General features: G+C 37.1%; 1 pseudogene; it reads right to left on the reverse strand.

Annotated features, from left to right (window-relative positions):
• Positions 1 to 47,502: 47,502 nt before the first annotated feature.
• Positions 47,503 to 47,978, reverse strand: LOC138170467 (large ribosomal subunit protein eL37 pseudogene; annotated as a pseudogene).
• Positions 47,979 to 71,017: the final 23,039 nt, after the last annotated feature.

The following is a 71,017-nucleotide window of genomic DNA, read 5'->3' on the forward strand; positions in this document are numbered from 1 at the left end:
TCCTTCAGGTTTGATATTGGTTTTTGTTTTCCAAATCACAAGTTATTTTGATTGAAGAGGGCTTCCTAGATTCCAACTAAAGTGAATCAGAGGATTATATAATCATCCAGTTAGTTGAATACATGTGTGTTAAGGGCAAGTATTTCCTCTGGTAAGATCATCCAGTGAACTGTTAAGTTTTACAATTTACCAATTGCTAACAGAAAGGAAGAGAAACAGCATGGATAGAGTGGATAGAGAACTGGTCTTAGGGTCAGGACATCCTGGGTTCAATTTTACATCTAATTCACGTGTGGCTGTCCGACTTTGGGCAAGTCACTTAACTTCTGAATATTTCAGGAAACTTCTAAGCTGTAAAAAAGTTATTGATCTACACTGATAGAGGGAGTTTTCTTATTTCATACACCCAACATAATAAAACCACAGATCTTAGATTTCTTTTTTGAAAAGCTAAAAGTAAGAGTATGACATCATACATAACTAGATCTCAAAAGAACTTTATATATTTTCCTACCACAATGGATAAGGGTAAAAGGACCTAGGTTCAGAATCTGGCACACAATAGTTGTCTGACCCTGGGAAAGTCATTAAACCTCTTGGTTCCCACAGACTAAAATTCATCAATAAGTTGTTGTTTCTGCTTCAGTGGTCAAAATGTTCGGTTTCCTCATCAAGAGTTCCCAACACTGATAAAATCCCAAGAGCAGATCAATAAATGTCAAAGCTCCTCATTTCAACTTTTACCACTGTGTAACCATAGGCAAATCACTTTACTTCTCAGATCTCAGTTTCCACATTCTTAAAATGAGAATAGTGGACTCAGTCATCTCTGAGGGTTCCTTCCTAACATTAAGATCTGATTACACCAATATTGTGAATTTTTCATTGGCTTTTTTGGGAAAGTTTTCATTTCCTTAATGCCAATTCATACCAGTCTTATTGTTTAATGGAATTATGGATGAGTCTGGTTGAATACCAAATGACTACAATCTCTTGGGGCCATTGCTCTATATTCCTCAGCATTTATTCTCCTAGGTCTCTGAAATTTACATTTTAAGAAATCAGATTCTCAAACCAGCCAAGGGTTATGGTATAGCAAACCATATATATTTTTATCCTCATGCCTTTGGCTAAAGATGAAAACCACCACCACCAAATGCCAAAGTTCTTGAACTTTCAAACCTGTTACAGTTTTATGCTGTCATTAAAATAGATTAAATGCATTGTTTTGACTGGAGAAAAAAGCATTGTCTCTGTAAATTTTTATGGTGTACTCCAAAGGCAGGGCTCTCTCATAATCCTTGGAATAAACAAAGTCTTAAATTCCGCAGACCAAAGAGTAAAATAAAAACAAAATTAAAAATTGACCACACACACCTGCCTATTTAACTGTAACATATGTGATTAATAGCAAGATTTAGTACTTGGGGGGGAGGGAGAGGGGAGAAGGTACCCAGGAAGACTGCAGTGAATGCAAGGAGTTCTAAAACTGACAACTTGCTTTCTAGTTTAGGAGAAATGCAAAAAGATGATACTTGTGCTTTACAATCATTAATAATCGAGTCTTAGTTTTGCCACTTGCCAGCTGCATGACCCCAAATCATCTCATTTCTCTGTATCTCAGTTTCCTCATCTGTAAAGTCATGCTATCCATCTCATAAAGTTTCTTATGAGGATCAAATGAGTTCATGTGTGAAATTTGATTCAAATTTGAAAAATTCAAAATTTATTTCAAATTTGTTCAAATTGATATGAGTTAATTATTAAGTTCCTGATGTTTGCATAGCACTTTATTAGGTGCTGCAGGAGATGCAACATTTAGAGAGTTTAGAGTTATCATTGTGCATTCCAATAATCCTCTGCTAAAGTCAGGTTTCAGTGTCCCATTATGATATAGAGTCATTGAAGACTACTTAAGTTTTCTCAAGGGGCTCACACTCTAGCAGGTCATAGACTTAGTTGGAAGAGACCTCAGAGACCGTCTAGTCCCCCCTCCTTTTAATATAAGGTCAAATTGATGCCAAGAAAGTTTTTATGCCAAGCATAAAACTTTCCTTGAGATGCCCCACTTAGGTCTTTCCTCCTTGGTTATTGACCCCTCAAGGCTTCATTCCATCATACTGTTTTCTTCTTCAGACTCTCCTTCTTGTTCAATATTTGTTCCTTAGAAGGCAGCCTCTTCTTTCATTCTAAGTGGCAATAAGCTAATCTGATTTAAACTTTTGGTACTGGTATGCTTATGAGAGAGGGATCCAAGCATCCCCCAGGCACCTCCCTTCAGTTCCTCAGCCATATGTGCATTATAAAAGGGCATTCTGGAGATAACAAATAATTAGTAGTTGGTCTTTCTATTGTAATATATTAACTTGTGTACATTAAATAACAAAAATACATAAATCAGCGCAGATGATTTGTGTAAAATCTCTCTGGCATTAATTAAATATAGGTGAAATATGAGGTGGCTCTTCATAAAGTTATATTTTAAGATACCACTCTTTTTTAAAAGTACCAACTTCTACTATTATCTTCTTTCTACAGCTGTGAAAACTGAGACCAGAACCAGGTTTTATTTACTTAAGATCACACAGATCTTATTGGAAAGACTCAGCCTAAAATCTAGTTTTTATCTCCCACTCTGATAATTCCTGCCTCTAAATTAATTTACCTACAAAAATGAAAGCAATCCATTCACCCGTAGCATCAGATGAGCAGTCACTGCTAGCTTGGGATGTATGTTCAGGGAGGCCTAGCCACCTTTGTCATCCACCTGTTACCCAACTCTCACCTGGCTCCAAGAAGTTGTAGCATGTGCAGCAGGTACACCATCTCACAGACATGCTTAACCAGGTTGAGGGTAATTAATAGGCCTCAGACTTTTTGGTAAATGAGGAGGGTGTCTACCCCAAGCATGTAAAGACTTCCTCCCATCAGAATGGGTGGGTGAGAATAATTTATTCCAATGGCCATGAAGGCAACTGAAGCAGGAACTGTGGACCTTGGTCAGACACAGAAGACACCAAGGTCATCCACTGCATCCTGGGTCATTACCAGTCGCTTGACTTTTGTCTTGCCCCTGGACTTTGATGAGTCTAGAAGAGTCATTGAAGGTGACAGCTTTGCGTAACTCCACTTCACTTATATCCAATTATGAACAAGTCAAGACATTCCCCCATGATGTCTTTGTTCCTCTTTGTAAACAAAGGACCATGACTAATAACAACAACAACTGCTAGAGTAGAATCTATCATATAGGCAGGACATGGAGCAAAGTCTGTTCCTTTCATTTAAATGAACAAACATGAGCCTCCTCAAACTTTAAGGGGTGCAACCTCATTCTCAGTATTAGTAAGTCAAGGCTTGCAATTCAAATACAATATTGTGGCTCATCAACTAAGATTTTTGCCCTTTAAAAACATACTTTTTGGTTCTGAGAAATTTAGACAGATGTGGTCCAAGACTGCCAGACATAAAAATGGCTTGTGATAGAGATCTATGGAGAGCAAGGAATGTAATGGAGTTTGATAGATTTACATTTCATTTGCAAATGATAGAGTAGTGGACAGAACTCTGTAGCACAGTTGAAAGCCCCCAAAGAATGCAAGGAGTGATGAAGTGTGAGATGGAGTGACCAGAGCAGGCTAAAAAGTGATGATATATGATGAAGTGCAGTTGAGAATCCCAAGGAATGATGAAGTGTGATGGACAGTGATGGATAACAGGATCAAATAAGATAACACATGTATACACACTGTATAGAACTTAAAGTGCTATGTTAATGCTAACTATTGCTATTGTTGTTGTTGTTATTGTTATAACCTTATGGAGTAGTGGATGGTTTATTATGGATGCATAATTTGAAAACTTTAAGTGAGGAATAATTAAAAATAAACATGGGGAAACCATGAACTCCATTACTGCATGACAAAGACAAGGCGCTATGCAAGGTATTTATTATGAATGGCCACTGGGAATTGAGTCCTTAAACATCACATAGAAGATTGAGTATTTTACTATGTTAAGATATTAACAGTAGCACTATTCAGTGCTGCAGTTAATCTGCAAGGGTTGTCCATTTTTACAATTTGTCATAGTTTCCCAACTAGATGGATTGGTTCGATATAAATAAAATAGATCAGAATTTTAAGACATACCCTCGATGTCAGAGAGGCAGTGGGGTTTCGTAGACAGAGCACTGGATTTGAAATTGGAAAGATCTGGCTTTGAATATGATTTCTGATATTAACTAGCTATACAGGTTGTCCCAAAATTCTTTAGTTCTTAAAACTTAACACTGCACTAACACTTTTGGGTCATTCTGTATAATCTTGGGTAAGTCACTTAACTGGGCTAAGTCTCAGTTTCTTTGTCTGTAAAATAAGGAAGAGAGACAATGTGGTAAGGATAATAAGACAGTTTAGGAATCAGGAAGGCCAGAATTTTTGCTTCTGGCACATACTTGTATGACTCTGGGAAGTCACCTAATTTTTCGGCGTCTCAGATAATTTTTTAAGACAGTTGTAGATCCCTATTTCTAGTTAGACTTTTCTTATTAAGAGTTCCTGACAATAACTAAACCACAGGACCAAATTAAAATAATATCTTTAGCTGTTGTAAAGTTCAAATTAAATATTGTATATACATTTTTTTGCAAAATTTTAAGGCACTATATAAGTGGCAACTATCACTATTATAATTTTTCCATGTTTTAGTGAAAGAGATCCATAATACATCAAAAACAAATCCATGTATGAATTAATCCATGACATATCAAATACTTGTGGGTTTCTCTATATGGGGTGCTCCATACTTCTCAAGAAATAAGATATTTATTGTTTTTGTTCAGTTGTGTCTGATTCTTCATTATCCCATTTGGGTTTTCTTGGCAAGATACTAGAGTGGTTTGCCATTTCCTTCTCCAACTCATTTTACAGATGAGGAAACTGAAGCAAACAGTGTTAAGTGACTTGCCCAATATCACACAGCCAGTAAGTATCTGAGGCCAAATTTTAATTCAGTTCTTCCTGACTCCAGGTCCAGCTCTCTATCCACTGCACTATCTAGTTGCCTAAAATTAGATATTAAACTATTCCGATTCTTATTTATGATAACAATAAATGAGAGGCACAAATAAACACAAAGACATTTAAATGCACTATTTCATGCTTTATAGGCTGTTTCTGCAGGAGATTCTAGATCAATTTTCATTGACTGTGTCTTTTTGTACTTAGTGGAATTGAACAAGTAAATAATATCTTCAATATCATAAAGGCAGGAGATGGCTCGGTGGTGCAGTGAGTAAAGCACCGGCCCCAGAGTCAGGAGGATCCGAGTTTGGTTCTGGCCTCAGACACTTAACACCCACACAAAAATACTAGCCGTGTAACCTTGGGCAAGTTACTTAACCCCAATTGCCCTCCAAAAGGCAAAAAAAAAAAAATACACACACACACATATCATAAAGACAATCCTGTGAAGGCCTTAATACTTTCATGTGCCTTTGAGGGCTTGTGTTCCCTCCAATAATGCTGACCACAACGCAATAATACCTTTTCATCTTGTGCAACTCTTGTCCATGTCCTCCTGTGTCTCTTCATAGAGTGTTCCAACCTATTGTGCAAGGACCTTCATGTATACCTTTCGACATTTTGTCACTACCATTGAAGTATGCTATCATATCACTTGCTTTCCCAATGTGACCAAACTGCCTCTTTTTTTTCTGACTCTAAATCTCTGTAGTGATATCCTTTATAACCCTTCTCCCACGCAATTCTTCCTTGGAAATACATTGCTAGATACACATGCCCGCCATGCACCTCTCCATGATCTTTCCATGATTAACAACTTTAATTCTTCAGAGACTCTAGCATTACTTAACCCTAGAACTATGCTGGTAATTATTTAGTAACCAGTTCTCAAAAAAAAAAAAATCAAGGATGATATTCACATATCATATTTTTAAGTTTAATATGCACTTTTAACATTTTCCCCATCACTTTCTTAAGTCTAGAAATTAACAAAAAAATGAATCTAACTCTGATTTGTAACACTTGTTGATTTCTGAGGAGTGAGTGCTCACACTGAATATTTAACAATTGACTCGAGAATCAGCTCCTTAGCTCCAACACACCCCTGCAGTAAACCCTCTACCTCTTCACTCTCTCTAACAAGTGTTGGTAAATAATTTACAATTATCTTCATGGGCTCTTTTTTTCTGCAAATACTAATTTGGAGCACTGCAGCATGAGAAAGTCAAGTGCCCTATGAAATGATCCTTCTTGTTGCCATGGAATGAACAATCAAACCAACTCCTTTATCTGCTTCCCCAAAGGAGATCAATGAACTATCTTTTTAGTGACTTGTATCTTCCTTCTATATTTTGGGTATTTTTATGATTCAATTTCCCCAGAAGCATATCTATTCATTGGGCACCAAACAAGGTTACCATGTTTAGAATTGCATTTAAATTGATGCTTCTAAATGACCTAAAAACTATTATTATTAACACTATGTCCTCCTCTCCCACCACTTTATCACAGTAACTGCCTAAATGAAAGGTGGTAGCACAGGGCTAAGGACCACTGTGTATTTTCTATGTTTCATTAGCTGTCAGGTCCAAAGAAATTATCATGAAATGGCCAGGCTGGGAGTGGCTAGGTTGCTGAGTAAGAGCGCCAGCCCCGAGTCGGGAGGACCCGGGATCAGTTCTGGCCTCAGATACTTAACACCCACACACACACAAAAAAAAAAACTGGCTGTGTAACCTTGGGCAAGTTACTTAACCCCAATTGCTTTAAAAAAAAAAAAAAGAAATGGCCAGGCTGCTGGTGATGAACTGATTATAAAAATAATCTATTGCTGATTCTGTTCTCAAGGCCTTTCTAGCATAGTAGAATTTGCTAAAGAAGGGAAGGGGAGGGGAGGGAGTGGAGAGGTGAAGAAAACATTTATTAAATGCCTACTATGTGCCAGATACTGTCCTAAGCACTTCACAGATATATCTCAGTCGATTCTTGAGGGTAGGGACTGTCATTTTAATTTTTTCATCATCAGTATTTAGCACACTGTTTTGTATGTAGTAGGAACTTAATACAAGTCTGTTTGTTTGAGCTGGAATAGATGATTCCTAACTCTAAAATCTCACAGTCCTCTAATTTAGTATTAGTTGAAGGTATGCATCAGTTGTATACCTTCCACAATCAAAAAAAATTACTGCATTCTCTGACCGTCCACCGTTTTATATTCACTTCATTCTCCATTCCAACTTCTTAATGTGAAAGGTATGTCTGCCTTGTCTATACAACATAAATAAGTGGTCTATTGAATAAAGTTATCCAAAAATTTCTTTCAATTCATGGAAAAAATATCATCCATATAATTGATATGGCAGTATGTATATAAAACCCTTTGACTGAATGAATGTTTGCCATTCCATCTGGTAGTTCTGGTGTTTGGTAGACAAGAGTCCTAATCAGTTATGCCTTCCTATCTCAGATCCTTACATGACCCTCCCCTCTGCTACCGTAAAAAGAATCATGGTATCTATCATTTGCATTTAATCACTTGGTATTCCTTCCCCAAGGAAAGTTTCAGTTTCAAAAAGCTTAATTTCATCCATTTTTCTGTCCTAACTTACACTTCATGTGGAAAAGATGGATATGGTGGATACAAACATTCAAACCCAGTGTACCAGCAAATAGATGGATAAAAAGCATTAATATGATTCCATCTATCCAAAGTAATACAGAGAGAGCATTGTGGGTCAGGAAACGGGATGATAAAGAGTAACAAGATAATGACAGGAACTTTAAACTTTTTAAAATAATCTATAAAAATAAAGAATATTGTTTGTTTAGAATAACATACTAAAACTCTCTTGTAAGCAATTTTCTCCCTCTTTGAAAATTTTAAAATAGTAGTCTTAAAAAAATGATATCCAGAGCAGATTAGTGGTCAGTATGGCATATTGGAAATCAATCAATCAACAAGCATTTATACAGTGATAACTATGTTCCAGGTACAAAGCTAAGTGCTGGGAATGCAAAGAATAAGCAAAAACAGACCTTGGCCTCAGGAACTTACATTCCAATGGGAGTAACAACATGTGACACCACATTTTTGGAAGGTAACCTTAGAGGGAAAATCACTAGAAGCTAGGAGTGCCAGCAGAAGGTTACCATTTTGTAATGGTAAGGGAATTTGAAGATCTTCCCTGCTCCTTAATAAGCCTAAGTGAATTTGAGGACCTTCCCTGATTTGAAAATATACTATGCCCCCTAATAAGCTGAACATGGTCACATGAAGCCTGTGGTGAGAGGTGTTTGCTGAAGGGTGGAGCAGAGCCCAACAGGAGAACCTTGCTTAGGGGAGGCTTGTTTTTCAGGACTGCCCACACTTCGTTACTTTGTAGCTAGGCAGTGGGTCCTGAGGGTTGTGATATTCTCTGACCCTGGAGAAGGTTATATATATTCTGAGGTGAGGTTTTGCTTTGGGGCTCACTTATAGATAGGGTTGTATTATTTGGCCAGATAAGACTCTGGGCAGCCATTGAGCCCCCTGGCTTTGAAGACCAGATGTTGGGGCTTCTCTCTCTAATCAGACACCTGTCTGTGGGTGAATTGTGTTTTTTTCTCTGTCTGTATTTTTTGGCTGCTTATAACTTCTGTTTGTATTTCCTCTGACTTTCAGGGTGCTGACTTTTCCCTCTGAACTAGGCAAATGATATATATGTTTGATTACAGTAAGATTGTTAACCTTTTTTGAGTTGCTTTCCTTTAGAAAAGCATATCAAAGAACCTGTTCTAGCAGCCATCCAGGGTGTGCTAGAATTCTTGTTGTTATACATTTGAACTTAGTCTTGAAGGTGACTACAGATACTAGGAGACAAAAGGAAGGAGGAAGAGTTTTCAAGACATGAATGAATGCATGAAGCTTTGATTAAGCACTTACCATACACAGAACTGTGCTAAGTGCTATAGATATAAATAGAAAAGTAAGATAGTCTCTGCTCTCAAGGGGTTTACATTCTAATAGGAGGGGAAGGAGGGAGGGAGAGAAATTTCAAACTCATTTTACAAAAATGAATGTTGAAAACTATATTTACATGTAATTGGGGGGAATAAAATATTATTAAGGAAAAAAGTGGGTTATAAAAAGCTTTGAATACCAAAGGAGTTTATATTTGATCCCAGAGATAACACAGAGCCACTGAAAGTTTATTGAGTAGGGAACAGGGACAGCAACATAGTCAGACCTACACTCTAGAAGATTAGGAGACTTGAATTCCTTCCTTTGCTTTGTTACTAACTGTTTGGCCTTGTGCAAGTTACTTAACTGCTCTTGGTCTCAGTTTTCTCATGCATAAAATAAAAGGCTTAGACTAGATGGTTTCTAAGGCTTCATCTAGTTCAAAAAGGTGGTGATTGTATAAAAGACAGGAAACCAGAAAGCAAATCTAAAGAAGAATGACTTCAGAGTGAAAATGAGCTCAGGATTTTGTTTCAAGAAGGTTGTGTCATTCTTAAACTCAATTCTCCCCTTCCCTATGAGGAGAGTGAGCTACCATGAAGACATCATTCCACAAGTTTGTATTTCATGGAGTTTCAGGTAATGGTGGAAGATTCAACTGAGAGAGGCCAGAGAATATTTTTTTCTATCTGGGTTCAAAGGCTATCTCCTAGTACAAGGCATATCTCTGTGACAAGAATTACCACAACATTTCCAAAATAGCACCGTGAGAATGTTCTTCCATTGGCATCCACAAAAGCTACCAGTAAGTAGAGAGTAAGCCCACTTTCTGGTCAGCAGACAAAAAAGAATTAAGAATCAATACTATAGGGGCAGCCAGGTGGCTCAGTGGGTAAGAGCATGTAATGTAATGCCAAAAGAAAGGCAACTTCCCAGGTTCAAAATACCAGCATAGGTGCTCTCTATTTTATTCAGTGACCAACCAAGAACAGAGAAGATTAAAACATGACATCATTCAAAATACAGCATTTACTAAGTGTGATTAAATAATCTCCAAGGACTACCCCACCCCAGGACCTTCCAATCATTCAATCAATTACAAAGTCTCTGTTCTAAATACTTCTCCACCCCTAGGCTATACCTTAATTAAGTCCACCACAAAGCCCCTCTTCTCAAATGGAGATTATTTTCCAAACATAGGTAAAGTACCTTCATTTGTCAATCACGGAGCACAATAAGGTCAAAAGTTTCCCACCCCTAGGATCACAATTGAATCTACCCCAGAGTTACATCAAGTTTAAACACAGCACTTAATACCCAAATGGAGGTCTTTTCTTCATCTTGACACGAGGCAAGTTCTCAGCAATCTTAGTTCCTGGGGAGACAAGGCTTAGCAAGGCCATAAGATACATTGCCAGTCCCTTCATGAATTTATCCTCTGTCTGTACAACAGTCCTAGAACCCCTGAACACATTAGCAAAGCCCTCTCCCAGGATTTCTGTAAACATAGAACAAGAAAATCCTTCTTCAGGGCTTCTGAACCAACAGAAAGGCTCCCAGACCCCTGCAACAACAGCACTGTCCCTCACCAGTGGACAGTATTCATTCTGTCTGCAGGACAGTCTCCAGACCCCTGCAACAACAGTACTGTCCCTCACCAGTGGACAGTATTCACTCTCTGTCTGCAGGACAGTCTCAGGCCTTCTTAGCGAACAGCCAGGTTCCAGGACTTCTTCAACAAAAGGACAGTCTTTCACCAGTGGACAAATCTGGCAAAATAACATCAAAACAGACAGACAAAGTACCAGCAAAACAGCCATGTCTCCTCAGTCCTTGGCAGCTCAGGGGGCAGGTCTCAAAAGTCCAGGGCAATTCAAAGCGGCCACCAGCAATTCTCTTAGTCTCTCTCTCTCCACGAGGTGCAGCTACCAAAAAAAGATCTTCCGCCTCTCTCTTGTGTCTCCAAATCTATGTCACCAGCTCCTCCCAATTCAGGACTTTCTTTTCACATCAACAAGCCCATCCCACAGGTGGGATTAACAAACTCTGGGTTTTAACACAATCAATTTGAAAACCAAGCCAATACAGGGGAATCTTTAATTGCCATTACTATCACAGAGCACCGGCTCCAGTGTCAGGATGACCTGGGGATCAAATCTGAGCTCAGATACTCAGCACCACACCCAGAAATAACTGGCTGTGTAACCTTGAGCAAGTTACTTAACTCCGATTGCTTATTAAAAAAAAAGAATCAATACTATGGATCATGACCTTCTAGCTGATCTCGTTTGCATATGACACTGTAATTATTGCATCAAGCTCCAGAACATTTCAGAATCTTAAAAATAACATGTATCGTCATTCAAAAGAGTATGGGCTAACTATCCACACAAGGAAAAGCAAATGAATGCAGAATGCCTATAGTCCAAACTTACAAATGCAATTGGATCAATAATTCCTAAAATTCATTCATTGTTATATATATAGATATGTATCATATGTGTTCTGATTGTTCCACCAACCAGCCATTCCCTGTCTCTCTCCTTCTCCTCAGGCCTCCTTATGCCCTGAGACACAACATGTTAAAATTAGACCAAATAATGACCACTAAGCATTCAAATGAAAGGAAGAATCATGATGATGCACCAAACTCCAGGGTAGTCTTACTTTCAGATATTGGCACAGTCACACCAACCTTCAGCAATCAGCATCCTGATCAGTCAGCGTCCATCAACATTGAAGCAACACCCTCTACCAGCAAAAGATTATGATTTGCTGATGGCTCAGACAATGGCTAGCATTTTTTAGCAGTGAAGTATTTTTAATTAAGGCATGTACATTTATTTTTAGACATGGTACTATTGCATACTCAATAGATGACCGTATAACATAAAGATATCTTTTATATACGCACTGGGAAACCAAAAAATTCATGTGCCTTGCTTTACTGCAATATTACTTTTATTGAAGTGGGCTAGAAATGCACAATATCACTGAGGTATGTCTCACATGGGCGTGTATATATCTTTATATATATGTACATATTGGATAAACACTGTAAATAGGCAAGGAACTGAGACCAGAGTGCAAGAGGGGGAGGAAAGAAGGCTGATTGCTTTTGGGAAATTGCCAAGTATTTTTTTAATGACACTAAGCTTCTTGAAACAAAGGTCATCTTTTTAGAATAATATTCTTCCATTGATGTTGAATGGCTTCTAAAGAAGGAAAGTTGAAGATCATGCAAAAAGTAACTGATATATGAATAGTAAATGTCATTGGGCCATGGAACATTATGAAAAAGGAATAATGCAGGAGAATCAGTATAAAGAAAAATGATCAGAAAATATATAACATTTTTTAAAGTGGACTAGTCATGTTAAAGCATGAGGGCAGTCAGATGGATATCAAGCAGGTTCCATATATCTACTTAATGTTAAAAGCATATAAAGGTGTCTTAACTTAATCTGGTCAACTCCATGCAATGGATTTATGAGAGGTCATAGACAAAAAGAGGCAGAGGATGTTCAGTGATCAGCATCTTAGAAGGGCGTGCCCATGTCAGTGAAAATACAATTATATTGAAGACAAGAATTATATTGAATGACAAAAATAACACAAGTCCAGGCAAGGGATTCATCAGCCATCAAAACTTCTCAATTACTCCTCACCTAAATTTATCAAAGGTGAACAAATATTGGCAATTATGGGTTATTGCCATGTAAAACTCATGGGTTCTTATTTGAACACTACCCTAAGGAATGAGATCAATCAGGGTAGCAATGAAAACCAAATAAACTCTTAGGTTTAGAATTCATGGGATTTTCCCCCCAAATACTAAACATAACCTTCACAAACACCTGCTGAGCTCCAAGTTTTTCCAGACATAAATTCAGAATCTAAATGGGGATAATTTTGAGAGAAGGAATCAATAGAGACAACTCTGAAATAGAGACAAATCAATAGAGACAACTGAAGAAGGTGGGTGGTTGCAGAAGGCAAGGGGGAGGACAGTACAGTCTAATTGTCACTACTTAATGCTCAGGAATCAAGTTCATTATTTTAAGAGAAGGGAAAAGGTCATCTAAAGCCTTTAACTTGGAGCTCATGAATTAAAACTGGCAAGTTCAAATCAAGTCCCAGGGGTGCAGAGTGTGCCAAGTTTAATCTGGCACCTAACCACATCATTGCTCATCTATTCATAGAAATGGAGACAAGATTTCTGAAGCTACTCTTTGCCAGGGAGTACTACAGTGATCTATGCATGTGCCATAAATCAGTGATTCATTCCTCCGGATGCCAAAGTCCATTTCCAAGGCCATGTTTACAGAAGAACATCAGTATTCACCAGAAGAGCCACCTTCATCTGAAGGAAACTTTAAATAGCCCAAGAGAAACTCACACACAATCGTAACATAGCAGACAGTCAACTTTGAAGTACAAATGTGAAGGGGAAGTGAATGTTCAACGTATGCCTTCTTCTAAAACTCGGTGAAAAATGAAATGTAGAAGACAAGCTGGATCCCTGCCATGACACCCATTACAGTGTAGTCTGAGGCTCTGACCCTTCATGTTAGACTTACTGTGTTTTTGACACATTTAGTCAATTAAAACGGGTGAAGTGTAATTTGTTTTTCTTAAGTTTAATACAGCATGTCAATAGACGTTAACCAAAATTTATAGTAGGAACACTAAAGCTGCCACATGCACTTAAACAAATGAACACAATTTATCATGGTTGAAATAAAGAGAGCATCATGGGCATTTGAATTCATACTTCACATAAGCATGTTGCCAAATATAGGAAAGTGAGCTGCAGCTCACACTTCCAATGGAAAAGGCATTTTAGTTCACGTTAAATATTGGTGTGAAACATCTGGCTGGCATCCAAGCCTAAGAAGTGTTAATGTTGGCACTCCCACTGTGTACTTTTCCTGTAAATTGTTGTAGCATTTATTTGACATGGAATACCCAAAGGATTGATGAGCAAAGAAAGGAAGATTTTTTTTATTGTGCCATATTACCTTTTTCAGTCATCTATACTAAGCCTTTCCATCTTCAAAGTCTAAACAAGTAGCCACCTGTATTCAGTCAGTGAAAGATATTTTTCATGAAACTATGGCTTGCCTTTTTTATAAACCTATAAAAGCACACATTCTCCATTTTATTAGTCAGCAAAGCAGTGGTGAATTTAATGCTGAAATTTATAAATGCAGCTCCTTTATGGAGAGCTAAACTTGTTTGCCCTCTTTAAGTGTGTGCCACAAGAATAGTACATTTCATTTCATAATTTCTTTCCCAATCAAAAAAGCAAAATTGACTGCAACTTTGTGTATATTTTAATTAAAAAATCATATACTTAACACTCATACCACTTATATGACTAACTATAGACCACTAAGGATTTAAAAGAAATGCAATACCACTAAATAAAAATTTGTTCACCACAATTAAATACTAGTACTTGTATTTGACATTAATTTTACTTATATTTCAGCAGTGTTTACCAATCACAGCCATACATTATAAAAGAACGAGAAATTTCAGAGGAGATGCTTCCATTTATTTATCTAACAAATCTTTGTTATAAAAAAAGCTAAGAAGGATAAATTTCTGCTTCTATATTTTTTTCATTTGTGCCTAAGCACAGAATTCACATGTGACCCTGTAAACCCAGTGGATAGAGAAGACAGTATATTTTCCCATGAAAAAAAATTCAGTACAAAAGTTGAAGATCATTTCAATGGAACCACCTAAATGTTGTATAATTCATAAATATGACATTTAAAAAAGAAAAAAATAGATTGGGAATATATGATTTAATATTGGAAGCATTTACATCAAAAGAAAACATGTTTTCATTGTTATAGGTACACAGATCTCAACCTCTTTATGCCTTAGTGTGCAAAATATTGATACCAGATGGACAACCCAAGTGCTACATTGGTGTTCATAAGGTTATAAAGAGAACCAAAGGAAGGATTACAATGGGCAGGCTTTCTATAGAGGGTCATAGGATTTGAAGTAAGGAAAAACTTTGGAAATCATTTAATCTCATCCTCTGATTTTTAGACGAAAAAAATGAAGCATCAAAAAATGAAGTGACTTCTTGTAGAAGTAACAGACCCTAGAGGGGGACCAAAATTCTCCAAATCTAATCTAGTGTCCTCTTTACTCTACTGTGCTAAACATGAAGAGGAATCACATAGTAAGATGAGATACTATGAAAGGAATGTATGGTAAATTGGGAGAGAAAGTGATTACACTGAGAAGAACATGTATTCCTCAAAGCAGCAAGGTATGAAAAAACCAACCACAATAATAAACACATTTGAAAAATACTTAATGATATTCTGATGACCTGAAAAAGTTAGTGTGATTTTCTAAATGCCTAAGACGGTAGCACTAGGAAGAAGGGGGTTTGCTGCTTATGACTACCAAAGTTTGCCCTCTCCAAATTGACATTTTTTTTCAAAAACTATGCCTTCAAATTAAAAGATCTGTTCATTTCTTTCTTCCTTAAATCTTTAATTAGTCCAACCAGAATTTTAGGTGTCCATATTCTTCTCAGCAATTTAATAGGAAATTTTATTTGTCTTCTATAGATAAAAGTAGTTGTTAAATTAATTCAATCTTGTGTTAATTACCAGAGACTAAGATGCAGGTTTTTAAAAAGACAACATAAAGGGATTTACAAATTTAACATAGTTAATGACTACTCCCTGTATAGGTAGGACAAATGATGTGTCAAAAAATATATGAAATAAATAGACTAGTCAAAATAATTTTTAAGGTACTCAAGCAAACATTTGTTATCAAATAGATATGTGGCATTAAACTCAAATAGAAATGGATCCCACAAAGGAAACTGACTTTGAAAACCACAAATTAACATCATCTAAGTTGCATTATATTTTTTATTTGTTTGGTTAAACATTTCTCAATCTTTTTCCAATCTCAATTTTAATCTGGCTTAGGCTACATTCTAGAGTTTTGAAGACCTCTAATGTAGACAAGTTTCAACAAATCTAAATAGTACCATGAATCAGTAAACTTTCTAAATTCTTTGTAATGCATAACTCTGCCCTCCAAAACCTCAACTTTGATGTTTTCAGTGGCTTGTTGAAAAAGTCAAAGAGATTGATGTGTTCATTATTTTTTTTAATAGGCTATCAGAGGATAACCACATAATATGATCAGGATCATTGATTTAGAACTGGAAAGGACCCAGCTGGCTGGCAGGGGCTGAGTATAGCAGCACACTACTCTTACTCAAACCCAAACCCAAACTTGCAAAGCTCAGACTTTGCAGCAATCAGGCTTTGCCTTGGATCAGATTACTTTGGGAGTTTTGAAAATTTGTTGATAACAGTTATCCTTGATATCCTGGAATGACACAATATTTAATACTCCCAAGAAATCAACAACAGGACCAACTTAGTCCCTTCCCTCCAGAAGTGCCGAAGAGCTCAGTCCTAACATGAAGTCTAAATTCAGGAAGTAGGCTAGAAAAATAAACAAACAAAAAAAAAAGGCTCCCACCATGAAGAACTACTATGATGGCAGGGAAATTCAAGACACAAACTCAAAAAAACACAATGACTCCAAAGCAGCTATAGGCAAAGCCTTAGAGAGTAACACAATTTGAGCAAAAATTCAAGTAAAATTCCTGGTAAAGAAGAACGAGAGGTTTTGTTTGTTTGTTTTAATTTAAAATGCACCTTTAATGTAGAGGGCTTCCAAGCATTCCTGAAGAAAGATCTGAGCTTTGTAGAAACTTTAAAGTGCAAACACAGGAGTGAAGAGAAATATAAATAAACAATGATAAAGGTCCAAATGAGGATAAACTACTTACATTCAAATATGGGGAGATGATACATGTGTTACCTCTGAACTCTATCATCATCAAGAGTTGTAGAGGAAGGCCAATCAGCCAAAGCCTGGGATTGGTTCTGTTATGTAATGATGATCTTTTTTGTTGTTGTTTTGTGTTTTGTTGGGGTATTTTTTTTTTGCTTTTTGGAGGGCGATTGGGGTTGTGACTTGCCCAAGGTCACATGGCTAGTAAGTGTGTCAAGTGTCTGAGGTCGGATTTGAACTCAGGTCCTTCTGACTCCAGGGCTGGTTCTCTATTCACTGCATCACCTAGCTGCCCCAGTAATGATGATCTTAAGTGAAAAATGGAAAGAGAAGGAAAAAGGAATATACTGAGGAGATTGGGAAGGGAAAGGAAGTTTAGGGAAATTATCTTACATAATCAAGGTATGCAAATACACATCTATACAAACAAGGAGGAAAAGATAGGGCAAGTAGATGACCCTTGAACCCACTCTCATCTGAAATGATCAAGAGGAAGAAGAATGTGCACATGTAGTTGGGTATAGAAATACACTTCAATTAATAGAAAAGGAAGGAGAGAAGGGAGGCAACAGATTTAGAAGGAGAACAGGTTAAAGAAGGGATTAGTAGTCCAAAGCAAAATAAACTCTAAGGATGTACAAAAATATGTATAACTTTTTGTTTGCGGTGTTAGAGAATGGGAATCTGTGAGGATGCCCATAAATTGGGGAATGGACAATGAAATTAAACTATATAAATGTGAGGGATTACTATTCTACTGAACTCTTATTAGCATAATGACCAACCTCAATTCCAGAGGACTAATGATAGATAAAGTATGCTACCTACCTCCCAATAAAAGGGTAAAGGACTAACAATCCAAAATTAGACAAATGTATTTTTGGACATGACCAATGTGGAATCTTTTTTTAGTTGGCTACACATGTTAGTAATGAATTTTGTTCTTGTTGTGTTTTCATTTGGGAGAAGGATGATTGGTGTGAGAAGTTAGATTTTGCTGATGAAAATATTTTTTTTCCCTAAAAGAAAAACAAAAACTGGAAAGGACTTTAGAGATCATCTAATCCAACCCCTTCATTTTACAAATGAGGAAACTGGGACGCAGAGAGGTTGTGATTTGTCCATGATTATATTGGTAGTAAGTGACAGAACCAGGACTAAAACCCAGATCTTTTGACTCTAAATCTACAAGGACTTTTGAATGTAGATATTTTGTGGATCACACACACACAAAAAAAAATGTAGTAGTACAAGTGCATAGAGTTTTTTGCTACTCTAGCTAATGGGACCTTGTGTAGACATAGTCATAAAGCATGGAGTGGTGCAAACTAAAAGACTGAAACCCTTTGTATGTGAAGTTCTAATACCTTGCCCATTCACATTTGAAAATTCAAGCTTGAATATTTTTCTGTGAAGAGAATCATGAGCAAAGAAAAGAGCTACCTTGGAAAATGAAATCTGTGAGGGGCAATCATGTTCATATTCCATCTTTATTTTTTCATATTCTGCATAAGGAAAATGTCTACATAAGAAAGGGAGTCACTTTTCCTTTTTTTAACTTTTTAAAGGAGAAATACTCCCTTTCCTCCCATTTTGTGCTATCATCTGTAATGGCAACTATAACTCACCAATGCCCATAAGACATGTTTTTCTTTTTATTTATAGATCATTAGGAAACTTAGCCTACTGCATTAATGTGTTACACTCACACTTTATGGCTTTCTGTCAGAAATATCTCTGATAACTAGTTTCCAGATCCACTTAGTCCATGTAAAACAAACCCCCTTTTATAGATGCATTTCTCTGTAATAAATTAACCTCTGGACTTATAGAAACCACCACGCAAAGGAAGAATAATTTGGTTGTGTAGAGCTCTGAGAGCTTTATCAATGAAACCATCCATATTTCTGACACAATGAGGACTGTATCTTGAGTGATGTATTTGTGTGCTCTGGATTTTACCTTCCCATCCAGAGAATGATACTGAGACATTTGGTTTGCAAGGATAGTAGTGAAGACTCTGCCAAAGCAGGAACACTATAGATAAGACTTTGGTAGGAAACACAGTCTAAGAAAATTGCTTTTTATTTAAAATGTAGCATTTTGATATTGTCTATTGTGAATTCTCTAATTACTGCAATAAAGCACTATAAAAAGAGAAATATATGGGGTGGCTAGGTGGCACAGTGAGTAAAGCGCTGGCCTGGGACTCAGGAGGACCGAGTTCGGTTCCAGCCTCAGACACTTAACACTCACACAAAAAAACTAGCCGTGTAACCTTGGGCAAGTTACTTAACCCCAATTGCCCTCCAAAAGGCAAAACAAAAAAGAGAGAGAGAGAGAGAGAAATACATGGATAGAAGATAGGTACATATTTAATGGAGCAGAAGGAAACCAATAATGGTTGGCCAACAATTCCTAATAGATAGTGCTGTAAGGAAAATATCAGAAAGAACATGCCAACTATGTCCATTTCCTTGATTAGTTTCTGGTGATAAACAACCAAAAGGTCCAGGTTGCCAACTGACAAGAAATAAAGCTAGATATTTTCAAGTAAGACAAAGTGAGCAATTGAGTAATACAGGTGAGTAATTGAGGCTTTTAAGTTGAAAACTCAAGGCAAATTGTGAACATTGAGATATTGACCAAACCAAGGAAAGATCTGCTCAGTCAATCTCACTTAGGGGGAATTCATTAGGCTGGGTCTTAACAGGAATTGGTTCCGTCAGGTACCTACTAATGAGAATGGTGATTCTAGAACTAGAAGGTTAATAAATACTGCTTGTTGTTTGGAGTTTTTTTTTCCAACTGAATCCTGCTTACTGGTCCACTCTCTAGAAAAACTGGGACAAATGCCTATGTCAAAATGTTACTGTACAGAAGTTATATAAGTAAATGCACATGTCAAGTATCTATCATTCTTCAGCCCCTGCCCCTCAGGAGGCAATAACCAAGCTAAGTTAATTGAAACAAGAGATTTTATACATGGATAGGTCAAATTTGAATACTAGGAGAGAGAGCAGTTGAAGGCAACAGAGGTACAGAATGACCAAGAAGAGCTTGAAGAGTCCTATACAGTTCAACTAATGAACTATACCCGAGAAAATAGGTGGGAAATGGATTGGAAGTTGTTGGCTACAATAGAATGCTGAGCAGAAAGGTAGTGACATTATATGCCAAGACCTATCCCATGTCTGGACACTGACCACCCACATCCCTCAGAAGGCCATGAATGAATTAGCATTTTGAGACTGTGTTTTATATGTGTTCTAAAACTCCTTGGGACCATGGCTATAAATCGTGGAAAGACTGCAAGAAGCTATAGATACATCATAAATAATCTGAAGTCATTTGTTTTATTCCTTTTATTGACTATGTTCCAAAGAATAAAAACACATATACAGTTAAACATGTCTGTTTATTTGCATGGATAGTAGATTCTATTTTGGTCTGGTTACATGATTAAGGTTCAGTAGAATATAGAAGATTCAGGGAGAAGGCAAGTTTTCCCATTGGGATAGAGGCTTAGAACTTTTCTGGTTGAGCAAATACAGATTATCCATAGCCCTTACACTACCAAGGTGAACACAATCACCCAGAAAATGATAAAATTATGTGAAAGAGCTCTCCTACCCTCCGAGAATTATGGAGTACTTTCTGGTGTTGGGTGTAGTAAGCAACTGCTAAGAAAAGTGTGTAATTCCTTAGAACCCAGTTATTATTGGAAATAGTATCAGATGAGTGGCTAGCAATGGCACCTGGTGATTAAATATGAATGTCAGGGCACAGTTAGAAATAGGACTCGAGGAAAGAACAAACCATTATATGGTTACTGTTGTCAAGATAAAGAAGTGTCTGAAATTGAAATTCTACCAATATATTCATAAACTAATAATGTACACATCCACAAAAAAAGAGTATCTACTTTATCATCTAACCACAAGGAATTCACACTAACTACTAACTGTACAAACACCGCCTTACTGTCTTCTTCCTCTTTAGCAATTAAAAGACTATTATTTGTAGTACCCCAAAGAATAATCAAATATAATTTAATACAAGAATGGGATTAGGGAGAATACAAGTAGTATTTTTCTAGCAACTTCATTCACTCAGATAAGGGTCAGACTACAACGAAATTTCTTTCCATGGTATAGCTCTCAGGGAAAGTAGAGTCAGAACACCTAAATATATTTCCTGGCTCTGACTCTTGCTAGCTCACTGATCCTACATAAAGTACTTAAAACCTCTTTTCCTAAGGAATAGTTAATGATAAAAAGGGAAGTGTTTTGTGTAAAGGAAGAGATTTCCCCCATCAAATGATGAAGGATATTGCCGATATTATCGATGAACATTTCAATACCTAATATGAATATAAAAATCATTGCTTTAATATGTAATTCTAAAATATGTGTATGAAGAAATATTTTTTTGGTTGGATTTTGACAACTTCTGAAGCAAAGTGATCTGCTGCATAGATTTGAAGACTCAGATCTCTTTGTCAACTTTGTGGAGTGATGACTCAATTTAATAAAAATTAGAAAAAGGTGAGTGTAGAGAAACAGTTACAAAGACACCAAAAAACAAACTCTTGTGATAGACACTCTGGAGCTACAAAACATGATGATGTCAGTTAATTTGCAAATGTGCTTTTCTGTTAAATTCCTGTAAGTGTATACCACCCTCTGCATTGAATGTAAGGATGGGAGAGTATAATCTGGGTTTGTATCTTTATTGTGATTTTTTTATTATTTGTGTATTTGCTTTAATATATATAAGTATCTACAATATTATTTCATTTACCTTATTATTAAGTAATAGTAGTTTACGTTTAAGTAGTAATAGGTTTAAGAACTAAAAGCCATTATGGTACATGTCAGGTTGTGTAAATCTCATGCACTGGCTGGATGTTGGATGTATTACTTTGTGACTGACTGCTTGTGTAACTAGAAAACACGTTGGATGGGGGCTCAAGAGTTAGAGTGATGAACAGAGGAAACATATTACCTTCCATCTGTGAAATAGTTTGAATGTAATCATGTGGTGGTGATCTCTTGAAATCTGCTCATCTGAGATCGGGTTTGGAGTGAGAAAGCTAAGCCCAGAGTCTCACAAAATTAGATAAGAGGTATGAGGTGCTAAAGTATGATATTGTAGGGGTGTTTATACCCCTACTTTGTATATGCCCCATTGTACACTATTTGGCACATTACTTATCAGGGCTCACATAAAGAGAAAACTCATTGGATGAAGCAACAACACATTTTCTGACATTAATTAGAATTTCTCTGACTTTAGGAAGGTTAATTGACATTTTTGTCAACAAAATAAGGATTCTACTTGACTGCCTTCTACAAAGATTTATTGTGAAGAAAGAATTTTGCAAACCTAAAATTTTAGAGAAATATAAGTTACTATTAGTGATTAAAGACTTTAACTCAATCTATCTTCTATAGTAATGCCCATATAGTAAACCTTCACCATTGCCTCCATGGAATATAAAACAAAGCTGCTAACAATGAACTCTCATCTTTGCTTCCATTCTCCCATTCCTCCACTTTTTATTTCTTCTAAAACATCATATTTTCTAATAACTTATTTTCTGAGAGACGTCATGATGAAGGGGAGAAGCACCGGTTTGAAAGCTAAGAGATAACTGGGTTCAAAGTACTTTTTCCCTACTCTGCCTCTTATAATCCCTTGCTTCTTTCTCAAGCACTAAAGGTGCCATGAAGCTTTTCCAGATCCCCTGGTCTCCTAGTGCCCACCTTCCCCATTCCCTTTATATTGTATAGATTTTGAACATACTTATGTTTGTGTTGTCTCTCTCTCCTAACAGGGGATTATTTTATTTATATCTTTGCATTCCCACTATCAAACACTGTGCCCTGTATATACTAGGTACTTAATAAATGCTTATTGATTGGTTGCTTGATTTAGCTATGTGACTGTGGGTAAATTATTTAACCTTCCTGGATCTCAGTTACCTCATCAGAAAAATGGGGAGAGTAACCATGTGCAACAGTGAAAATAAAATGAGATATTTAATGCTTGCATTATGCAAACTAGTTTCTAGTACTAGCTCTATCATTAACTAGTAACCTTACACTTAGCAAATCACTTACCTTATCTAGGCTTTATGCTCCTCATCTGCAAGATGGTAGAAGTGTGCTGTGGGGGACAGGGTGGAGACAGGGTGAATGGGTACATAATGTGATTTTTCAAGGTCACTTCTAGCTCTTAAAAATTATTTTAGATGTATCATTGATACAAAACTTAACCTTAGTGAATGAAACATCGTTATTCTACCAACCCCACTAACTACATTAGGGGTACACATTTTGGTGCTCTGTTGTCACTCATGTTTTTGTCAACTTTTCTCCAAAAAGAACTAGATATCTTACATGATGATGAACATAAAAAAGTAAGGGTCAAAGATATTTTTAAACATTCAAACAGTAATATGTAAAGGAGTTCAAAGATTGCCTTTATACTTTATCAGACGGATAAAATTTTCCTGTAAAAAAAAAAACAAAAAAGGGTTTCAATGTAAAACAAAGAAGAGAAGGAATCTGAAGGGGAAGAATGGAATCTAAACCTGAGTCAGGTATTTAGAACGTCATATGGAGGAGAAAAGGAAGATAAAGGACCACTGGACACTTGAAAACTAATTTATATGGACAGCTTCCTGGAAATGACAGCAACTGCTTGTCCCTCAAAGAATAGTGACAATGACCCTCAGGTGACATCTAATAATGCTCATTGGAAGAAAAAGGAAGTAGTGATTGCTATTTCTTGCTAAGAAAATAACAATAGACATCTGTTATCAAAGGCAATGGGCATTCAGGGCATGAATCCAGGGAGTGATTGAGAACCTACCAAATCAAACTGGTTGGCTATAACTGAATTCTGAATATTCAAACGGTATAAATGATATCATCAAAGGAATCTCTAAAGATTATCAAATTCTGAACAAGAAACCTGAGATCTTAAGGGTACAGGTGGAGTTTTCATCATGTCTGCTGAATTTTGCTTTCCCAAAATCTAGGTGGCTGGAAAGACTGCCCAGAAACTATAACAAACTATAAAATGTAGTGGTCACTTCTTCCAAAGTTCCCATCATTCCTGCTCTCAGAACCAGTCCCTCCTTATTAATGAGAATAAGATTTGGAATGGAATTTTCCTTTTTTTGTTCCTTCAACTTTTGAAGGATGGAATTATCACTAAGGCAAATGAGGAAGTTATAAGTTACTCTACTTTTGGGAGAGACAGAGACACAAAGACAGAGAGAGACAAAGAGATACACAGACAGAGACAGAGGGACAGATCCAGAGAAAGATACAATAAATATCTTGATAATGGCAATCACTTATCAGTTCTGTATAATGCTCCTGTTTCTCAAACCCCTCATCAATTTCTTCTTTCTGTTAAGGTGGGCCAATGACAAAATCAGATCTATTTCTCCATCCTTTTAATTTACCCCAATATTCTCCACTATGCTCTCACAACTCTGGTTCCTAGATTTCCTTAAATTAGCATATCTTCTTAATGCACAATGTTACCCCAACCCTTTTTATCTGTGCTGTTTTTGTTGCATAAGTTTAACTCATTCAGAGATATAGGCAAACAATAGTATTTATTAAGCACCTACTGCATGCAAGATACTCTTCTAGGCACTTGGATACAAGTATAAAAAGAATGGAATAACCCTTACTCTGTGCTTCCATTCAAATGAGGTAAGATAGCAGGTATATATAAAAATACTTACACCATAAGTACACATACATATATGCATACATACAAACATAGACACACATGCAAAGCAGTTAAATGCAGAATAGTTTGAGAGGGAAGATACTAGCAGTTGAAGGGATCAGGAAAAAACTCATGTAGAAAATGGCACTTGAACAGCATCCTGAAGGAAGAGAACTCCATGAGGCCGAGGTAAGGAGGAATACTTTTTAAGCATGAGTGATGGTCGATGCAAAAGCACGGAGGGCAAGAGAAGTGTTGTGTATGAAGATCAGAGAGAAGGCCAATTTGGCTAGATAACAGCATGTGGGAAGGGGAGTAAGGTCCAGTGAAACTGGAAAGCTGGGAACAAGATTGTATAGGGCTTTAAATCCTAAACAGAAGAAGAGTTTGTATTTTACCCTAGAGGCAATAGGAAGTCACAGTAACTGATTGAGTAGTAAAGTCACCTAGTCAGATCTATGTGTAGGGAAAATTATTTTAGCAGGCTGTAGAATGGACTAGAATGAGAAGAAAACTTGATTCAAGATTGCAACTTGGATAGGGATGTTGAAGCTGTGTGAATAGAAAGAATAAGTTAAATATAAAGATATGGTCGAAGTAGAAAAGTCAAGATTTGGGAACTGAATGTATATGTTGGGTAGAGAGGAAGGAGTCAAGAATAATGTTGAAATTATGATCCTGGGAGATTGAAAGAATAGTGGGTTTGGACATATTTAATTTAAATTTAGAACAGTCAGTTTGAAATATCAAATAGGCAATTGGTGATTGAAGCTCAGTGCAGTGATGGGGGCTAGATAATGTATCTGGGAGTCGTCTATAGAAAAACAACAGGCAGAAAACCTAGGAAACTTGGGAACACTCAAAATTAGCAACCATGATATATATAATGTTCCAGAAAAGATACGGATAAAGAAAGGTGAAAAATGTAGGAGAGAAACCAGTAGAGAACAGTACCTTTGGCTATCATCCCACTAAATCTCAGTGACACTTATGAAGTCAAATTTATATTTGGATCTCCATTTCCTCCTCTTTTTTGCTTAAACTTTGTACATGTGTTTCCATCTCTCACCAGGAATCTGTCAATACTGTATTCCTGACATTCAAATCCAATTCTCAGAGGGCACCTTCTTAGCCAGATTTCACTTAGTAAATTAAATTTTCATCTATGCATATCTTGCTTTCCATAGGCAATAGTGGGGAAAATACGACCTGTGCTCCTATCTTCACTTTTTTGCCCAAGGCCTCATAGCCCTTCTGGTAATACCTTTTGTACCTTTGTGGATCTTTAATGGCAGGTAATTGTCATCCATGTAAAAAGCCCTGGAAAGTTCTCTGGCATGTCTTGGGTACACTCACCCAGGAAGATCACAGACATCTCTATTCCTATTACCAAGTAAAAAACAAAAGCAGCCTCAGTACCCTACAGCAGGGAATCACCAGTTACTAATTACGCCTTCTTTATCTGCCTCTTTGTGGATATCAGTGATTTGATAATTTCTTGGAAGGACAAACAGCTTCTTCTAAGAAAATCAAGCTTTCTCCTCATCAGGAGAAGGCTCAATTTTTTTTAAACTTTCATGGTACAGCTGTCCTTTTCCTTCCCTGTCCTATATATAATATTCGTCCACATTCAGTCTTCCTAGCAATGAGTCAAGTCTACTCTCCTCCATCTCAGATCCCTCTTTTCCCACTGAAGCCTTGCATCTATCCCCTTTAGGAGCCCTTCATTCTCTTTAACATCCTGGAGTTTGGAGAGATTTTCTTTGTCTACCTTCTTCTCTAGAAGGGAAATCAGTCTACTCTTGAACAATAGGTAACAGCCACCTAGCTACAGCAGAAATATAAATATTAATCATTGGATTCAAGTCACTACATTATTCTCCATAATGGATGACATTTTTCAACTTTGTTTCTTGAAACTACTTGCGGAGGTTTATATTCAATCCTAAGCACCTGGTGAAAACATTTTACAGCCAGGTATCCCTTCCTGAGGACCAGCCCCCCATAATTCCTTCCTTTATCTCAACAGCAGCTCTGTCAGCCTCCCTTTCCATCTTGTACCATTCTCAATCTTGAATTAGATGCCTCTTTTATTTCACCAATTTCTTCCTCTTCTTCTGCCTTGAACCAATCTCCTGTTTCCCTACTCTGATGCACCCATAGATCCTCTCTGTAAATTTGCTTAACCCATAATAGCCACCTCAGTTACTACCTATGTCTCCTTTATCCTTGCATCTACACCTTCAGGTTTTATTCACTCATCCTTCTTGATCTTCCTTAATCCTTTTATATGTGCCTTAATTGTACTCCATACTACTTTCCTTGTAGACATGAAGTAGGATCTAAATCAGTATCTGAGTCTAGAGACTGTTCTTCAAATTTTCTCTAATTTCTCCTCAATTTTTCCAAATTTATCCTCCCCAAATTAAAAATGTGTTCCACTTCACTTGTTCTAAGTCATCTACTTGACTTTCTTCTCCTTCTTTAGCTCAAATCCTTTTTTATTCTCCTGTTCCTCCCACAATCTTCTCCCATGGGAGCCAGAAGAAAAATTTAATTCAGTTGAAGCTCGCTAACAAGAAAATGAACTTGGGATCCTAATTGAAGACAGTAACTGTGACCTTATAACACTTGCATTTGTCTCTAAGTAAAGAAGTTTATTCAAAAGGAACCAAATGGGAATAGGTGGTGTGGATGGAAAGGGAGGTAACATTGTATATTAAATAGATTAACTTATGAGAAGAAATCTAGGAAATGGAGAGGGTAAGTATGGTAGAAACCACCTGAGGGAAGAGCAATGGAGGCAATGGAGTCTTGATAATGGAGAATAAATGGAGACAGAAAAAGGAAATAAATGAGTTTGGCGAACAGATCATAAGTCTTGGATGATGGGGTTCTCAAATTACACAAATATCTGCTAGAGTTCTACCTCTTCCCAATGCAGAGCAGCTTATAATTTTTTTGTTGCCTTAGTAATAAGTTCATATTTCTATAGGTGCAGTAAAGAACTAGAGAAAATTTTGTTCTGGGTTTAATTCTCACCAACAAGAAGGAAGTGGTCACTGAGATAGAAATGACTAGAACCTTGAGAGAAATGATTACTCTGTCCTGGAATTGTTTGTAGAGCATGAGAAGAAAACAGGGCATTGTCTGATATGTGTCCCAGGTTTTCAAAGAATAGGTTTAAAATATTCAGGAAAAGGATAGGAAGGATCCTGTCAAATGTGTGTGAGAGGAATCTCCCTAAAGCTCAATTCACAAATCAACAAATGGCAAAAAAAAAAAAGTGGCTCTTGGTATATTGTTTTGTTGATTATATAGATTTAAGAAGATGATGGAGAAAAATGTTAATAATGCAAATTAAACTTAAAAGGGTGTCCTGGATATATCCCTTCCCCCCCCCCCCAGAAAACCAGTTGTTAAACATTTATCAGCATGCTCCTAGATCTCATAGACTAGAATTATACCAAGTCAGTGAGCTCTGTACAGAGAGGAAGCTATCAAGAATAAGATTCTGAAAAAATAATTCTGGCAAAGAGGAAAGGGGGAGTTATCTTAAGGGGTCAATGAGAGACAGATGGACAGACAGACAGAGACAGAGAGAGAATGCAAAGCGTTAAATAACTAAAATGCACAGAAGACAGAAGCAAGGACTTGTGATGTAAAATTAAGTCAAAAGCAGAGTACAGTCCTGTCAGGACTGTATCAGAACTACTAAAGCAAGAATGCACTGAGATTGTCAAGGAATCTTAAGGACAGCACAATGAGATTTTTATCTATAATGGAGAAAGAGGAGAATCAAATAAGGGACAGGAACATTGCTAAAGATGAATAAGAAGATAGAAACAGACAACTGAGAAAAGGCAAAACTACTCTTATACATTATATATATATATATAATATACATTACAATATGATATATCGTATATATTATATTGTATATATAATATGTTGTGTGTATATATATACAATATAATATATTATACATTAATCCTGTTTTCTCTGACAAGAAGAGTAATCTTTGGTCTGGAAAAGACTGAACAAAAAATGGATAATAGTGAATTTGATAGCCAAGTGAGAAGGCATATGCACATCATTATCTCTTTTCTTTCCACCTGTAATTTCCAATGCAAAATGATGAAAGCAATTGCTAACATCTATATAGAGTTTTAAAGTTTGCAAATCACTCTTTACATAAGTCATTTAATTCTCAAAACAACCCGGTGAAATAGCTGTTATAATTACCCTTATTTTACAGACGGGAAAACCAGTGTTACACATTAAGCCCCAGGAAGGTAAATTGATTTGCTTCCAGTCACAGAGTGGTAGATAGAGAATGGAAACTGAAACTTGGGTCTCCTAGATCCTACTCCAAGGCTCTTTCCACTGTGCTACATAGTTTTTGTAGAGTCTTTGGAATTTGACATAGATGAAGCCATCAATCAATCAACAAGCATTTACTTGGCATTCTCTGTGGCAGGCACTGTGCTAGGAACTAGGGATACAGGTACAAATTTTGACTATCCTTGCTTGATTCTAATCAAATCACACTTTTTTTTAATTCAGGAAAAGATTATAGGTTTTTTCCCACTTCCTAGAACATACTCTTTGACAACAAAGGGTAAATATTCTGCTGTTTTTAGTAGACACTAACAGGGATGTAGTGAAGTAGGAAGGAAGAAAGCTGGATTTGTCACCAGAGAAACCAAGCTTAATTTCTGGCTCTGATATTTATGATTTACATAACTTTTGGAAAATCACAACTTCTCTGGGTCTCAGCTTCCTCAGATGGAGTTTGATCAGATCTTCTATAGGTCTAAGTCTAGCAGTTTATGATCTTTCCTTTTGCTTTCTTGAAGAAATGAAATGGTAGAGAACCAATCTGCAGATCAAAGATTCTAGAGCTCAGTTTTAGAATTATAAAATCCCAGGGCTACAGATCTCCTAAACGTATAGGAAGTGGGAATCAAGCAAAGCATCGCTCATAGCTTCACTCCTAGAATGTTACTCCTCTTAGAAGCCTTATAGCTGCCTTCAAAATTCATCTTAAGCACCACCTTCAACATGAGACCTTTCCCAATCCGCCTCCCCCCTTCCAATAGCTATGGCTTTCTCTTCCCCCAAAAAAATTACATTGCATTTATTTTTTATACATTAGTTTATGTGTATGTTGTCTTCTCTAATAGAATGTAAGCTCCCTGAGGTATTTTTTTTCTTTGTATCTCCAGTGCCTATCTCATAATAGGTACTTAATAAATGTTTGTGGTTGATTGATTAGTGAATTCATGCATAAATATCTTTAAAGATATTCCATATCTGCTCATAAAAGACTGATGTAAATATTTTTCTCTTGATGTTTTCCCCTCTTGTATATTTTTATTTCCAACCTTTTAAAATAAAGTTTTTATACAGCTATTTCCAATTTTGTTTTGCTACAATACAAAAAGGACTCATTTTTCAGATTCTCTGAATTGCCCTCATTTGTTTGTAGTTATCTGCCCCCCCTACAAGTTTGCTGTTTATTTAACCCTGAATTTAACTTGAAAAACCTAATATGACAGTAATTGCCCATTGTCCTCAATATGATAGTTTGCCAAACATGCTCTAAGTTTTAACTAGAGCTGTGTGTGAGTACTTGGAGACACAATCCTTACTTCTTACTAAATCATCCATAGCTTGAGGTTGCTTTATAGTCCTTTTAGTTCAAATTATCCCATTCATTTGCCTTGCTAGGAAAACTGTTGTGGTTTTTTTCCCCCTGATAAGTTTATTCTCATTGCCAGGAAAGAGTCCAAGAAAGGACAAGAGCGATTTATGTTTCCCATCAGACAAGAGAACTATGCCCACTTTTGTATTATTTGAGCAATAATGATCACGGCCCTGGGCATTTCCTGGGGATTAATGGTTGACTGGGACATTGACTGAAGGCCATTAACCTTAGCCAGTATTTAATTCTCCCAGAAAATCTGGACAGAAGTCATTATTTCTATTATAATATCAATAACATCCCCACCACCACCCTGGCCCCAGGGAGAAAAAAAAACTTTGATAAATACTTCCCCTCCCCCACTTCCAGATTTCTCTCTTTGAGCTTATATTCCATTGACTATCTATCTTACCATGAGTGTAATGATCAAAGCCCATATGAAATTCTGAATTGTTTACAACCATAACAAACCCCATCACTGGGATGACATACATGTGACTGATGACTTTTTTCCTGTTCTCTTTCTCTTCCCGATGCTCTCCTTTCTATGTAAGGCTCAAAATTAAATGGTGTGGATTGAATTTTCAATATGTTAGACACCTGTCCTATTAAACCTGCCACAGAGAGGACAAGTCCATTGCTGAGGCAGTAATACAAGGGCTGCAGAATGCAAGTATCCACAGAAGGTGTAAATCTGCAAAAGCAGCATGTGGTAGGTCAACACCATATATGACTTATTGGAGAGCAGGTGGGGCCAACTAGGAACCTACAGGGTTTGCTCTAATGGCATTTTCCAAGGAATGTGTGTAAAAGGGCTATTCCTCCTGGGCAGCTTAGCTAAAATGGATCTAAGGAAACTAGAATTCACACAATTTAATAAAATACACATGGGTGACCTGATTGAGGCAGCTTTGATGCTCTAGTTATGGAGACTGGCAGCAGGAGAACCCTAACCCTAGTAACACCTCATGAAGGTAAATGCTCTCTCATATCAGTAGCATTTTGACTCCCACAAGAGGAAAAACAAAAGCCAGAGCAGGTATTCTGAATAGTCTTTTAGTAAACCTTAATAAAGTCATCAATAAAACTTATTTTCAAAAATAGAAAAAGGAACGTGCTTATATCTATCATAAAAAGAGCCAGGCTAACATCCAGAACATCACTTTAAGAAAGCTGAGCTTTAGACTCACAGAGAGCCAAGAACGTAAGATCATAAACCTACACATGGATGTGACCTTTGAGGCCATCTTATTAATTTTCTCATCTCACATGAGTAAACTGAGGCCCAGAGTTTAAGTTACCCAAAATCAGAGGTGGTACTTGAACCCAGGTCCTCTGAGGTCAGAGTCAGCACTCCTTCTCCCCTAGCATATTACCTCCTTTATCTTCTACTATCTAAGCTTATAAAAGAAGCATTGCAGAAGCTCTGTAACTTATTTCAAGTTAATCATGTGCTATTTATCTTGGTGAAATATTGCCTTCCACAAAAGTACCTCATCACTGACAGACAGATTAACCTTCCCAATGGCACCAGCCTTATCCCATCAGACCCCTTCTTAAAAATCTCCAACTGTTTCCCATTGCCTATACTAAATAAAGTACAGGCTCCTCAGACTAGCTCTTAAGACATTCTGAAACGCATCTCCAAACTGCCTTTCCAGGTTTACTCCATATTATACTCTTCGCAGAGTCTAGGCACCACTCATCACTTCTCACAGATATCCCACTTTTCCCCACTTATATACCACTCTTCCATACCTAAAAATATATGTTATTGGCATCCTATCTGTCCTTTAAATTGTACCCCAAAAGTCAATTCTTCAGTGTATCCTAGCCACAAAAAGAAATACCCTTTCTCCTTTGTGATTTTGTAGAACTTTGCCACAGAAACTGGTTATATCTTAGTGTAACTCTTCAAGGCTACTTCCCTGCCCACCCCAACCCCTCCTCCAACTGGTTTGCCCACAAGTTTGGTCCACTAGATAACAACTGCCCAACATTCATGGTACCTGTGAGTCTTCACTGCAAAACCTGTAGCTCATGAGCCCCCGCTGACTTACTTACCTTTTAAAAGACAATTAACTCAAAGCAAAGGCATGGACTGAAATGACATAATAAAAATATAACAACTCTCTCAAGTATACCCAGAATCAACAGAGAAACTGTATACATACATAGATTATGAGTGGAAAACATATACACTGGGCGGTAATGTATAATAATCCTGAGAAGGCAGTTTGAAACAAAGTTGTGAAATGCTTTAAATGACAAACAGAAGAATTTAAATTCCTAAAGGTAATAGGAAGCCACTGAAGGCTATGAGCAGGAGAGTGACATGGTTAAATCTGTGCTTTGGGAATATTAATTTGGCAAATATTACCTTAATTAATTTGTTCATTAATGTCATATCAGTCAAACGACCAAGAAGGCTACTTTCTAGAACTAAACAAAACAGTAATCAAATTCATCTGGAGGAATAAAGTTAAAGGATCTCAAGGAAAATAGGGGAAAAGGTAGGAATAAAAGGGGAGTTGATTTATCAAACCTCAAACTGTGTTAAAAAGCAGTAATCATTAAAATTATTTGGTATCAATTTTAAAATAGAAAACAGTTGATCATTAGAATGTGTTAGGAAGGCGAAAACCAGAAGCATTTGAACACAATAACCTAAAAACCCGATAAAACCAACTGCTATAGTAAAAACTCCCTTTAGACAAAAATCGCTGGGAAAATTTGAAAGTAGTTTGATAGAAATTAGGTTTAATTTACAGCACACTTAATTCCAAATGGATACATGACTTAAATGTAAAAAAGATCAGATTTTTTTAATTGAAGAAAATGGAAGGAAATGCCTTGACAACCATGACTAGAGGAACAATTCTTAGCTAAAATGGAGGTAGAGGTGACCATGGAAGATAAAATTGCCAGTTTCTCTTATATAATATTACAAAGTTCTTACATGAACAATATTAACATTGTATTCTTATACCACTAATGTAGCTAGCATTAGAAGAAAAGCTGCTAATTAGGGAAAATCTTTACCTCAAATATCTCTGATAAAGTTCTAATATCCAACATATATAAGAGATTGATACAAATATATTAAAATAAGAGTCATTCCTCAATGGGTAAGTGATCACATGATATGAACAGGAAGTATTCTAAAGAGGAAATGAAGGTTATTGACAAATATGCTTTTTAAGTGTTCCAAATCTCACCTCTCATTCAGCAAATATGTAAAGATGACAATATGGGAACACTCAATGTCGGAAGGGCTGTAGAAAAGATAGGCCCAGTATTGTACTGCTGGTGGAGCTATGAATCAATATAATTATTCTGGAAAGCAATGTGGAATTATGGAAACTGACTAAAACATCCCCAAATCCAGTATTAGATGTATGCCCCAAGGAGATCACTAAAAAGAAGAAAATATTCATGTCTACTAAAATATTTCTAGCAGCACTTTTTGTGGTAGCGAAGTACATACCCACTGATTGGGAAATGACTAAACAATTTGTACAATCATGTGTTGGTAAATGTTTAACAACAGGTTCTCCTGGCAGGTGGAGGCAGGGAGAAGTAAACACAGTACACTTTTAGGGTTAACCCATATTATTAACATTTTCTCCATCACGTTATTAAGTATCGACAATCATCAAGCACAAATTTGAAGCATTTGCTGATTTCTGAGGTGTAAATCTGCACACTGAAAATTTAACAACAGGATCTCAGGAACCAGTATTAAGCTAGCTCCAGCACCCCATGAATACATGAAAGTAATTAATTACTTGTGTTTGTCCTTGTTTTTGAAGAGGACCATGACATCTGAGAGACGATAACATAACTTGCAGTTGACTTGGATTTGAGTGAGGGAAGGCTGTGCAAGGTCACCAGCCTCACTTTTTCCTCAAGGGCCATCTGGGTCCAGTGACCAGATATTCATCGGGATGACTGGAGATGGCCCAGGATGCAATGGGAGAACCTGACCTTTTTAGGCTAAGGTCTTTTCAGGTTCTCATTTTGACTGAGGTAAAGCCCATTCAGTGAACAGTGAACTTTTAAGAAGTGAGTCAAGGGATGGCCCCTTTGGTAAAAAAAACAAACAAACCCAAAACTCAAAACTGAGAGGCGAAGACCCTCTGTGTTGCTTTCCCAAAGAGAAACCGTTACTATTTACATTCACTCTGAACAAGGAGGGTCCAAAAAATAGTAATTAAGTGGTACTTGACCTATTGTTGTCAAATCTGTGAGTTCCAGAGTGAAATGGCTTTAAGAAAAGAAAAAAAGCATTCTGGGTAGAAGACAGAAAGCATGAAAAAGGTTCCGATGCAAGAACTATACATGAAAGTTTACATTTGCTTAGAGACCTGCTATCAGGAGATCTGTATTGATCTTGTGTTATAATATGACAGGTGCTCACTCACCTGCCACAGGATGCATAACATTACATCTGGTTCCATTCTGATTTAGTCAAGAAATTTCAAATAATTACTAAGGTGTATGGGGCTGCTAGATAGCACAGCAGATAGAGTACCAGACCTGGAGTCAGGAAGACTCATCTTCATGAGTTCAAATCCAGCCTCAGATACTGCCTTGTTGCATGACCCTGGTCAAGTCACAAGCCTGTTTGCTGCAGTTCATGAAGAGTTGGACACAACTGAAATGACTGAACAACAGCAACAAAAAGACAAATATGAGAAATATTAAGAAGCACAGAAAGGCTTAAATGACAGAGTGAAAAAAGGAGAGCCGAGAGAACAATATACATGACTTCAAAAATGTAAATGGAAAGAATAACCACTGTAAAATAATCAAAATGGGTATTGAAAAATTACAAAGAACAAGCATGACCCTAAAGAAGAAACTTGAGAGCACATCTTCACTCCATTCATTTGCAGAGATAGGAAGTCCACAGGTGTGGAATATTGCCTGATTTTCAGACTTTTTCCATGTACTTATCAGTTTTACTGATATTTTTTCTCCTTTGTATTTTTATATAAAACATAATTTTTATATGGGATGGCTCTCTAGGAGTAAAAAAGGGTTACTGGGAGAAAGTTTAATGACAAAAAGTATATCAGTAAAAATATATTTTTAAAAAATGCTCCAAATCACTAACAACAAACAAATTAAAACAACACTGAGATTTTGCCTCATACAAAGTAGATTGGCAAAGATGAAAAAAGATAAAAGTGATAAATGTTACAGGTGCTAGGGGAAGAGAAGCAAAGAAATCCACTAATGTTGGAATTGTGAGATGACCCAACTATTCTGGAAAACAAAAGTCACTAAATTGTGCATACCTTTTGATCCAGAAATATTTTAGCTAGGCATATACTTCAAAGAGGCCAAAGACAGAGGGAAGAGATCCATGTATAAAAATATTTACAGCAACATTTTTGTAATCACAAACATTTGGAAGGAAAATGAATGTCCATCAACTGGGCAACTGCTGAACAATTTGTGATATATTCATGTAATAGCAGATAAGTGAATAAGAAGAATTCAGAGAAATTTATGAAAACTGAATGAATTGATCCAGAGGGAAATTAGCAGAACCAGGACAATTTACACAAAGATCACAATAAAGTAAAAAAAAAACATATTATCCATTGGTTAACAGACAGTAGATATAGCAGGTGCAGAATAAGTCATACATACAATACATGACCAATGTATTGATATGTCTTAACTGACTATACTTATTTGCTACAAAGGATGGGTTCTTTTTGTGGGGGAGGAATATTGGGAAGTGACAGTGATGAAGAAAAGAGAATCAATAAAGCACTAAACAAAAACAGAAATAAGAGTTGAGCAGTTCTGCCTTCTATCAACATTCATTATTATCACCTCATCCCTTCTCAATAGCTTTCCTATTCTTTCTTTGATTCTCTCCTTTCCGCTTTTAAATAATTTTAAAATACACACACACATACACCCCCTCTTTTCTGCTATCCTTAGATTTGACAACCTGAACTTATTTATGGTATAATGGGAGGTCATTTGTAGTTCCTATTGGCGAGATTTGTTTTCCCTTTGACTCCCAAGTTGTAGATACTCTCGTTAGCTTGTTTCCCCTATCCCTCTGGAAATTCCCCATTTCCTCTTAAATTCAGCCACATTAATAAATCACTTGGACTTCATCTGAGTAATAAAGACCGAAAATAATTTACTTGGAATAGCAAGTATCATGGAGCTATGAGAGGCAGTGGCACAATAGACAGAGACAGGAAAACCTGGGTTCAACGCTCACCTTGAACACATACCAGCTGGGCCACTCAGGGCAGCTCATTTAACCTCCCAGTGCTCTGGGTAATTCTCTACATTGCACAACAGTTGCTGATGTGTGATAGTAGGGGGAATTTCCTCTTCTACCTCCTTGTATCTGCTGTAAACACAGGTCTGAACCAAAAACAAATGATACCAATAATCTGAAGCCATAGATTTTATTAATTACTCTGTTTTTGGATTTTGCTTTCTGTGAATTTCTGGGCCTTTCTATTCCTTTGATTCTTCTTACATTGCAGCTATGGTATCTAGCTTGGTGGATAGCCATAGGCAGTTTTCTCCCTCCCCTTTCCCAAGTCCCTATATTCTGGCATCTGTCATTCCCTAATTATATAAATTAGCACATGAGGGAGGGAGGAGGAGAGTATTAACTCAGACCACTAGAGCAACACACACAGGAAATGAACTGGGCACTGGGTGAATAAAGTATTATTTCTTATTAAACCTTACACATAAAAGAGTAACGTAAGCATAATGTCTTAGGGATAGTCAGGGCTAAAGCCAATATATACTTAGGATGCTGGACTAATAGCAGTGAGCATTTATGACTCAAACTGCCTGCTGGATATTTTTAGAAATGCTCTAAGAAAATGTGTTATACTTTGTTGACAGTCCAACTTGTTACTAGATAAGTACTTTTTCAGCACTCCAATTATGCTTGTTATATACTTTTGGAACACACTGAAGTTAAGAGTCAAGAAACAAAAAAAGAAAAAATGCCTACAGCCCTTCCTCAGAAGTGCAGCTATGTCAAGTAAATGTGTCAGTGTGTTCAACAACCCCAGCTATTTGTCTGTATAACATGCCTTTGTGGAAAAGAAACTTTGGGGGAGGGACTGAAAGTGACCACCCTTTTTGAAAAAGAAAAGAAAAAAAGAGTTCTTGGTAGAAGATAGAAAGCAGTGAAAAGGAAGAGATACAACATCTACTCATGAAAGTTAACATTTGCTTAGAGACCTGCTATCAGGAGATCTGTATTGATCTTGTGCTACAAATGGCAGGAGCTATCTCACCTGCCATAAGATGCACAGCATTACATTTTATTTCATTTTGGTTTTGTCAAGTAATTTCAAATGATTGCAAGAAGAAGGGTCTGTGGGAGAAGAAGGAAAACGAAAAGGGACAAAGGAAGAGGAAGAGAAGGAGGAGGAAAAAGAAGGAGGAGGAGAAGGAGGAGGAAGAGGAGATGATGATGATGATGATGATGATGATGATGATGATGATAAGAACTACAACAGCCTTCCTTGAAATTGTCCTAGAAAGGATGAACTTTACCTCAAATCTGCAGAATTAAGCCAGCATTCAACCAGGCTCAGATCTGGAATTGCCCCAAGAGCCATTTCAAAGGATCCCTCAAAAAAGGATCCAAAAGGATCCAAAATTATGTTTTTTTGGCAATCACCAGATTCTTTTGAGTGCCTATGGAGTGTCCAAAGGTAGCCAAATGCATGACCATGGGCATTCATTCCATATACAGAGCCAAGCTTTGAAAAACATTTGTGTCCTAGGTAAACTTTGACAATTATAACCATATGTAACCATATAGTAACCATAATTACTGTGTATCATAGATTTTGAGCCTTCTTATATGCTTTATCTTGACAGTACTAAAATGGATCTGTGATCTCACTGATTTGGATGGTCCTTCCAACATCCATCTATGCTTACCTGCCCTACAAGCCTCTTTTCCATGACCATCCAACAAGCTGTGGGTACTTCACACTCTGTCCTGGAGTATTCCAGTGGAACACAGCCTGTTGTCCTTCAACTTTGTCATGTGACAAACTCATGTGTTCTTCTTATCATACATTTCTCTAACGACATCTTTAATTATCTTGACTTATCACATAGTAAAAAATTCTATGACCAGCAGAATTTTCTAGCATTTAAAGTATGATTTAATAATTTTTAAAAGCAATTGAAATAGCAGTATTTTCCTGCAAGGAAGCTCTCTTGCTTGGTTTCAATGTCCACAATAGTGAGGCAAGTTCCAGAGGACAGAATCCAATGGGTCATTTCTTTTTTCTTTTTCTTTTTTTAACCTTTTTGTTTTTGCTTTTTGGAGGGCAATTGGGGTTAAGTGACTTGCCCAAGGTCACATGGCTAGTAAGTGTGTCAAGTGTCTGAGGCTGGATTTGAACTCAGATCCTCCTGACTCCAGGGCCAGTGCTCTATTCACTGTGCCACCTAGCCGCCCCTCCAATGGGTCTTTTCTATGCAGCATGAACTTGGAAAAGGAAAAGAAGAAAGAGTAAAGCACATAGATGGAAGTGTCCTGGGGTGTTGTAACTAAAAGAGGAGTGAACTAGAGCAAAAAGATGTTGCAAGATATGGTATACTGAAAGAAACAATTCACGATAGCTATGCTCAGAAGACAAGGACCCTGCAGATAAATTCCATGCCATGATTTACTTACAGCCAAGAACCAGGGCTCAGACAAACCCAGATCCAATGGGCTAAGCAGTTGCTTTCCATTCTGGCCACTGAGAGGAGACAGGGAACAACTGAAAGTTTCCTCACTCCATCTGCCCACATGTTAAGGGAAAGTTTCCTCACTTCTTTGTGAGGTTTCCCCCAAAGAGATTTCTTCTCCATCCATCAACACCTTGTCAGGCATAGGATATAGCATCCATTTGCATACATAGCAAAGAATGATTTCAATATTTGCTTCCCTCTTGTTATATACATTACTGTTATTGCCTAAGTGTCTTTAATTGATGATTGCTACATGGTATATGGATAGAAAGCCAGAGAACTAATTTTTAAGTTTGGTACCTTCTTGAAAGGGTTCTTGTTAATAATAGGGCACAAGCTATCTGACAGTAGCCACTTTGTCTACAGGGAGAAAGGTGGGCTATAATTTAATATTTTGGACCTAAACAATGTATGATTCTCCAGTTCAAAATGGTAAGCTTGTGTTATCCACTGGATGATGAGTTAAAAAAAACTCAGACTTTGGGGTGCAAGCAGTTTCAAACTCTCTCCATCCATCAGCTTATCCAAATTACCAACTGGAAGAGTACCTAAGAGTTGAATTTCCATGGATTGGAGCTTATGGAGGATAAATGATAGCCTTTTTACTGATCCTAGGGGAAAAAAGAACAGAATAAAGAAAATCTCAGAAGACAGCTATAGCCAGCTCTGAAAAATCATTAAAATAGCTTATGTTACCTTATATGTTGTCCTAGTAGAAATAGCAATGTAATTCGTCATGAGACAGGTGCCCTGAATTCCACTCCTGACCACTTACTGCCCAAATGACTTTAGCAAAGTCAATGAGAAATTTTAAACTCTCTGGGTCCCTGGGTCTTTATCTGTAAAATTAAGAGATTGAAACAAATAATCTCTAAGGTCTCCCTCAACTCTGAAATTCTATGACAAGCTCCCCACAAGAAAAATCAAGAAGACAAAGAATGCCCATTTTCTGTGTTCTATAGGATGGACAGTGCATAAATTCATCCAGCAGTACATAGGTATTAGGCAGTCACTACAAATAGACAATGAACTGGTTCAAGAATGAAACAAGTGAAAGAAAGCAACCTGGATTACTGTGTAGAAATGATACAGCTCTATAAATTATTCCAAGCTTCTCCCAGAAACAAAAGACTATCTATTTAATGTCAATGTCATATATCATATCATATATCATATCGTATTTTAAGTAATTAAATATGTACATATGTTATATTGAACATAAAATCATGGCTAGGAGTCATAGACATAACTGCCACTGAAAAACAAAATTGGGGATCACTTAACCAGAAGAGAAAGTGGTGGGCATTATCAGATTACAGAATTACAAACCAGAATTACATAGGGGAAGTGGTATCAAGTATATCATCAAAGAAATATCTATCAGGAGAGAAAAAAATAGTCTAGTTATATGACAAAATTGAAGAATAACCAATGAATGGGAAAGCACATATTCCATGGGTATCTATGAGATGTCAAAAGAATGAAAGAAAAGTCCTCAGAAAATTGGAGTGACCTCCAAGGGTGAATTTGTGGCAAAATTTGTACAGGAGTCTCATAATATCAGCACACAGCAATGGGTTGCAATCAGAACCATTAGAAGGAATGTCACATCAATAAGATCAGAGATCTATTGAATATTGAAATATGAGGAAAGGTGCCTACAATGTTCTAGGCACTATACTACATGTTTTTTTACAAAAATTATGTCATTATATGAAAAGCTAAGATGTCCTCTGTAACGATGCTGGCATGAATATGCTATAATTCAAGTAGCTAATATCCTTAGGCATAAGTCTTCTGAATTCTGCAAATACTCTATCTTCTGGGTAGGTTTCCAGAGTTGTGCAAAATACAAGTTATCTAGAAGTCAAAAAAGCCTAAATTATCAAATTGTGTAAAATCATACTCCAATTATTTATCTTAACATTGGCTTCTCCAAGGCAGTGCAATCCCAGTTTTACAAAATTGGAAAGGCTAAAGTATGATGCAAGTGATATACAGCATATGCAGGAGTGTGCTGGTATATTATTAACAACGAGATCCCTAAGGGGAAAAAAATAATGTTCCACATACTTTTATTTTAATTTGCATTATTAAAATTTTCTCCATCACTTTCTTTTCTAGACAACCAATAAAACAAATCAATGCACACAATGAAAATGTAGCAATTGATTCTGGCAAACTATTACAAGTTGGTTCCAACTAAACCTGGATGTGTCTGTCATCAGAAGGCCAGCCTTACTAAGTCCAGAGAGCCTCATGAAAAGAAGGTTGACCACTGAATGCATGAATTGGTGTTGCCACATCAACACAATGAAACCATCTATTAAGAGTAGAGGTCTGCATATATAGAAATAATACTAACATTAATAAAGTCACTAATCTTTTGAAGTTCAGAAGTAGCACTTAACTATATATTGACATCAAAATTTAATGTCACACTGAATTGCTGGCAACAGTGGCAGTTTCTGAACTTGTTGGCGTATCTTCGGTCAGCAGGAAAGGTCCACTGAACTTGGGTGAGAGTGGACTGAAGTCCAGCCCAGGCTGCACTAGCACTACCCTGACCCCAGCAAACCAGGAGTAGGCCTTGGGAGTGACTGAATCAGCAGTGGCAGCAGCAGCACAGCTTCTAGGGTTCTCATCCCACAGACAGTAAGGGAGTCCAACAACTGGTCAGAAGGAGATTATAGGAGTCTTTTTGCTAGCACTGAGGCTAGCATACTTGGATCCAGGTCTTAGTCCTGGGTTGCTGTCCCAGGGTGAGGAGGAGTTTGCAAAAGTAGTAGAGGGGGGACCATCATTACAGTCCCAGGGCAGAAAAGAGTGCTTGTGAAGGCTCACAGGCCAGAGCACAGGCAAGGAGAGTAGAAAACACCTCTCCTTAGATCATACCACCTTGAAAGAACGGAAAACTTACAGATCCCTATAAGTGTCCCTGAAAACAGCTTCACAAAACCCCTGAAACTTGAAACAGTGTGCCCTCCATCCTGGAAGCACAACCCTTTTTTAACAAACAGTTAAAAGTCAAGTAATAGACAGGGGAAAAGATCTAACAACCAAAAAAAATCCTCTGACTATGGAAAATTATGGTGACAAGGAAGATCTTAAAACACACACTCAGAGGAAGATAGCAAAGTCAAAGCTCCTACATCCAAACTCTTCAAGAAAAATATAAATTGGTGTCAGGCCATGGAAGAGATCAAAAAGGATTTTGAAAATTAAGTAAGAAAGGTAGAGGAAAAATTGAGAAGAGAAATGAAACTGATGCAGGAAAATCATGAGAAAAGAGTCAATAGCTTGGTGAAGGAGACATAAAAAAATACTGAAGAAAACAACACTTTAAAAAAAACCAGACTAGGCCAAATGGGAAAAGACGTCCAAAAAGCCAAAGAGGAGAATTATGCTTTAAAAAGCAGAATTGGCCAAACGGAATAGGAGGTCCAAAAGTTCACTGCAGAAATCAACTCCTTAAAAATTAGAATGGAGCAAATGGAAGCTAATGACTTTATGAGAAACCAAGATGCAATAAAAAAAAACAAAAGAATGAAAAAATAGAAGATAATGTGAAATATCTCATTGGAAAAAAAGAACTGGCCTGGAAAATAGATGCAGGAGAAACCATTTAAAAATTATTGGACCACCTGAAGGCCATGATAAAAAAAAAAAACCTAGACATTATTTTTCAAGAAATTATCAGGGAAAATAACCCTGGTATATAGAACCAGAGGCTAAAGTAGAAATTGAAAGAAACCACCAATAACCTCCTGAAAGAGATACCAGAATGAAAACTGCCAGGAATATTATAGCCAAATTCGAGAGTTCCCGGGTCAAGAAGAAAATGTTGCAAGCATCCAGAAAGAAATAATGCAAATATGGGGGAGTCCTAGTTAGAATAACACAAAACTTAGCAGCTTCTACATTAAAGGATTGAAGGTCTTGGAATATGATGTTCTGGAGGGCAAAGAAGCTAAGATTACAACCAAGAATCACCGATCTAGAAAAACTGCATATTTCCCCTTCAGGGGGAAAAAAATAGACATTCAATGAGATAGAAAACTTTCAAGAATTCTTCTTTTATTTTTTTGTAGTCTTTTTTTATTTTTTATTTTACATCATTCATTTTCACAAGATTTTGAGTTACAAATTTTCTTCCCATTTTTCCCCTACCCACCACCCCAAAACAGCTATCTCACTGAATATCCCCTCCCCCAATCTGCTCTCTCCTATATCTTCCCCCATCCCCCCTCTGACTTTCCAGTAGGGCATGGTGGATCTCTATGCCCCAGTGCCTGTATATCTTATTTCCCAGTTACATGTAAAATAATATATATGTATATATACATATATTTTTTTAACATTTGATTTTAAACCTTTGAATTCCAGATTCTTTCCTTTCCTCCCTCATCACCCACCCTTACTGGGAAGATAAGCAATGCAATATAGGTTGTACATGTGTAGCTATGCAAAACATTTCCATAGTGGATATATTGTGAAAGACTGACTATATTTCCCTCCATCCCATCCCACCCCCCACTTGTTTTATTCTCTAGTTTGATCCTGTCCCTTTTCAAAAGTGGGTGCTTCCAACTTCCCCTCCCCCTAGTCTGCCCTCCCTTCCATCATCCCCTCTTTCATCCTCTTCCCCCCTACTCTCCTGTAGGGTGAGATACCCTATTCAGTGTGTATGTCATTCCCTCCATAATCCAAATTCATTAAGAATAAGGTTGACTCATTCCCTTTTGCCTTCCTGTTCTTCCCCTCCATTGTGACAGTTTTCCCTTGCCTCTTCCATATGAGATAATTTACCCCATTCTATCTCTCCCTATCTTCTCTCATTATATTCCTCTCTCACCTCTTAATTTCACATTTTAAGTATCATCCCTTCCTATTCAACTGGTCCTGTACCCTCTGTCTATGTATACACATACTCACATATTTATGTATATAAACATAAACATATATATACGTATATATATACACACACACATTTCTATTCCCTTCAACTATTCTCATACTGAGAAAAGTTTCATAAATTACAATTACCATTTTTCCATATATGAATGTAAGTAGTTAAACTTTGATAAGTTCCTTATGATTTCTTTTCCCTGTTTACCTTCTCATGCTTCTCTTGCTTCTTATATCTGAATGTCAAATTTTCTATTCAACTCTGGTTTTTTTCAGCAAGAATGCTTGAAAGTCCTCTATTCCACTGAATGACCATATTTTCCTCTGAAACATGATACTCAGTTTTGCTGGGTAGGTGATTCTTGGTTTTAATCCCAGCTCCTTTGACCTCTGGAATATTATATTCCAAGCCCTTCAATCCCTCAGTGTAGAAGCTGCCAGATCCTGGGTTATCCTGATTGTGTTTCCACAGTATTCAAATTGTTTCTTCCTGGCTGCTTGTAAAATTCTCTCCTTGATCTGGGAATTCTGGAACCTGGCTATAATATTCCTAGGAGTTTTCTTTTTGGTATCTTTTCCAGGAGGTGATCGGTGGATTCTTTCAACCTCTATTTTGCCCTCTGGTTCTAAAACATCAGGGTAATTTTCCTTGAGAATTTCTTGAAGGATGATTTTTAGGTTCTTTTTTGATCATGGCTTTCATGTAGTCCAATAATTTTTAAATTATCTCTCCTGTATCTCTTTTCCAGGTCAGTGGTTTGCCCAATGAGATATTTCACATTGCCTTCTATTTTTTCATTTGTTTGGATCTTGATTTTGATAGTATCTTGATCATTGATAGTATCTTTATTTCTCATAAAGTCACTAGCTTCCATTTGCTCCAACCTAATTCTGAAGGAATGATTCTCTTCAGGGAACTTTTGAGATTCTTTTTTCCATCTGGCAAATTCAGCTTTTTAAGGCATTCTTCTCCTCATTACATTTTTGAGCCTCTTTTGCCATTTGAGTTAGTTTATTTTTAAGGTATTATTTTCTTCAGTCAGGTTGTTGACTTTCGTTTTTTAATTTTCTTGCATCATTCTCTTTTCTCTTCCCAATTTTTCCTTCACTTCTCTTATTTGGTTTTCAAAATTTTTCTTAAGCTCCTCTATGGCTTGTAAGCAGCTAATTCTTTTCTTGGAAGCTTCTGGTGCAGGAGTTCTGACTTCACTGTCTTCCTCCTGTTCCATGCTTTGATGCTTTTTGTCCCCAAAAAAGGAATCCAAAGTCGGATTACTGTGCTTGCCTTGCTTCCTTCATTTGCTCATGTTGCCACTCAATTACTTGACTTTTGAGCTTTTTGCCACAGTAGAACTCTGCTACCAGAGAGGGGAGCTTTGTCCCAAATTGCTGGGGTTTTGTCAGCTGCTGGTGCTATTAGTTGAGTGCCTTCTCTGAAGCCTCCCCACACTCTGGCAAACTGGTCACGCACTTAGGACCTCCACCCTAGACAATGATCCAGATTCAAGTAGGTGAAAGCAATAGCAATTACCCCTCAGACTGTTCACTTGGTCCCCCTATAATCTGCAGGGCAGGAGGTCTGAAGCAGCCACATGGCAGCAGCTGCATAGCTGCAGTGCCTCAGCTACTTCTTGCCTTGGGGGCAAAGGCCGAAAGCACTCACGAATTCCCAGGTCCCAAAGTCCATATGGCACTGATCTCTCACTTTGTCCTTAGCACCTAAGGGTTGATAATTCTGGCAACCACCAGAGCTGCTGGTGATCTGAAATCCCTCCAGCCAGCGGCTGGTTGTGGCTGCCCTGAGACTAAAACCTCTGGCTCACTTGGGGCTGTGCTCAGCTCCCAGAGCCTTGGCTGCTTCCTGCTGGCCTGCCGGGCTGTCCTCTGTGTCATTTTGCAGGTTCTGTAGCTCCAAAGTTTGTTCAGAGTCACCTTTTATATGAATTGGAGGAGGTGGAAGCAGGAGCCCCAGGGAAGTCCTGTTTCTACTCCGCCATCTTGACTCCACCCCACTTTCAAGCATTCTTGATGAAAAGATCAGAGTTGAATAGAAAAATCAATACAAAAAAATAGCTGAATAGAAATTTCAAATACAAGACTCAAGAGAAGAATAAAAAGGTAAAGACTCAAGAGAAGAATAAAAAGGTAAACCGGAAAAGGAAATAATAAAGGACTTAATAAGGTTAAATGGTTTACATTTCTACACGAGAAAATGATATTTGTAACTCATAAGACTTTTCTTGTTATTAGGGTAGTTAGAAGGAGTATATATAGACAAAGGGCGCAGGTGTGAGTTGAATATGAAGGGATGATCTCTAAAAAAAAATTAGGGGATGAGAGAAGAATGTACTGGGAGAAAGAGAAAGGGAGAAGTAGAATGGGGGTAGATTATCTCACATAAAAGAAGCAAGAAAAAGCTTTTACAGTGGAAAGGAAGAGAGAAGAGGTGAGGGGGAATGAGTGAATCTTACTTTCATCAGAATTGGCTCAAAGAGGAAATAACATACACTGGCAATTGGGTATAGAAATCTATCTTAACCTACAGGACAGTAGAAGGGGAAAGGGATAAGAGAAAAGGAAGTGGTAATAGAAGGGAAGGCAGATTGGAAAGGGGTAATCAGAAGCAAAACACTTTTGAAGAGAGGGTGAAAGGAGAGAGAGGATAGAATAAATGGTGTTAGGGAGAATAGCATGGAGGGAAATACAGTTAGCAATAGTAATTGTGAAAAAAAATTGAAATAAGTTTCCCTGATAAAGGCCTCATTTCTCTAACATTTAGAGAACTGTGCCAAATTTATAAAAATAAGAGCCATTCCCCAATTGATAAATGATCCAAAGATATGATCAGTTTTCAAGAGGAAGTAAGCAAAGCTATCTATAGTCAAATGAAAAAAAAATACTCTAACTCACTATTTTTTTTAACTTTTCAAATACATTCTTAATATAGAAGCCATTTATTGGAAACAAAGTTGATACCCATCCTGTAAATGGAATACAAACATGGCATTATCCATGTACAAAGTAGATTTAATGAGACTGAGGAATTAAGAGATAGACAACCAACATGCTCCAGTGGCATGCTGTACAAGATGAAAAAAGGATTAGCTAGCAGAGCTGGAATAAACCCAGATGCCCTAATTCTTAATTCTTCCTACTGTGCCTTGTCACTTTCCAATTTAAGCTTTGCTAGCACAATCCAAGCTAATTTAGAGTCGTGAAAATATCTCTGGCTCCTTCTCACCAGATATCAAGTTGCTTTGCTAAATAGAACAAAAAGGAGTTTAGTTACTAATTCGGTCTAATATTTATGTAGTATTTCAAAGTTTGTAACACATTTTATATACATCATCTCATTTAAACCTCACAACAACCCTGTAAGGTAGGTACCACAGATGTGAATGGCAAGTGCCCATGGTTGCACAACATAAGTGTGTGGAGGTGGGAGGTGGAATTCAGTTTAGATTTAATCCTTTTTTATTGTCTAACTAACTTTTCATGTCTGAAGTCACAAACAAAAAGCAAAATGATCTAAGATGAGATGTATTACTAAATAATTCCAGCTCTTGGTTATTAAGCATCCATCAAGCTAGACCCCACCAAATTATACAAAAATCCAATTAATTTGACTAAGATGATCAATAGCTCAAATGAAACTGACCACGATTACTTTTTTTCATTCAGGACATTTATTTTAACAAACAGTTGAATCCTCAACATGAACTAGATACTGCAACAGCTACTCTCTTGGGTTTAGCTGTTGTTCCTTCAGGGAATCCATTCCTGAATCAGCAATAGACAATTTTTAGGTGCCTCATTCGACCAGTACCAGTGGTGTTTCATCGCTTAGCCTTTGCACTACAATTATACTTTCTCTTGCATTTTGCGGGATATCCACATTTGCCACATGTTGACTTCTGAAGACGGTAGGCCTTAGAACCACAACGATGGCACAAAGTGTGCGTCTTATTCCGGCACCTACCAAACAAAGATGTCCCCTTGGTCATCTTCCTCCTGCCGCCGAGACCAAAGAACTCTAACTCACTATTGATTGGAAAAATGCAAATTAAAACAATTCTGAAGTACTACCTCATGCTTATTAGATTGGCTAATAGGAAAGAAAAGGAAAATGACAAATGTTGGGGGGGGAGGGGTAATGGGAAAAATGAGGCATTAATGCACTGTTGGTGGAATTGTGAACTGATTCAACCATTGTATAGAGCAAATTGGAACTATGTCCAAAGGGCTATAAAACCATATCCTTTGACAAATACCACTACTAGGTCTCCATCCCAAAAGAGATAAAAACCAAAAACGTTTTTATTTTATCTATATGTACAAAAATATTTATAAAGCTCTTTTCTGGGGACAAAGAATTAGAAACTAAGGGGCTACCCATCATATGGGACATGGTTAAACAAGTTGTGGTATGTAATTATTCTGGAATACTATAAGTACTATAAGAAATGGTGAGCAGAATGCTCTCAGAAAAACCAGGAAAGATTCACATGGGCTGATGCAAAGTGAAATGCACTGGACACAAAGTAGCAGCAATATTGTAAGATGATCAGCCATGAATAACGTAGGTATTCTCAGCATTACAATGATCCAAGACAATTCTGAAGGACTTATGATGAAACAATGCATTCCTTAGAGAAAGAATTGATGGTGTCTGAATACAGATTGGGGCATATTTTTTCATTTTTTCTTGAGGCTTTTTTCTTTTTTTTTCTTTCACAACATGACTATCATGGCTATGTTTTGCATGACTACACATGTATAACCTATATCGAATTGCTTGCCTTCTCAATGAAGAGGTGGTGGGGAGGAGGGGAAGGAAGAGAATTTGGAACTCAATGTTTTAAAAACTTTAAAAATTTGTTTTTACATATAACTGATAAAAATTAAATACTAAATAAGTAGAAAAATTAATGTCACAGCAAAATATATACAAAAGATGATTCAAGTCTCACGCTTGATTAAATGATATAATTATCCTATACAAATGGAACAAGTACTTAAAAGTGATTGGCGAGGGACGGGGGGGGGGGAGGGGAGATGGGGGCAGCTAGGTGTGCCAGTATATAGAACATGGCCCTAGAGTCAAGAGGACCTTATTTCAGATCTGGCTTCACATACTTGACACTTCCTAGCTATGTGACCCTGGACAGTCAAGCTGATTTCCTTGTCCCCTGTCCCCCCCAAAAAAGTGATTTGGGGAAAATCAGCCATCCATTTGTAGTATAACCACATGTGGCATTAATGCAGATGAATGTGTTTGATACCTTATATAATTTTCATTTGCTTAAAGTATAGTTGGTTGAGAGACAAAATAGTGGAGAAAAAGGCTGACCTGAGAATCGGGAAGACCTGATTCAAGTCCTGCCTTTGATTGATACTTCCCATTTAGTTGCATAGGTAGCTGGGTGATACAGTGGATGGAATGCCAGGCATGAAGTCAGGAATACTCACTAGCTGTGTGACCCTGGAAAAGTCGCTCAACCTCTGTCTACCTCAGGTTCTTCATCTGTAGAATAGGGATAATAATAGCACCTACCAGGATTGTTGTGAGGATCTAGGAGATAATAATTATAAGGCACATAGCTCAATGCCTGGCACATAGTAGGAGCTATATAAATAAATGTTTACTATTATTATGTGAGCATGGCCAAGGCCATTATTAGTGCCCTTGGACAGCCCTCTAAGGCTCTCTAGAAAGGGGAGGGGCACAGATCAAAGAGAACAGTTAATTTATTAGTGATGGTCATGTTCAAGATGAAAGCTTCTTAATAAAAACAACTAAAGATACACAATTTCATATGCACTTTAACCATTCTGGAAAGAAAGGCCAAGTTGTTTCAATCATTTTTTCTCCTTATGCATCTTAACAAATGGTAGCTAATAGCTGCGTCCCTATGCCTGCTCCGTGTCCAACCCTCTTAGGTCTTCACATTTAAGGCTAGTATAAACAGTTCCAAATCCACGATCAGATTGATAGTAGAAAAACTAATACCACAAGTCCAAGTTCTGCTGCTGACACCACTATGCACAGGGTATCGCTTGGGTACAAAACAGTTGCTGGTCTGCATTTGTAGAAGACGTTTCCACACGTGGATTTCCCTACACTTGTGGTCGTAGGTCCTAACCTCTACCTCCCCTAAAAATTGTTAAACAAATTTATTTGTCTACTTTCCAATTTTTAACTCATTTTCATCCTTTCTCAGTTTTGCAAATAGAAAAAATGAGACTGCGTAAAATGAATGGAACAGCCCAAGTCCAAATCATTCATTTAAGGAATTTTTAAAAATCACTTCAACCTATGATGTAATTACAAGCCTCTGGCTCCATGATTATATTGATGATACAATTATCACTGGACTAGATTTCATCTAACATTGTTTCTGACTAAGATTCTATAACTCAAACACGATAGCTAGGGTTGATTAGCAAGATAGTCCAGCATAACAGATCACTGGACTAGGAGTTAGGAAAATCTGAGCTCAAAGTTCCATCCTTGACAGCTACTCTTTGTATGATACTACCTGTATCACCCTGGGAAAGTCACATTACTTCCTGGGTCTCAGCTTCTAGTATCTATAAATGGATATGATAATGATACCTATATGCTACTTATATGTCTTAGTTCATAGGGTTTTGTGACTCTCAAATGAGGCAATGCATGCTCAGCATTTTGTAAACCCTGTAATCTCTATGATGATTAATTGTTATTATTATTAAGCTAGGTGAAATGGACTGTAATTTGATGTACCATCAACTAGTACTCCAGTAAAAAGTTGAAAGCAGAACCCCACCTCTGCCATCTCTAAGGTTGTATCAATAATTAATTCATGATTAGTTCATTTCAACCCACATTTGAGCCTAAGCTTGTGCTGAGTGAGGTAATATTTCAAAAGTTAAGCTGTACAATGGAATTTATTGAACTTCCTGAAGTCACTAGTGCAATTATTTTTGCTGTTCACATATTAGGCCCCGTCTCAGGAGAAAACACTGATGCCTCTCATATAATATTCTCCCCCCAAAGTTGGAAAGTCTGTCATCTTTCTCAATATACTCACTTCATTAAATAGTTTACAGCTTGCAAGGGGGTCACAAAGTCTGAGTAACAAAATGACTGTCCTGACAGATTTAAACAATAAAACCACCAGATTGTTACATAAATGTTTTTCTCAGAGACTGTTTCTGAAACACATACTAAATGCAAATATTGAAACACCTGCATGCCAAATACAATTCCTTTAACAGATGTTAATCCCCCTGCATCTCACCAGTGGATTTAGATCACATAAATGTAACTTACCCCCATCAGGCCTCCTTGGAAAAACAACCAATCACCTTCCCATAGCTCGACCAAGAAACTGTTACTCCTTGAATTTATAACTTCATTTTTATACTTGATAATGAAGATATCTTAAAGGTAAACAAAAATATGATGAGTGAGCTTGGAAACTCAAACTTGGTCTTTAGTGTATTTTATAAAGCATTATGGCAGTCGTCTACCTTTTCTTTGGAAAGCTTACAAAGAATAGTAAGTTTAGAAAATCATTTATTTTTCTCTGGGGGCTTAAGAATTGATGTGAAATTGTACTATTTTCTCTAGTCCATTCCTAATCAGCCCAAGCCAGACCAGGGTAGTCAAGTTTCCCACTCCCGTGATGAGTGCCCCAGCTCATAGTAAAGGCTGCCTGGATCTCCAAGAATCTTCCCTAACTTTTGCTACCTTCGAGAACTTGCCCTGTAGGGGTCTTTTTAATTCTTTTTTAATTACAGCTTACTTTTTCCAGACAGAAACCAGACTTAGGAACTAACTGTTTGCCTCTGAACTAATCAAGATATGGACATAAGAATTCACAAATATATATAAACATTTCAATTTGAGTAAAACTAAAGATTCTGAAAAACTCAGTCCAGATTATTGCCTGTCTTTGCGGCTATATTGATGTATCACACTCATCTTCAATTTAATTCAATAAACATTTTCAAAAACCTACTATGTGCCTAAAAATGTTCTAGGCATGTGGCAATGTGGTGGGCACCATTTTCTCAGGAGAAAATAAAAGGTGACTAATCCCTAGTCACTTTCACAATAATCAGTTGACATTTGACCAAATTTGGTTGTTTTTCAAACCAATATGTAGACAAAAGTACATATTCAATAAATGAAAACTGTCACTTATAAGGAACAATTTTATTATATAAAATGTAAATGTTTTGCACAAACAAATCTAATGATGTTAAGATTAGAAAGGGAATGATCAACTAAGAAAAATATTAACAAAAAGTTTCTCTGATAAAGGTCTTTTCCCCAAAACTTAAGAAGCAGATTCAAATTTATTAGAATAAGAGTCATTCCCCAATTGGCAAAGAGTCGGTTTAAACAAAATGAACAAGCCGTTCTCAAGGAAAGAGACCCAGGCTAGCTATAGCCATGTTATAAAATCTCCAAATTATTACTACTTAGCAATGTGCAAATTAAAGCAATTTTGATGTTCTACTTCATATCCATCAGAAAGACAAGGACAGAGGGACTCTGGGATGCTAATACATTGTTGGTGGATCCATGAATAGGTACAAAAATTCTGGAAAGCTATTTGGAACTGTACACAAAGTTACTAAACAGCACATATTCTTTGATCCTGATACACCACTGCTAGGCCTATGCCCCAAAGAGATCAAAGAGTGAAGGAAAGGCCCTCTATGTACAAAAAAATCTTCTAACAGTTATTTTTGAATCATCAAAAATAAATGGAAACTTAGGGGATGCCCATCAATTGAGAAATAACTGAATAACGTGTAGTACATAAATATGATAGATTACTATTGTGCTGTAAGACATGAAGAAATTGGTGATTTCAAAGAGACATGGAGAAGGGCATGAGGGTCTGTGTTAGGTTGAATATCTCTCTCATTCTCCAACTTAGAAATGGCTTCAATAAAGATTAATATTAAATTCAATCAAATTTTTTCTGGAAGAAGAAAAAAAGAAAAGAGGAAGAGAAAAAGAAAAGAAGTGAAAATTCGGTCTCAGACACTTAACACAGACAAAAAAAACTAGCTGTGTGACCTTGGACAAGTCAGTTAACCCCAATAAAGTTACCTTCTCCCCTCCAAAAAAACAAAAAGAGAAGAAAGAAGTGAAAAAGAGACACGAAGTGACTTATATAAATTGATATTGAGCAAAGTAAGCAGAACCCAAAGAATTTGTACTATAACATCAATATTATGAAAAAAAAGAAGACTTTTATAAATTGATGAAGAATAAAGTGAGCACAATCAGGAGAAAGATGTATACAGCAACAATAGTATATGAGCAAACCACTTTGAAGCTATGGTTGGTTGATTGTCCTTTGTTCTTGAAGACGACCAAAATGACATCACTATGTTGGGACTCAAGGGACAGTGTGTCTGACTGTGGCTGATCAAACCAATGTGAGCTCAGAAGGTGCTACCACAGCTACAAATAGCCCATGTGACCACTTGGAGGGGTGATGTTTCTAAATTTGTGCATCTCATTTCTTTTGAGCTACTGCAATTCTGCTTTACTCATGGAGCACAAAACTTTCTCTGATGAGAGCTTGCCATGAGGAGTGGTCCTTTGCCAGTGTCTCCCATGTCACACAATCAATTCCAAAGTTCTTCAGAGAGATCCAGAGCATCTTTTAGGCAAATACATTTGTCATTCAAAAAACATGGTCAGCCCATCAGAGTTGCACTCTCTGCAGTAAAATTTAAACACTTAGCAGTTTAGCTCAAGAAAGGACTTCAGTATCCGGAAACTTATCTTGCCAGATGATCTTCAGAATCTTCCTAAGACAATTCAAATGGAAACAATTCTATTTCCTGACATGGCTCTGGTATACTGTCCAGGTTTCACAGGCATACAACAATGAGGTCAGCACAATGACTTTGTAGACCTTCAATTTAGTAGGCAGTTTAATACCTCTTCTCTCTCACATCTTCCTTGGGAACCTTCCAAAAACTGAGCTAGCTCTGGCAATGTGCGTGCCAACCTCATCATCTATACATCCCTGAAAAGTGTGCTGCCAAGGTAAGTGAACTGATCCATAGTATTCAATATTTCTCCGTGTTGTAACTGACCATTCCACATATGGACAGCGTGGTGCTGGCTGGTGTTAATTATTAGGTCAAAACTAGAATCAATCCATACTGTTTTGCTTCTCAGACTCAGAGGCTGAATTGAATACACAATCGTCTGTGAACAAAAATCATGCACTAACTCTCCCTCCACTTTAGTCTTGGCTTATAGCCTTTTCAAGTTAAATAATTTACTGTCAGTGAAGAAGCTGACCTTGATGCAGTTTTTGTCCTCATTGAAGGTATCTGCCAACGTTGCTGGAAACATCACGCTAAAAAGCAGGAGAGCAAGCACACAGCCCCTGCTTCATTCACTGCATTGGTGACTAAGAAGGTGCAAGAGAATTCACCCATTATCCACAACCCATGCAAGCATGCCATCATGAAAATTACTCATGATGGAAAAATGCTATCCACATCCAGAGAAAGAGCTATGGAGTCTGAATGCAAATCAAAGTATATTATTTTCTCTTTTTTGTGTGGTTTTTCCCTTTTGTTCTGATTCTTCTTTCACAACACAACTAAGGTGGAAATATGCTTAATGTGATTGTACATGTATAGCCTATATCAGATAGCTTGTGCCATACCTTGAGGAGGGAGGCAGGCAGGGAGGGGGGGGTTAGAACTCAAAATCTTATAAAAGTGAATGTTGAAAACTAAAAATAAATTTTAAAAAGAATATATGATCCTTGAAAAAAACTAACAGAGAGAGGACCCTCCCCCCTCTCCTCCATGATTGTCATAGGACAATCTATTTCCTTTATAGAGATGGACAATGGAGGCATCTTTGAACTCCTGGGGGGATAACCTCTTCCTGCCATATAACTGAAAATTTCAGCCAGCTTTTGGGTGAGCAATAGACTCCCTGCCTTAGAAATTTCAGCTGTAATAGAAATCAGCACTAGGCATGTTACTATAGGAGAGGGGCTGAATGGCATTCAAAACCTCTTCTTCAATTAGAAGTTTGACTAGAGAGGGACTGACTTCAACCTAAGGTCAATGGCTTCAGCATTGATTGATGATGGTCTGTTGAAAACACTATGGAAGTGTTCAGCCCATCTCTCTAGGATCATGTCCTTATCATAAGTCAAGGTGGCCCCATCAGCACTGAGTAGCTAAGAAATACTACAGGTCTTTGGGCCATAAACAACCTTCAGAGCATCATAAAAGCCCTTTGGATTGTTACTATCAGTGTAAAACTCATTTTCATCTACCTTCTTACTGAGCCAAAAATTCGGCATCTCGCTAAGCTCTATTTGCACTTCACTTTTGATGGAGTTAAATGCTGCTTTTTAAGATGAGCTACCTGAGTCATTCATTTGTTTTTGTTCAGCAGTCTCTAGATTTCCCCATAAAATTCCATCGAATCAGTCTGTGAGAAGGCAGGAATTAGGGTTAAGTGACTTGCCCAAGGTCACACGGCTAGTAAGTGTTGACTGTCTGAGGCCGGATTTGAACGCAGGTCCTCCTGACTCCAGGGCCAGTGCTCTCTTTACTGCAGCACCCAGCCTCCCTGAATCTTGACGTTTTTGAGTGTTCTGGCCCAGATGAGTAAATGCAATGCTGTCCACTGCTCTTTTGTTCCATCGTTACCAAGTGCATGTTGGCTCCCCTTCTCTCCAAGTTAGCAATGAACTATTTCTGCTGGGAGAAGCACTCTGCTCTGCGGCCATTCTGGTAGTCATGCTGCCTTGGGGCTGTAGCTTTTGTTGAGTGTGAATATTTAGCTTGGAGAAGATAAATCTATGATGAGTATAGCATTTTGTGCCACACTTCAGCTCCATCATTCTCACAAGTTGTCTGTCTCTCCTCCTTACAGTCTATTAAATGTCAACATTTGCTGCAATGGTGCAACCACAAAGTTTTATTGCATTTAGGTAAATGGAAGAGTGTCAGTGATGAGAAGGTCATGAGATGCACAAGTCTTTAGTAATAAGTGACCATTGCTATTGATGCATTAAGCAGACCAGGGTTGGGTGAAGCAGACAATTTTTAGGGCACCTTTTCTGGGAGGTGAGCAGTGTGGTCCTTCAAAAAGGCTGCTCAGACATCCAAGAAGCTGCTGAAGCCCACTTCTGCTTCAATCTAGTAAGAAGACTCTATGGGCTGGGCCACCTGTGGCAGGGTTGTGACAATAACTCCTGGTGTATCCACACCTGCTACTTCATTACTTGCTTGTTGCCACAGGACTTCGAGGTAGGTAAAAATGACAAAATGGTATGGGTGCTGTCTTTTGTTTGAGAGATAAATTGGATTTAAGTGAGACAGAGTTGCACAAAGTTGTTGGCCTCACTCTTCTCTTGCAGAGTCATCAAAGTCCAGTGGCAAGACAAAAGTCAAGACAACTGGGGTTGGCGCAGTATGCAATGGATAACATCTTTGATGTCTAATCAAGCTCTAAGTGCTCCACAGTGCCTGCCTCAACCACCTTACATGACCATTGGAATAAAGTGTTCTCCTACACCCATTTCACCAGAGAAGTCTTCACATGCTTGGAGTAGACACTCACATAACTCACCAATGGGTATGAGACCCTTCAGTTACCTTCAGCCTGGTTTAGCCTGTCTGCCAAAATGGTGTGGCTGCTGCATATGCTACAACTTCTTGGAGCCACATCTGAGATTGGGGTGAATCAAGTGGACACCAAAGGTAGAAAACAACCCTGAATAGGGTTTGGCAACGTTTATACCCTACAGAACTATCATAAATATGCAATGACTATACATGATTCTAAAGGATTGATGATGAAACAGGCTATCTTCCACCTCACAGAAAAGTGACACATTGAGGGTACAGAATGGGACATATATATGTGTGTATATGTATATGTATACATACATATACACACACATTCATGTATGCATGTATGGAGTGAGAGAGAGAGAAAACACAGCTAATGAGGGAATTTGTTTTTACTTGACTAGGCATATTTGCACAAGGAATTTGGTTTTCTTTTTTTCAATGGGATGGGGATAGGAGGAAGAGAGAATTGATTTCTGTTCATTAATAAATATATATTTTTTAAAAACTAGAGAGATTGAAGATGGTGCTACCAATGTGGAACATTGCATGTACTTTCATTGAGGTCACTGTCTTGTTAGTTTTTCTTGTTGTTTTGCCTTGTTACAAGAGACCACTTGCATGGTATGGGAAATCTGTAAATGTTTATGATGTAAAAGCAAAATGCATCAATAAACCTTTTTTTAATAAAGAGAAAAAATGTGTTAATAATGAAAACAAATGTATGTATGCATAGTGCTCAGAACATTAGATGCTTAATAATGTTGATTAGTTGATTTTTTTTAGCATTTCACTGAAAGATAACACCCTAATCTGAGTTAGTGAGTATGACTTTTATTTGACTTTCAAAATTACATGAGCTACTTTTAAAATTCCAAACACGATTTTTTCTATTAAAGAAATGATTGTAGAGAAAATAAATTGTTTTAAAATATATCTATGAAAGATAAAGTCATATGACTTCCATTTTTTTAACCAGGGTAGTACATAAAGTACATAATAAGAAGGTAGTACTTTTAAAGTGTAATTTTTAAAGTACTTTTAATATTTAAAAAATACACAAACACACACACAAAAAAAACAAAGATGAGATACATCTGTACATATCCAATCATTCTCCAGACTTCATTATCTCTGTTGAGCATACTAGTTCTCAATCTCAGACTCACCTTTAATGATTCTCTTTCCCTTTCTCCTCATAAACAATCAGCTACCAAGTTTTGTCAATTCTATATCCTCCTATCTCTCCCCTATTCTCTATTCATATGGCTACTCCCCTAGTTAAAACTCCTATCATTTCTCACCTGGGAGGTTATAATAACCTCCTAAATGGTAAAATGTATTTCTGACAGTAGCACTCCCCTGATCAAAGATTATCACCGGATCCCCATTTTCTCTAAGATAAAACTCTTCAACCTGGTATTTAAGGCTCTATGCTCTCTGGTTCCCAACTATATTTCCAGATGTTTTATTTTACTCCCCTTCACATTCTCTACATTCGGGTCAAACTGACCTGCACTCAACATCCTATCTTAAGGCTCCATCACCCTATGTCCTCTATATCTGAAATGCACTCTTTCCTCATTCTGACCCTTTAGAATATAACTTTTAGCAAGGCTCCACTCACTACTAGCTCCTACAAGAAACTTTTCTTGATTTTGTTGGTGGGTATTTTCACATTCCTGAAATTACTATGTATTTATTTGTATACATGTTGTATTCTACAACCCTTTTCCTCACTTTCTCATGTAGCCTCCTTGAAAACAGACACTATTTCATTTTTGTCTTTTTACCTTTGGTTTCTAATATGGTGCCTTGAACAAAGTAGATCTTCAATAAATGTTTCTCAAATTGATTTGAATTAAACCTAAATGTAACTGGGTCAACTTTATTTGGGAAACAAAGTATGTGTTTATTTATGTACAGCTCTATACAACAAGGAAATGGAATAGGAAAACATGAATTAAGTGGGAAAAAAGTATTCATTCATTCAACAAACTAAGAGCATTTGTGTCCCCAGAGTGAAACACAGTGTAAGTACAAAGAAAGCACTTTTTTATCTATCAGTAATACATTTCTACCTGGCTAATATTCAGTAAGTCAGTCAATAAGCCTTTCAAAGGAAAGGAAAAAATAGTCCCTTGCCTCAGAGCATCTCAGGATTTTGCCCTCTGCATCCCTGTCACCTACCTACCCCCCCAACCCACACCCACACACACACATATACCCATCCCACATCTCATATGACTATGCACTGCTTTGTAGGACCGGACAATCTTCTGTCTTATGTAATTGGAGTCCCCTTTACTTAAATGGAAATAACTCAAGGCAATTAAGTCAACCACAGTAATTATTCCTCAATTGCAAGACCATGACTTAGCCTAGAAAAGGATGAATAAATCCACAGTAAAATCGATACAAAGAAACTGGGGTATCTGAGGAATCCTGGTACTTCAAAGATAGGAGATGATTTAAAAAAAACTCATTCACATTCTTTGCCCAAGAATTCTGTTCCTCCAGTGGATGGTGTCTGACAAGTTGCAAACCTGCTGCCAGTTATATCATTGTTGTGGTACTTAACTGGTCGCATTCCTTTACTACTGCCTCACTCTCTCTCACATTCTGACAGCTCAATCAATTAACAAGTATATATTGAATAGCTACTAGGTATTTAGCACTGAAATGGATACAAAATTAGTATAAAACATGATCCCTGCCCTCAAGGACCTTACAATCTTGTTGGGGAACAAGACATGCACATAGGAAACAATGTGAGAACAAGACAACAGAGAGCTAATAATAGTCTAAGTTAGAGTTTGCAGAGCTATGAGAGATTATAGAAGGTGAGAGGAGGGAGAAATTAATGTGGAGGAAAGTTTCCAGGATGCAAAAAAAGTGTGGGAGCCAGTGAAGCAGTTGAACTTGAGCTGAATTTTTGGGGAAAGCAAAAAAGAGGGAACAAAGAATTCTAATTTGATTCTAAACAAAAGATATGGAAGTTTAGATAAGCTAGAAATGTGCAAAGGATAGTACTGGCTATCTTGTGGTTATTAATAAATTTTTCATTTCTCTGTAACAGCTCTGGAACTGTCCTTATTACTAAACTATGAATCAATGTGTTGTATCAGTCAAGAGAGATTTTTTTTAATCTTTGCTATCATCTCCCAACACCATGCCTTACTCATCCAAAATACAAAAACCTCCCTTATAACAAATAAACACAGTTAAGTAAAATAAACTAACAGATTAATAACAGTACATGCTTCATTTTCTAACTATAGTCTAACACTGCTATGAGACTAGAAAAATCAATCAAGAAGCAATCAAAAGGAGCACACATATTTCACAGCTATGTATGGCACCTAAATCTTCTAAAAGTGGGTAACATGCCCTTACTCAAAAAACTCCACTGACTTCCTATCACCTCCAGAACCAAATATAAAAAAAAAATCCTCTATTTGGCATTCAAAGTCTTTCATAACCTGAATCCTCAAAAACACACCTTTCTAGTCTTGTTATATCTTATTCCCTAACCCCTCATATCCTCTTTGATCCAGTGACATTGGCCTCTTTGCTCTTCCTTGAACAAAACACTCTGTTTGATTCTGGTCATTTTCACTGACTGTCTCCCATGCCTGGAATACTCTCTCTCATTTCCATCTCCCATCTTTCCTGGCATCATTCAAGTCCCAGAAAATATCTTGCCTTCTTTAAGAAGGCTTTCATAGTCCCCCTTGATTCTAGCACCTTCTCACAGGTGATTATTTCCAATTTATCCTCTTATATAACGTGTGTATATGTGTGTGTATGTATGTATGTGTATAGTAGTTTTCATATTGTCTCCCACATTAGACTGAGAGCAGTGACTTACTTTTGCCTTTCTTTGGATGACTAGTATTTAGCAAAGTGCCTAGCACATAATGGGTACTTAATATGTTTATTAACTGATTGACTGACACATAGTAGGTGCTTACTAAATATTTATTGACTGTCTGACTTTACACAAGTTAATCAGGTATTAAAATATAACAATCTCACAAATTCAGAAAAGCATGTTCTTGTTGACTGTATTGATCATAAACAACCTGTGAGGAAAAGATTAGAATTTAATTGGAAATTAAACAACTTAATCCCAAACATTGGTAGATCAAAGAACTGTTCATAGAAATAAAGGAAAATTTCATCAAAGAAATGACCACAATGAAGCAATATACCAAAACTTTTGAAATGCAGCTAAAGCAGTCTTTAATGGCAGAAATTTATATCTCTAAATACTTTTATCAATTAAAGAGTAAAAATGTAAATCAACTAACTGGGTATGCAACTAAAAAAAAACCAGAAAAGCAACAAATCAAAAAACCCAACTAAGTGGCAAATTAGAATTTCTGAAAATAAAAGATTAACAAAATTAAAAGCAAAAAAATGAATTAATAAAGAAAACTAGTTGTTTTTAATCCATAAAATATCAAAGTTAGCTAAACTGATTTTTAAAATAAAGAGGAAAACCACACTGTCAATATCACAAGAGAAAAAGAAGAGCTCTTTGACAATTAAAAATATAGGAAACTATCATTTGACTATTTCAATTCCAATAAAACTAATAACAGCTTAAAAGAGAAATATTTACAAAAATATAAGACACTCAGGTTAATAGAACAAGAAATAGATAATTTAAATAGCACAATTTCAGCAAATATATTATAAATGAACTCTCAAAGGGAAAAAAAGTAGGCCCAGATAGATTATAAATTCTATCAATAATTCAAATGACAATTAATTTCACTACTATATAAACTATTTACAAAAAATAGAAAAAGAAGGTACTCTATGAAATTCCTTCTAAGAGGCAAATATGGTCTTGAAACCTAAACCAGGAAAGACAAAGCAGAGCAAGAATAAAGCCAATATCCCTAATGAATATCAATGCAAAAAAAATTAAATAAAATTTTAACAAATTAATTACAACATATTGAAAAGATCATATATTATGACAAAGCTGGATTTATACCAAGAATTCAAGATTGGTTCAGTATTAGAAAAAGCATATATAATTGATTGTATTAACAACAAAAATTATACTTTAAAAAATTCATGTTTATGTCAATAGATATTGAATAAGCTCTGAGCAAACTCCTATACCTATTTCTATTTTTTAAAATACTAAAAAGAGGGCAGCTAGGTGGCACAGTGAATAGAACATCAGCCCTGGAGTCAGGAGGACCTGAGTTCAAATCCATCTTCAAACACTAAACACTTGCTAGCCATGTGACCTTGGGCAAGTCACTTAACCCCAATTCACCTGCCTTTCCCCTTCCAAAAAGCAAAAAACAAAACAAGAAAAATACTAAAAAAAATAATAGGTATAACTTGACTTTTCCTTAGTATAAAAAATATAATCTAGCAAAAGTCAATATTATACATAATGAAAAAAGACCAGAGACCTTTCCAAAAAGATCAGGGATAAAGCAGAGATGTCCATTAATAATTAATATAGGGGCAGCCAGGTGGCGCAGTGAGTAAGAGCGCCGGCCCCAGAGTCAGGAGACCTGGGATCGAATCCAGACTCAGATACTTAGCACCCACCCAGAAACACCTGGCCGTGTAACCTTGAGCAAGTTACTTAACCCCAATTGCTTAGGGATAGCCAGGTGGCACAGTAAGAGTACTGGCCCCAGAGTCAGGAGACCTGGGATCGAATCCAGGCTTAGATACTTAGCACCACACCCAGAAATAATTGGCCATGTAACCTTGAGCAAGTTACTTAATCCCAATTACTTTTTTTTAAAAATAGTTAATATAGTGCTAGAATTATTAGCTATAACAAAAGAAAAAGAAATTGAAGCAATAGGGAATGAGCATAGAAAAAGAAGAAACAAAAAATAATCCATTTCACAACTGATACAATGATCTACTTAAAGGTCACTCAAAAAAACTAGTTGAAATAATAACTTCAGAAAATTGCAGGATATAAAATAAAAACACATAAATCACCAAATTCTGTGCATGTTACCAATAAAATGCAGCAGGAATAGAGAAAAAAATTCTATTCCAAATAACTCCAGAACATATAAAATATTAGGAAGTCTATAGCCTTCTCCTGGCTCAGAGAATGTAACAACCCTCTTCACCCACTGCCCAATCACAAAGTAACAAGGTGTGGGTATGTGACCACATTCAGCCTATTTGGGGGCAGAATATATTTTCAAATCAAGGAAAGTTCTCAGAGTCACTTAAGCCTATCAAAGGGCCTAGGGGCAGAGAAGATCTAGAAACTATATGAATTCAATTTACAAAACACTTTTTATACAAATAAAGGCAGGCTTTAATGTTTGGAAAAATATTAATTTTCATGATTTGGAGGTGCCAGTATGATTAAAATGACAATATTACTTCAACAAATTTACTTTTCCAATGCCATACCAATCAACAAATAATAAAACTCATCTGAAAAAATAAAAGGTCAAGAATCTCAGGTGAAATAATGAAAAATGAAGTGGGGGAAAAAAGACAAAAGTAGTATCAGATATTAAACTATATTCCTAAGAAGTAATAATCATCAATACCATTTGATCCCAGTTAAAATTTTAAAAGTCAAATAGTAGAACAGATTAGGCATACAACATAATAAAGTAGTTAAACATAATAGTAGATTGTTCCATTAACTCATAGATCTGAACCTATGTGATAAGAGCTCACTATTCTATAAAAACTACTGGGGAAAATGAAAAGATCTTTTTCAAAGACTAGGCTTAGACCAACATCTCATAATATGTAAGCTCAAAATGAATATATGACTGAGACATAAAAGATCACACCATCAACAAATTAAAGAACAAAGAAGGAAACAGCTTTCACATAGAAATGGTTGGAATAGGTTAATGAATAAACAAGGAATAGAAAGGATCCCTGAAAATAAGATGGCCAATTTTGGTTACATGAAGTTGAAAAGGTTTTGCACAAACAAAATTAATGCAGTTAAAATTAGAAGGGCAATTAACTGGGAAATTATTTGCAGTAAGTTTTCTGTTAAATGTGTGATATCAAAGATATATAAGGAACTGATTCAAATATATAAGAACAAGAACCATTACCAGTAAATAGGTCAAAGATTATGAACATTCAATCCTCAAAGGAAGAACTCCAAGCTATTAACAGTCATACAAAAAACAAAAGTTGCAAATTACTAAACATTAGAGAAATGCAAATTAAAACAAACAATCAACTGGCATTTATTCAAACCTTACTATGTGCAAAACACTGAGCTAGGGGGGTGCTAAGGATACAAATTCAAAGAATTAAAAATATCTACTCTCAAGGAGCTGACATACTACCGTGTTTTGCCGATAATAAGACCTATCCTGAAAATAAGCCCTCCCCTTACTGTGCAAGATTCCTCTAAAATAAGCCCTCCCCCGAAAATAAGCCCTATTGAGATTGCTACTGTAGTGAAGGTGATCCCCTGCGTTACACGCTACATTACAGTACCCTCTGTATGCACCGTCCCCCCCACCCCGTGAAACACACGCCGCGCTCCGAGCTGCATCCAATCAGAGCTGCAGCAGTGAGCGCGTCATCCTGTTCTTCCCCAGTGATTTGCTTGCTGGTACATTTTTTTGTTCACATTTACCTGTTTATTAAAATTGTTGTCAATGTTCATTAAAATAAGCCCTCCTCTGAAAATAAGCCTTCTGGTGTTTTTCTGTCCAAAAAATTAATAAGAAAGTGTTTTATTATCGGGGAAACACGGTAATGAGACATTAGAAATGTGTCTCACTATTAGTCCTCTAACGTCAAGAATGGTCATTGTAACAATTTGGGTTCTGACATTTTTTACTATTGTTTTGTTTTATATTATTGTGATTGTTCTCTTGGTTCTATTTATTTTGCTCTAAATCAGTTCATACAATTTTTCCCAAGTTTCTAAGAATTCTTCATATTTCCTATTTCTTGGAGTTGGGGATAGGTACCAGAACTATGATTTTCTTGGTATATAGAATTCCTTGAGTGAAGGAATTCTATTCTGAAGTCACTACTTTTTCTTCAATTTACAATCTTAGGAAGTTACATAGAGCATGAGACATTGAGACACTTGCCTAGTATTACATGGACCAGATGGGTCATCATATTTTATGGTACAGTTTTCCATTAAATTATTATGTCACAATTTAGCCATTTTCCCAATTGATTGGCCTCTACTTGGTTTCCAACTTTTGTTATCAAAATGAGTGATACTATGAATAATTTGTCACCTATATTACTTTTCTTTTTGTCACTGATATCCTTAGGGTATATATGTAGCAGTATGGGGTCATGTTGGGTAAAATGATTCAAATATTTTAATGACTTTTCATAATTCCAAATTGTTTTGTATTATTATTGGAACAATTTGCAAGTCTCCCAGAAGCATGGTAATTCAGGCAAATAATTTATTGCACAGCTGTAAACTAGCACTTTGTGGCAGCAAGCACCCTAGCATCCCAGTATGGCTGCCAACACAGGCTCTTAGATCTGCTTTTCTAAAGGAAAGCAACTCAAAATGGGTTAACAATCTTGCTTTAATCAAACATATGTCATTTACCTAGTTCAGGGGGAAAAGGTCAGTGCCCTAAACTTCAGAAAATACGAACAAGTTACAAGCAGAAGTTATAAGCAGCCAGAGAAACAGATCAGCAGACAGGCTTCCAGCTGTCTGACCATTACATCCATACCTAGTCAGTTACTAGAGAGGGAAGCACCAACATCTGAGTTTTCAAAGCTGTGGGGCTCAACGGCTACACAGAGTTTCGTCTTGTCAAATCACACAACTCTTCTCAAAGTAAGCCCCAAAACAAAACCTCACATCAAGATATATATAGCCTTCTCCTCGCTCAGAGAATGTAACAACCCTCTTGACCCACTGCCCAATCACAAAGTAACAAGGTGTGGGCATGTGACTACATTCAGCCTATTTGGGGGCAGAATATATTTTCAAATCAAGGAAGGTTCTCAGAGTCACTTAAGCCTATTAAAGGGTGTAGGGGCAGGGAAGATCTTCAGATTTCCATTCCTATAACACACGTGGAGAGAGTGATTAATTTTTTCAAGTTGTCATAAGAAAATAAGTAGGTCAGTTTACCCTTCCAACCATTGTGTTAACTTGGAATAAAAGAAGGCAAAGAAGAGGCCTTCAATGTGACAGTCTTTTATTGCTACCAAATTACAGTGGTCTAAGATAAGGATAGGAACTAGACCTGTGATTTCAGAAGTAAAGGGAACTTCTGGATAAGGAAATTCCATCTATCAATGCAGGTCAGCACCTGCCCTGAAAGTTACAGTCCAAGAGTGTTGATTACAGAGACCAAGAGTTTAAGTGACTTGCCCCCCGGGATCACAAAGTCAATTTGTATCGAAGGTGGAACTTGAATTCAGGTTTTACAGACTCAAAGTCCAGCTTTTTATCTGTAATGTCAGGTGCCTTTCTTTCTGTTCTAACTTTATCCTAAATCCTGCAACAACACAATTTTAGGGACTAAGAAAGGAACAATAAACATTATCATCAAACCATGATGCTTCTTGGCTGCCGAATAGTAACCTGAAAAAGATAGAGAAGCTCATAAATGCCTACCTCTTACCTAAAGAAAAATTTTCACACTAAGAATCTAATCTACCATGTTTTTCTCCTCCCCAAGATACTGTAGTAATTCAGGGATCAATGATTTCCTCAATGTAGGTTTCCCTCTACCAATGCAGCCTCTCTTAAGTTGGGAATACCTTTGTGTATGGTCCTTGGATAATTTCTGCAGTCATAAAATTCATCAGTCTTCAACCAATCTGAGGATGAACTTCTCTTGCCTTGGAACTACAGATAGAAAAACCTTTCCAGCTTGCTAACACCTTCCAGAGTTCACTCCACTGTCACAGTCTTGGAGAACTCACAATAAAGTCTTGAAATAACAAACTAATCAAACAAAACTTCACAAGAATGTTTCCCTTAGGTTGGATTAAAATGGACTAAGAGATTCTCTTAAGTATTTACCCACACTCTCCCTTACTACTCCCATCCCACGCCTGCTAACCAGTGAGAAATGATAAAGCTCTAATCAAATCTGTGAGGACCAAGGGATGTGGCTGTCCTCTGACACAGTTATCTACATATTCAGCAGTTGAGGAGCAAAGCTCATTGGGATCAGGATGGCAGAATTGAGCCAGAATTCAACAGTTTTCTCCCTCCTCTCTATAATCCACAATAGGATTTCATGACCTCGGGACCATACAGCCTGAAAGTGTCTTCCAGATTGTGTCTAGAGAACAGAGACTGGATCTACATAAAAGCATCGAGGATATACAGAACTTACTTATAAATCACTTCAAAACACTTGGACTAATGGCATCAAATCAGTAAAATGTGTTCTTTTTAGAACTGCACTTTTCACCTCAAAGGGCCTTTAGAAAGATTATCTAACATCCATTGACACAAAGTACCTTACAGTTTAATTAAATGAAAATAATTCAGTTTGGTGAATGGCCACCAGACGATTGGAGGATGTCTTCCAAATGCCATGCTTTCAATAGAAATATTCAACTCTATAAAATAACAATCATTTTTTTCAGCACCATAAATCAGGCTAACATATTTGTTTCCAGAAGGATGAACACCTTCCAAACCTAAATCATTTCAACACAGTACAGCTGTCTGGAACAAGAGTGGGATTTCTCTGTTTGTTATAAGAAAGCACATTTCAAGTCACAGACCAGGGGCAAGATTTACAACTTTCTATTTAGGTATCATGGGAGAAGGAGAAAGAAGAGGAGGAAGTTGACAATGCATTGAAAAATTGGTTTTTGTTCTTGCTAGTTAGAAGATCAGATGTAATGGCTAGTCAAGTCAAGTCAGACAAACAAATTTAAGTGGTAAGGGGTGAAGGAAGAGAGGGACAAGTCAAAGGACAATATTGATGTTCCAAAGAAGAAAAATATATAAATTCAGGGCCTCCACTAAATACGTTGTCCTCATAAAGAGGGGATAAAAATATGTTTTATATTTTAAATCAGCATACTTCAAAGAATCATTGCAATGCCAATATAATTTTTGCCATTTGTGAACAAAGGGCTAGATAACTTTAAGCCTAAATTACTCATGGGAATACATTGTGTTTTCCTCACTGTCAAAGTGATTCTCTGATTGTAAGGTAGGTCTTTACAGGACTGCCTTACTTTTTTTCAGATTTCCAACTTACAATTTAGAAAATTTATCATCACCCTGAAACAACCTATTACAAAGGCTATTTTGTACTCTTATTATCTATGCTCCTCAAGTAAAACTATTTGTTCTTGGAATTTGGTATACTGTTTTTATTATATCTTCTTGACTCCATTAGACAAATGGTAAAGGTCACTGAGTATATGTGTCAATCAGTAAGTTCTCAACATTAGGTATCTTGAATGTTCAAAAATGTCATACAATGAATTGTCGCACCTTAATCCTTCACTTTTTCATACATGATCAACAGGTTTTCAGCAAAAGTCTCCCCAGAGGACATAGAGATAAATAAGAAGAATAAACCTTGAAGTGGGCTCCCCTCTTTACAGAAAATCCAATATAGTAGTTGTTCATTTATATCTGTCTCTTCATGATCCCATTTGGGGTTTTCTTGGCAAAGATACTGGAGTGGTTTGCCATTTCCTTCTCCAGTGGGTCCATTTTACACTTTGCAAATCTTAAGGTGATTATATCAATGTTAGTTACTACTCTTATTTCAATAGGATTTTGATACAATTTACTATTATTTCAATAGTAGTAATAGCTAACATTTATATCATGCCTACTTTGTGCTGTACTAGGTAATATTTTATAAATATTATCTCAACCCTGGGAGGTAGATGCTATTATTACCCCCATTTTACAGTTGAGGAAGCTGAGACAGAGGTTAAGTGACTTGTCTACAAGAATGTACATCCACAGTAAGTATCTGCCTGGATATGAATTCAAGGTTTCATGACTCCAGGCCCAGTGCCCTATCTACTGAACTACCTAGTTGTAACCACTACTTTTAAACACTGGCTTAGCCTTCTTTTCTCATTAAAGACCTTTACTTTTGCTAATAATGTTCAGTCTTGATTCAGCCAGTTACCCTTCCCAAATTCTCATTTGCGTCTTGTGCAGATAAGTGGCTCTGGACAAAGGTGAGAAGGCAGTCTGTACCTTAGGGGTAAGTTCATTTTCTCCTCCACCTCTTCTTTTATAATTCAGTTATTCAAGCCTCAGACCTTTTCTAGGTTTGGAATGAGGCTTCTACATTGGAAAGGGCTCCCTCTTTATCTGCTTGGGTCCTTTCTGACTTTGCTAAGTCTCAATGGGACAGGTGATCACATCTCTAACACAAAGTTGGAGAATAGGTAGCAATCTGCCTTGGTGGAGGAAGTATCCTTGCTGGAAGTTCACCACACCAAAGAAACCACAGAGCTGGTCCCAGAAAGAAGGTATGACTATATCCAAATGCAGGCAATGGAAAGCCATGTTACAATAAGGTTCTACTACTAAATTTTTCCTGACATCAACCCCAAACCTGTGTCTTTTCAACTTCCATACATTACTCTAGTTCTTCCCTCTGGGGTCAGATTGTTTTTTACTTTGTGTTGTTGTTGACTGTACTCTCAGTGCCTAGCATACAGCAGGCTCAAAAACTGCTGTTTGATTGATTAATCCAATAGCTCATTCTGGGCTTTAGCATATTTGATACTCTTCTTCAACACCATGCTACCTTTCAGTACTAATCCTCAATTACTTGTCTTTGCTTCTATTCTCTATAAAGATCTCATTTTAAAAATTCTTTTAATAATATTGAATATTATTTCATTTATACTATATATTAACTTTGTGACTGATCCAACTCCTTTGCTTTATCTCCTTTTTCCTTTGTTATTCTGCTTATTATTTGTTGTTCTCTAAGATAGCAAATAATAGTGAGCAGCTTATGATCCTACCAGGTTCCCTAAAAGGGAAGAGGAATATGTACACAGTGACTCCTTCTCTTATAATAGCTGACATCTATAGTGTAGACAAAACATTTCATATGAGAGTTCATTTGAGCCTTATAATCTAAATTGAGCAAAGGGGGTATTGTTATACCCTTTTTACAGATGAGGAAACTGAGATTCACAGAGATAATGTGATTTTTTTTCCCCAAAGCAACAAAGGAGTCCTCTATTAAGTAAATTCCTGGTAGACTTAGGAATCCAGATTCAAGTCTGGTTTCCTTGACTATAAAATTAGTTGATATGACTTCTAAAGGCCTGTTGAGCTCTAGATCTAAGACTGTATGATCCTAGCAGCCCATGACCTCAAATCCAATCACTACTCCAGTATCCTTCAGTTCCTTGGCACTCAATCTACATGGGCCTCTCTGACCAATCAGGCAGAGAGCTTGGCCTGTTGGTCATTTGCCCTAGAAGTTGGCATGAAATATCAGTATGACAGGACCAAGGATTGGGACCCCAGGATTTAAATGTTTAAGTGACAGTCATCCTCATTTTATAAAGATAACCCTAATCTAAGAGCACTAAATCCACTCAAAAACTAAGTTTTTTTTAATTTTATTTTATCCATAAACAATAACAACAGAAAACTATGTCCAAGAGATTTCCCTTAAAGAGACGCTTCCTTCTGGAAAGACTGAAGATTTCTCCTTCTCTGATACAGGTGGCTCTTTTTTCAGACGTGAGAAAAGCAAGCAGTGACTAACATGAAGCACAAGCTGTTATTCTTTAAAGTCATTCCCTTCAGCTGGAAAAGGCAACGTTCCAAACACAGACTATTGCAATGCAGGATAATAAACTATCCCTTGCAGATGTATAATTGTCTCTCTCCTTGCTTAAAATAAATGCTACACTCACTTTCGAAGGCTGTTCCTCATACATGGGTTAACATACCATATGGCCATATGTGGTGGAAAAAAGCCTCAATATGTGGCTTCCTCTAACATTCAGTCCCAACTGGGGCATGTTCCAGCAAAGTCAAGGGGAGAAATAGAGGAGTGACTGGCAAACATGCCCTTGTCACAGCTCCATAATGATGCAGCTAGCTCCGTTAGGTATTAGAAGCCCACATCACATAAGACTCTTGTTTTGGTAAAGGGTCCTCCCACTTGTCAGTGTGGCAAGGGATGCCAATGAAAGAGAAGGCGAGCCCCTGACCACCCAAAACAGAGTCACCAGGCATCTCCAGAAATGGAACAATCAGTGTTAAGGGGGAGAGAGGGGGAGAAGAGAGGGAGAGAGAATCAGAGAGGAGGGGGCAGAGAGAGAGGAAGGGAAGAAGGGAAAGAAAGATACAGAAACATACAGAAAGGCAGAGACAGAGGGGGAAAGAGAGACAGAAAGAGGAAGGGGGAGACAGAGACATACAGAAAGGCAGAGACAGAGGGGGAAAGAGAGACAGAAAGAGGAAGGGGGAGA

Source organism: Petaurus breviceps, unplaced genomic scaffold (genome assembly GCF_028583685.1).
Source record: "Petaurus breviceps papuanus isolate PSGF00001 unplaced genomic scaffold, PetGlider_PUasm1.0 126, whole genome shotgun sequence".
NCBI classification, from domain to species: domain Eukaryota; kingdom Metazoa; phylum Chordata; class Mammalia; order Diprotodontia; family Petauridae; genus Petaurus; species Petaurus breviceps.